The sequence below is a fragment of the Gouania willdenowi genome, chromosome 18, assembly GCF_900634775.1.
Source record: "Gouania willdenowi chromosome 18, fGouWil2.1, whole genome shotgun sequence".
Taxonomy (NCBI): domain Eukaryota; kingdom Metazoa; phylum Chordata; class Actinopteri; order Blenniiformes; family Gobiesocidae; genus Gouania; species Gouania willdenowi.
Genome location: NC_041061.1, coordinates 28302657 through 28374745, shown reverse-complemented (window position 1 = coordinate 28374745; position 72089 = coordinate 28302657). Strand labels below are relative to the sequence as shown.

General features: G+C 38.8%; 3 protein-coding genes, 1 long non-coding RNA gene and 1 pseudogene across 14 annotated transcripts; 1 reads left to right on the top strand and 4 right to left on the bottom strand.

The window, feature by feature from the left end:
* The first annotated feature begins 11235 nt into the window (after positions 1-11235).
* On the top strand, positions 11236-16944 carry LOC114480395 (uncharacterized). 5 transcript variants are annotated; one of them, XM_028474515.1, is made up of 3 exons: positions 11236-12638; positions 16487-16589; positions 16819-16944. In XM_028474515.1, exons 1-3 carry the CDS (start codon positions 11694-11696, stop codon positions 16833-16835), a joined length of 1065 nt encoding a protein of 354 aa, XP_028330316.1. In that variant the 5' UTR covers positions 11236-11693; the 3' UTR covers positions 16836-16944. The 5 variants fall into 5 exon arrangements, 4 of the variants coding, with proteins under 4 accessions (XP_028330316.1, XP_028330317.1, XP_028330315.1 ...); XM_028474516.1 differs by lacking the exon at positions 16487-16589; XM_028474514.1 differs by lacking the exon at positions 16819-16944 and having other exon boundaries at positions 16487-16799.
* A 2098-nt stretch (positions 16945-19042) lies between these two features.
* Positions 19043-22719, bottom strand: LOC114480414 (peptidyl-prolyl cis-trans isomerase FKBP8 pseudogene; annotated as a pseudogene).
* A 6874-nt stretch (positions 22720-29593) lies between these two features.
* On the bottom strand, positions 29594-32474 carry LOC114480190 (uncharacterized). Its single transcript, XM_028474085.1, has 2 exons — positions 31697-32474; positions 29594-29802 (listed from the first exon to the last, which is right to left on the bottom strand). The coding sequence occupies exons 1-2, from the start codon at positions 32217-32219 to the stop codon at positions 29594-29596; spliced, it is 732 nt and encodes a 243-aa protein (XP_028329886.1). The 5' UTR covers positions 32220-32474.
* A 1488-nt stretch (positions 32475-33962) lies between these two features.
* On the bottom strand, positions 33963-65201 carry LOC114480422 (uncharacterized). Of its 7 annotated transcripts, none has more exons than XR_003676095.1 (4): positions 65093-65201; positions 54694-54795; positions 34535-34728; positions 33963-34465 (listed from the first exon to the last, which is right to left on the bottom strand). It is a non-coding gene; the product is annotated as an uncharacterized LOC114480422 (long non-coding RNA). The 7 variants fall into 7 exon arrangements; XR_003676096.1 differs by having other exon boundaries at positions 34554-34728; XR_003676099.1 differs by lacking the exon at positions 34535-34728 and adding an exon at positions 51982-51986 and having other exon boundaries at positions 34077-34089.
* A 3025-nt stretch (positions 65202-68226) lies between these two features.
* On the bottom strand, positions 68227-71139 carry LOC114480189 (nuclear RNA export factor 1-like). Its single transcript, XM_028474084.1, has 6 exons — positions 71128-71139; positions 69665-69733; positions 68916-69007; positions 68693-68741; positions 68434-68609; positions 68227-68352 (listed from the first exon to the last, which is right to left on the bottom strand). Exons 1-6 carry the CDS (start codon positions 71137-71139, stop codon positions 68289-68291), a joined length of 462 nt encoding a protein of 153 aa, XP_028329885.1. The 3' UTR covers positions 68227-68288.
* Between the last annotated feature and the right edge of the window lie 950 nt (positions 71140-72089).

Here is a 72089-nt window from a genome sequence, read left to right as displayed (position 1 = left end):
TAAACAGTGAATGAAAGCTGCTTAAACTGTTTACTGTTATTAATAATTAAACTTCACTTCCCTTATTAAGAGATTTTATTAACTCACCTGTTCACTGGTGTTGTGGATTATCCTGCAGCTGCTCCCAGGGTTTTCTCCAGTGCTGTTGAGCGTAGGGGACCCTAATGTTGTAGTGATGGCGCCCCCTATGCTCCGTTTTCAGCAACGTAGGGAGATTTTCTGTTGTTTTTTAATTTTTTAATCAATACTATCGTAATAATTGTTGCACACTTGGACACAAAGGGACTTCCAGATGTTCACGAGTTTTTTAATCTGAATAATCCAGAAAGACATACATCAGCCTCACCATCTATTTAATACAGGCGATCTGGACAGATGCTCCAGTCTTTACCTGAGGACCCCTGCAGCCCTTTAGCTGCCCCTGATGCTGCCTGTGTGTATGTAATAACTGTCCATGTATATCTGGGTAAAATCTGAGTTTTACATTTATTTGGTGCTTCGCTGGTGTGTGTCTGAGTATGTTTGAGCCTTAAACAGTGTAGCTTCAACCAGGACGTAGCATGTAGCGACACATGAAGCTGTTTGTCATGTTTATAACTCACAAAGGATCATTCTACATGTACACGCACGAATCTGATAATCACAATTAATGCGTTAAAGTAACAGCCCTAGCGTAACACACACACAGTTTTTTGTGCACACACAATGTGTGTGAGCCTAATCTGAGCCCATACTCACCTGTCCAGGAGCCGTTGGATGCTGTCGGATACTACCACCTGGCTTTGGCTGCAGCCATGGATCTGATCAACAAGAGATCCCAGCTGTAGCTGTGAACATGTCTGGATACCATCTACCACAACTTTCTGCTGGATCCACAACTCTCCATCTTCTTTTACCAGAGAGCCAGAGGATTGGCTGCTGAGCTCAACGTCAGGAGCAGCAGCGCCCCCTAGAGCTCATCAACATCTGGACTGAGGAGACCCTGCACAAACCTGTACATCATCATCATCATCATGATGAAGACCAGGGGTGGAGCAGCCATTTATAAAGTTTATTAAATTAATTTACTAAAACCATGATTAAGCTGTTATTAAGTCACTGATTCTCAACATGTGGCTCTTTATGTCTTCATTTTAATTATTATTCCCCCAGAAAACCTTAAAAAGGGAAACTTTTTAAACCCTTTTTTTAATCTTTTTCTTTGGCTGTTTTACAACTTTCTTTGTCAAATTTTTGTCTATTTTCAAAAATATATTTTTTTAAGATTTTAGCTCCTTTTGCCAATTAATATCCCTTTTTGACAATTTTTGTTGATTTTTAAAAAAATTTTTTGCCACTTTTCTTCCAAATATGCTCATTTGGTCCAATAAATAACACTTGTTTCCTTTATTCCTGCATTTTGCCTCTTTTTGTTCCTCTTTTTTCCCTTTTTCTAAAAACATTGACCCTTTTTGCCAATAATCCCTTTTTCCTCATTTTTGTCCATTTTTTTAAGTTCTTTTTGACACTTTTATCTAAAATTTGTCGATTCTTTGACCATTTTTAATCGCTTTTCATTCAAATGAGCCACCTTTAGCCCAATGTTGTAACACGTGCTAACACACTCAAAACAACACTGGGTTACCAATGTAATTGTGATATCCATATCAAATAAAGGGAATCAATCAATAAATAACACTTGTTTCCTTTTTTCCTACATTCTTCCTCTTTCTGTTCCACATTTTTGCCCTTTTTCACTGTTGTTTGCCACTTTTTGCTCATTTAAGCTACTTTTAGCCATTTCATACCACCTGTTTCCTCTTTTTTACCACTCTTGACTGTTTTAGACCCATTTTAGTCACTTTTCACCCTTTTATTGCCATGTTTTTGCCACTTTTGGACCATTTTCTACCACTTGTTATTCATTTTTCATCACTTTACTCATCACTGTTAACTCTTTGTTTACCTTTGTCAAATGGCTGGCTGTGATTGGCTGATCACCATTCAATCAATCTAACTGGATCAATACATTATCAACAATCAATTCCTCTGTAAAAAGTGAGGGAGATGATTTTTAGTTTTAATTAAAGTGGATGATGTAAAAAAGACAATTATTCTGAAATGTGTCGGTTTCTGAACCATTTTATTGTTGATGTAACAAAGATCTTAGAACTCTCACATTAACAAATAAATGACTTTGATCACCGTGCTTTCCTTTTGTTGTCATATTGGAATAGTTTTTGTAACGTTACACAACAGATGGATTCACTCAGAAAACAATATACGGATATATATATATATATTTATATTATTTATACAGTATATATATATAATCTGCCGTGCTAAAAATATTGACCCCCCCAAAAGTATTAGTATTCATTACTAACACACAACTACAGAGATTACACCGAACTAGAATATTTCCTGAAGATAATGTGACGATGAAACACATGCTGAACTCTGCATGAAGGAATGATTTTTTAACAGAAATAAAACATTATTTTTTACAGAAATAAGTGAAATATATTTTAAAATGTTTGTTTAAACAGATTAAAATATATATTGTTCAGTTCATGTTTCATAGTTTTTTTTTACTTTATTAATATAGTTTAAGTGAAGGCACAACACGTTTTATTTAAAGAAAAAAAACTTTATTCACATTGTTCCATTATTAAAAGGTTTCAAACAGATTTAAATTAAACTTTAGCCTCGAGGTGTGGAAATATATTAAAATGTGAATGACTATTAATAATAATAATAATAATAATAATAATAATAATAATAATAATAATAATAATAATGGTAAAAAGTAAATATTTCAGGGTTTGAAAAAGTTAAAACCTAATTCAACATCTCTTCCTTTAAAAAAAAAAAAAAAAAAAAAAGGCACTTCCACTACGTTCTTAGCGTGCTAGCACCATAGCAACAGCATAAAGCATGATTAATGTTGCCAAAACAAACAAACTATGGATCCTATACATAAACTGAATAGATACTATATAAGTTAAGGATACATTTCTCACTAGAAACGTCATCAAAACAAAGCTAAAGCCACAATCTCTCTTAATATTGCTGTTTAGAAAGGGTTGACAGGTGGTCATGTGACCTGATGTGACGTGTAGGAACAAATTCAAATGTGAAGGAATATAAATAAAAATATTGATAATAATGAAAAAACAAAGCAAGAAAATAATTACAACATCCAATCGCCCTGTGCGTGGATATTTATCTGCTTTTGGTTTGACGTTTTTTGGCGTATATAAACCAGAATGTACCGGAAAAAATACAGATGGTTTAGATAAACCGAATGGATATTATGAAAGTCAAGGGTACATTTCTCACTAGAAATGTCATCAAAACTATTCTAAAGCCACAATATATCTTGAAATAAAGCAATTTGCCACTAAAAAATAGAGATTTCTGCTGTTGTTTTTGATGAGTCAGCAGTGACGTGACCTGACTTCAGCCCGTTGAATTTTGTGCAGTTAATGCACGACAATACATCGTGCTGTTATTGCATGAAGACAACACTTTATTAATGCTCTAATAGCATGAAATAATAGATATACTGTTGTGGTGCTAATGCATGAACATCTGTGGGACTGGGTTGATTTAAAGCTGCAGGTTGTTCTGGCTGCACCAGGACACCAGTCGGTCTGTCTCCACCTGTAGGTGGACTCGTCTCCATCAGAGATGAGTCCGATGATGGTCGTGTCGTCCACAAACTTCAGGAGTTTGACCACCTGGTGAGAGGAGGAGCAGATGTTGGTGAACAGGGAGAAGATCAGAGGAGAAAGACCACAGCCCTGAGGAGATCCAGTGCTGATGGTCCAGGAAGCAGAGATGGTTTTTCCCAGCTTCAAGTGCTGCTTCCTGTCAGACAGGAAGTCTGTGATCCACCTGCAGGTGGAGTAGTTATGATCATAAACAGACTATTTATTATTAATGTAGGTTTTGTTTCAGATTTATTTGAATAAAAATTATTTCCTCCATGTTGAGCTACTTTTTTCCTCCACCTGGTTTTACTGGATCCCAAGCTGATGATATTTGAACCAAAAACATCTGGACCAAACATGTAAATTTCAACTCACAGCATATGAAACGTAATCCTTGGTTACACATATTTAAATATACATTTCCATACAATACATCTGAACCAAATATTTCCAGTATCTGAATCAAAGGGAAAATCAGATCCTTGTGATCAGGTGCAAATGAGGAAAATCATCAAAGAAAGAAGGATATATTTTCTGTTGTTATGGTGACTGGCTTATTTCAGTTATATTTTATCAGAGAACAAAAGGTTTGAAATGTTTCCCTATCCTGACTCTCACAATGTGACGTCCAACTGCAGTGAAGGACCAGAGGAAAGTGGACATTGTGGGGACATGATAGCAGACATTACAGTCTGGACGACCTTCAGCGCTCTCTTCTCTGTGGTTGGATGTCCTGCTTGTGCTGCTGTTCTCTGGGAGTTGTTCAAAAGACACAAAAGAGGAAACTATGTCACCCCTAATGATGTCTTCATGCTCAACATCACCATCATGGACCTGCTCTTCTTGTTGTTCATCCCTCTTGGGTTGTTTAACTTCCTTTTCTGGCTTTTCCAGCCTGTCCAGATGTGGAGTGACTTTCTGTATGATTTAAACCTGACTGGACGACCTCTTCTCACGGCCTGCATGTGTTTTGACTCCTACCTGGCAGTGGTCCACCCAGTCTTTTATCACACCCACAGGAGTCCAACTGTTGGCATCCTCGTGGCTGCTGCATTGTGGGCCATCACTTTAGCTAAAGGAACCTGTTATGGCCATTTTTATATTCATCATCATATCATCAAATGTATGTTCATGTGTACAATTTGTCATGTTTTAATACATGATGACTCCATTACTCTTTACACTTTTGAACAGCTGAATCATGTTAGATTAAACAGTACAGATCGTATTGTACTCAGTGCAACACAGTCTCTGCTGAGGCCAAAACTCAAACTCACATGCAGATATACACGAACGCACATACTATCAAGGACAGATAAGAGTGGTGCCCAATCTTCCTCAAAATATACACGTCTTCATCATCCTCCAACATTTCCACTGTGGGAGCATCTGACTCCCTCCCTTTCTGTTCTTCAGGGTTGGGACCTTTTCTCATATCTGTATAAAAGCTTAAGCTGAAACTGTTAGACAGAGCGGCTCTGCCTTCGAACGTCCGGCCGGACGGTCACTAATTTTTGTTCCACTTTGTTTCATCTTTGTACTTTTTTACTTAGTTTTAGAATAAACTTTTTTTTTATAAAATCATCAATGCTCCGCCTGGACTCCATCACTCAACCAGAGCAATAAATCATGTCTCCAAATGAGGTCAACCGCAAATTCTGCCGTAACAAACCATTTCCACAGTCATAGATGAGCTGAGCCACAGTCCCTGGACCATTTTTATGTATGTCATAGCTCTCCCTGTCATCATCATCTGTAACTCCTCAGTACTGTGGACGCTGAGGAAGTCTCACAGTGGAAGGACGGGTCTCCACCCAATGAAGAAGAAAGCTCTGCAGATCATCACCAACAGCATGATAGTGACCGTCGTTGTTTACCTTCCTCCTGTGATGGTTTACATCTTTGGCAACATGAGAGGTTTCTGCTAAGGTAGGGGTTCTCATCTGGTCTCACCCTGGGACTCACATTTTACCATGGTCGTTCAATTGTGACCCAATTTTTTTTTTTTAGAATTCAACCACAAATTATTTTTTTCTCAATTAGCTGTTGAAAATAATCTTTTTTAAAACATAAATCTCTATATTTTCCTGTCTAAATTTCTTTCAAAATAAAAGACAAGTCCAACATGAGAAATATTAAGCATTAATTTATTTTTGACCAGCTGTCCATGACCCACCCAGCATAGGTCTGCGACACACTTTTGGGTCCCGACCCACCAGTTGAGAATCATTGTGCTAATGAATCTAACAGGAGATCAGACCTGTTCATAGAATATATGCTTTCTATTAGGGATGGGCCATATTATCAAATGTTATATTGGTTTTTCCACAGATATTGAAAAAATACTGTATGTGCTGTTGTTTAAGACAACATAATAAAAATTAAAATGAAAAATATATGAATGATGTTAATTTTTCAAAACATAAAATAAATAAATAAACAAACAATTGATTAATTAATAGAGAAAAATATTCAAAAACAAACATGACTTTTTCCATTACTGAAGAAATTGGAAATTTAGTGTTGGACAATATCGGATATCAGCAAAAAGCTAATATTGAACTTTCTATAGAGTAGCACATTTTATAATAAATACAATGTTATTTAACAGAACAATCCACTCCTGTCCTCATATGTGTCCTTTAGCCATAACATAACATTATTGTAAGAATGGCCTCATGGGTAGCCTTAAAAAGTAGTCCAAGGTTCCAAAAATGCAGTCAAGTGTATTTATTTACAGTGAAAAAAAGTGCATCAGTATTTCTGTTTTCACAACATTTCATATGAAAAGTGTGTGTTCACATTGTTATGTCTAAGGTGGGCCCATAATAGAAATATCAATCAATCAATCAATCAATCAATCAATCTTTATTTGTATAGCGCCAAATCATAACCAATGGTATCTCAAGACACTTTACAGTAGAGCAGTCTTAAGGACGGACTCTTCATTTTATGGATACACACATATGCATATATACGTATATACACATACATATGTATCCCACACCCAACATGAATTCATCATGGCGGCAAGGAAAACCTTCTGTTAAGCAGCAGGAACCTTGTGTGGATCCCATTCCTATGATGAACAGCCATCCACGTTATGCTGTGTTGGGTGTGTGCAGAGAAAAGGGTGGAGACAGAGCCGCTGAGTCTCTGTAACTCCACACTGAGGATCCCACGGACCTGCAAGACAAAAGCCAGAAGGAGTACAGGAGCAAACACACAAGGGAGTAAGCAGACATAGAGGGAGTGTTTGAAAGAGGAATGGGACCCTCTCCGGTCCCTCTCTAACCTAAATGACCTCTCTCTTAACGCCCTCTCCAACCTCTCTCCAACCGAGCATGCCAGACCCCCCCCCCCCGGCAGTCTATGCCTATTGCATCTTAATTATGAGCTATGAGCTGGTTCCTAACTAAAAGCTTTATCAAAGAGGAATGTTTTGAGCCTAACCTTAAAGGTAGAGAGGGTGTCTGCCCCCCGAACCGTGGTTGGTAGATGGTTCCAGAGAAGTGGGGCCTGATAACTGAAAGCTCTTCCTCCTATACTACTTTTAGAGATGAATGGAACAACGAGTAGTCCAGCATTTTGAGAGCGTAGTGTTCTGGGGGGATTGTATGGCACTACAAGCTCCTTGAGATAGACTGGTGCCTGTCCATTTAGGGCTTTATAAGTGAGAAGAAGAATCTTGAATTCTATTCTATATTTTATGGGAAGCCAATGCAGAGAGGCTAATACAGGAGTAATGTGATCTCTTCTCCTAGTTTTAGTCAGTACACGTGCTGCAGCATTTTGAACCAGCTGAAGTGTCTTAAGCGACTTGCTCGGGCAGCCTGCTAAAAGAGAATTACAATAATCCAGTCTAGAGGTAACAAAAGCATGGACTAGTTTTTCGGCGTCGCCCTGAGACAGGATAGATCTGATTTTAGCAATGTTACGGAGATGAAAGAAGGCAATTCTTGAAGTTTGTTTTATGTGAGAGTTGAAGGATAAGTCCTGATCAAATAGAACCCCAAGGTTTCTAACAGTTGTGCTTCGTGCCAGAGTAATGCCATCTAGGGCAGTTAGGCTAGCATAGGTTTCTCTAAGGTGTCGCGGGCCCAGTACAATGACCTCAGTCTTGTCTGAGTTGAGAAGAAGAAAATTTTGGTCCATCCAGGCCCTAATGTCCTTTAGACAGGCCTCAAGTTTAGATAGCTGATTTGTCTCACCTGACTTCATTGATACATACAGTTGGGTATCATCAGCATAGCAGTGGAAGTTAACAGAGTATTTTCTCATAACATTACCAAGGGGGATCATATAGATACAGAAGAGGATTGGACCTGGCACAGAGCCCTGAGGAACCCCGTAGCTTACTTTAGTGTACACAGAAGACTTATTATTCACGTGTACAAACTGGTACCTATCAGATAGGTAGGACTTAAACCAGTTTAGGGCAGTCCCTGTGATTCCAAGTAATTTCTCTAATCTCTCTAGTAGAATATAGTGATCTATAGTGTCAAAAGCTGCACTAAGATCTAATAAAACCAGCACTGAGAGTCGTCCTTCATCTGAAGCCCAGAGTAGATCATTAGTTACTTTAACTAAAGCAGTCTCTGTGCTGTGTTGAGCTCTAAAGCCTGACTGGAAGTCCTCGAACAGGCTGTTGTTTTGAAGAAATTCACAGAGCTGAGCTGCCACAACTTTCTCAAGAATCTTTGAAATAAAAGGAAGATTAGATATAGGCCTGTAGTTTGCTAAAGTGCTGGAATCAAGAGTAGGTTTTTTGAGAAGGGGTTTGATTACAGCTACTTTAAAGGACTGTGGCACGTAGCCTATTGATAGGGATATATTTATTGTCTCCAACAAAGATGGGCAGACTAGGGGAACAACTTCTTTAAACAGCTTAGTTGGGATCGGATCTGAAAGGCAGGTCGATGGTTTGGAGGATGAAATAATAGAGTTAAGTTCCTGAAGTCCTATATGTGTGAAACAGTTTAGGTTAGGCCTATTTACATTTAATGGTACAGCAGGCCCAGGTGAAGGCAGGGAGTGGCTAATTTTATCTCTAATCTTGTGAATTTTATCGTTAAAAAATGTCATAAAGTCCTCACAGCTGAGGGCTAGAGGAATCATGGGCTCAATAGAGCTCTGACTTTGTGTTAGCCTGGCTACAGTGCTGAAAAGGTACCTCGGATTATTTTTATTTTCTTCAATTAGTGAGGAGTAGTATGTAGATCGACGATGTCGTAAGGCTGTCATGTATTTACTATGGCTTTCTTGCCAGAGTATTCGTGACTCCTCTGTTTTATTGGAGCGCCACATTCTCTCTAATTTACGGGTTGTCTGTTTGAGTGTGTGAGTTTCAGAGCTAAACCACGGAGCTTTCCTCTGACGTTTAATAGTTTTTTCCCTCAATGGGGCAATTGAGTCCAAGGTGGATTTTAGTAGACTAGCAGAGCTATCGACAAGCAGATCCAGTTGAGAGGGGTTATAATTAATATCATAGTCATTTATTGGATGGTGCACTGAGTTTAAGGCAGCAGGAATGGCCTCTTTAAATTTAGCCACAGCACTGTTGGATAGATTTCTACTTGTAACTATTTTATTGCACAGTGCGAGATCCTCTAGGATAATGTTAAAAGATATTAAAAAGTGATCTGATAGCAGAGGATTTTCAGGGTAGACTTTTAGTTCATTAATATCAAGGCCATATGTTAGAACAAGATCAAGAGTATGATTTAAACGATGAGTAGCTTCATTAATAGTTTGAAAAAAGCCAACTGAGTCTATTAGGGACATAAAGGCTGAGCTCAGGCTATCACTATCTTTGTCCACATGGATATTAAAATCTCCTACTATCAGTATTTTATCAGAACTGAGGACTAAGTTTGATATAAACTCAGAGAATTCTGATAGAAATTCAGAATAAGGGCCTGGAGGACGGTAAATTATCGCAAATAAGACTGGCTGGCAGGTTTTTGATTCGATATGAGATAAATTTAGAACCAGGCTTTCAAAGGAAGTGTAACTGGCCTTTGGTTTAGGATAGATTAGGAGAGAGGAATGATAAATAGCTGCTACACCACCTCCACGGCCTATGTCTCGTGGCATATGAGTATTTAAATGACTGGGAGGAGTGGCTTCATTTAAACTAACATATTCATCTTGATACAGCCATATTCTGTCCCTCATATTTTGGCACATTTATGTATTTTTAGGTTCCTGAGTTCATTTATTTAAAATGTGTGGTTCTCTGTTTGTCCTTGAGAGGCCACTGTTTGGTTAATGGCTTTGCCTTTCCTGGTTTCTTCGTTGGTATTGTTTTTTGTTTGTGGTGCTGCCGCCTGTTGGCCACTACCTGTAAGCAGCAGGCTTATGACGCCATTTTAAGAGCAGCACTGGAGGACTTCACATGCAAAAACGCTCCTCTCTGTGAACTTTTCCTGAGTTATCCGTGGCAAGACATAATCTGTAAGTTATCAATGATGTGAAATGTTGTGCAGTAGTTTATTATTGGTTGTAAAAGTTTATTTATGTAATTTCTGCATAAATCGTTTTTTCCTGTGGAGTGAGTCTAAGCTAAGTGAACCCGTGCTATTTGTGTTATGTAATAGTACTAATGTATAATAAGTTATACACTCTTTTATTTGATATTTTTACACATATGCAAATAGTAATGTGTATTTTATCTGTTTTGCAGTTTTACAAAATAATTAAGAGATGGTCTACGGACATAAAGACACCCTGAGTCCTGTCGTTTCTGGGGCCATTTCTTTTATGTTAAGCTCGCTGTCTAAGCTGAGTTAAGAAACACTTAGCTGATGGCAGAAGAGTAAAAAGATTATCTACACGTCAAGATACTCTGCTTTTAAGATGTCACAATCGAGAGACTCCCCTCCCTCCTCCCAGCATGAAACCAGGTCGGAGTGCCGGTCACGCACTTCACGCAGTTCACACCGTTCAATCACCAGTCAAACTGCAGCAAAAGCACGAGCAGACGCAGAAGCTGCCCGCACCAGAGCTCAGTACGCCAAACGCCAAATAGACATGGAGGTCGAGAAGGCACGCATTGAGGCAACACTAAACGCTCTGAAGGTTGAGGGTGAGGCTGAAGCAGCGCTCGCAGCGGCTCAAGTCCTGGAGGCGGCAGCTGATGAGGCTGCACACAGTGCTGTAGACCTTGCAGATATTAGCATTCCTGTGAAGACACCTCCTTCCATGAGACGTGCACAAGACTTTGTTAACACTCATTTCAATGACGACCAGGGACTTCTAGAAGAAGAAGAAAAGAATGAAACCAGGCCAGTGTCTCATCAAAACGACACTCACAAGCGCTACATGGACACGGGGCAGCCAAGGTATCCAGAAAATCACACCAGAGCAGGTACTTCATCTCAACGCAGACCTTTACCTACCCCACAAACAGAACTATCAGAACTATCGGCCTATTTAGCACGCCGCGATTTGCTGACAGCGGGGATCACCGTTTTCGACAGCAGGCCAGAGTCTTACCTATCCTGGAAATCCATGTTTCACAACGCTACTCAAGGGCTCAACTTCAAAGCCAGTGAAGAGCTCGACCTACTCACCAAGTGGCTCGGCGGGGAGTCACTTCAACACGCTCTGAGGATCAGGGCGGTCCACGTGAATAACCCAGAGGCTGGACTTCAGCGCCTCTGGCAACGTCTAGATAAGAGTTACGGCTCCCCTGAGGTAATCGAAACATCACTGTTCCAACGTTTAGAGTTTTTTCCAAAAATATCCCATAAAGACATTCACTTATTGCAGCAGCTTGCAGATCTTTTGCTCGAGTTAGAGTATGCACAAAAAGAAAGTTATTTGCCAGGCCTTAGCTTTCTTGACACTCCAAGAGGGATAAATCCGATAGTTGAGAAGCTCCCATACAGTTTACAAGAGTCATGGGTAAAACAAGGGACAAAATACAAAAGAGACCACGGTGCATTCTATCCCCCATTCTCATACTTTGTACAGTTTGTGAATGACCATGCTGAAATGAAAACAGATCCCAGTTTCATGTTACACAGCTCTAACACAGTAGCTCCATACGTTGACAAAACTCTATTTAGACAAATCAGACGAACAAACAGAGTTCCTGTGGCAGTGAATAAAACAGAGATAGGTCAAGCGAGTAGCAACATTAAAACAACTACTCTCAACCCAGAGAAGCAATGTCCCATTCACCATAAGCCACACGCACTTGCCAGATGCAGAGGGTTTAGAATGAAAACATTAGATGAAAGAAAGAGTTTGCTTAAAGAACACTTTATATGTTATAAATGTGTTTCATCCACGAGTCACAGAGCTAAAGACTGTAAAGCTGTCATACAGTGCTCAGAGTGCAATAGTGACTCACATGTGTCTGCCATGCACGCGGGTCCACCGCCGTGGACTTTTAGAGACTCTGACCCTCCTCCACAGAGCCACGGCGGGGAGGCTGACCCTCAAAACCCTGTCACTACAGCCAGCTGCACAGAAATATGTGGTCCAGGCCTACAAGGTAAATCGTGCTCCAAGATATGCCTTGTCAATGTGTACCCTCGCACTTCCCCTGAAAAGAAAAGGAGAATGTACGTTATGTTAGATGATCAAAGCAATTCATCTCTAGCTCGATCAGCCTTCTTTGACATGTTTAATGTGCAAGGTGGTATTCTCCCATACACTATGAGAACATGTGCTGGAATATCGGACACAAGGGGGCGCAGAGCTAATGACTTTGTTATTGAGAACGTTAATGGAAAAGTATCCATGTTGCTGCCCACACTAATGGAATGTGATCAGATTCCAGATAACAGAAACGAGATACCCACTCCTGAGGCAGCAGCTGCTCATCCTCATCTTCACCAGATTGCATCGCAGATTCCTCCACTGGACCCAAAAGCAGACATTCTTCTCCTCCTCGGGAGAGATATCATTCAAGCCCATAAGGTCCGCAGTCAGGTAAACGGCCCCAACAATGCACCTTATGCCCAACACCTTGACCTGGGGTGGGTAGTCGTGGGAGATATTTGCTTATCAGGGGCTCATAGACCTAGTGTGAACTCATTCACGACCAATATTCTGAGCAATGGTCGTTCCAGCTTCTTCACTCCCTGTATGAGTACAATCCACATCAAAGAGAAATACGCAGAAACGTGTCCCATTCTTCATACACCCCAAAATGAACTAGGCGCACAGCTTTTCCAACAAACAACAGATGATGATAAAGTAGCACTTTCTGAGGAGGATGCTTTATTCTTGGACATTATGCAAAAAGAACTAATCAAAGATGAGGCAAATAATTGGGTAGCTCCTCTCCCATTTCGCTCCCCCAGGCAGCGTCTGCCCAACAACAGGGAACAAGCTTTCACTCGTTTAATGTCACTCCGCAAAACACTGAAAAGAAAACCTGAAATGAGAGAGCATTATGTTGACTTTATGGAGAAAATCTTTAACAAAGGCCATGCTGAACCAGCCCCTCCTCTCTCGCCTGACCAAGAATGCTGGTATCTCCCTAGTTTTGGTGTTTACCACCCCCAAAAGCCAGGCAAGATTAGGGTGGTCTTTGACTCAAGCGCACAATGTGATAATATCTCTCTCAATGATGTGCTGCTAAAAGGGCCAGATCTCAACAACAGTCTTGTGGGAGTTCTGCTACGCTTCCGGTCTGATCCATATGCAGTCATGGCAGATGTAGAGCAAATGTTTTACAACTTTTTGGTCAGGGAGGACCATCGCGACTATCTGCGCTTTCTGTGGTTCAAAAATCATGATCTGGATGGAGAAGTAATGGAGTTCAGGATGCGAGTACACGTTTTTGGAAACTGCCCATCCCCATCAATCGCTATCTATGGACTTAAGAAAACAGCCATGGAAGGGGAAGCTGAATTTGGCAGTAAAGCAAGGGAGTTCATTGAACGTCACTATTATGTTGACGATGGACTGAAATCGTTCCCTTCAGCAGATGAGGCAGTGGATGTACTTTGTAGAGCTCAGAAAATGCTAGCACAGTGTAACATATGCCTGCACAAAATCTCATCAAACTGTCCTGAAATCACCAGTGCCTTCCCAGCTGAGGACCTTGCAGCAGCCACACAGGGCCTTGAGCTTGGTCAGACATCCCCTCCCATGCAGCGCAGCCTAGGCTTGGGTTGGGACCTCGCCACAGACCTGTTCAAGTTTCAGGTAACAGTAAATGATAAACCATTCACCAAAAGGGGGGTACTTTCAGTCATTAATAGTGTGTACGACCCCCTCGGTTTTGCTGTCCCAGTCATTGTAGAAGGTCGAACCATACTAAGAGACATTTCCACTAACATTAACGAATGGGACACTGAACTGCCTAAAGACAAGTTAGAGCAGTGGCGGCAGTGGAAGGACTCTCTGAAACACCTACAACAGCTTGAAATTCCCAGAATGTACACCTCAATACCAATGTCTGCAGCTGAAAGAAAAGAGATCATTGTCTTCTGCGATGCCTCCATTAAAGCTGTGGGTGCCGTCGCCTATCTCAAACTCTCAAACACAGAAGGACACAGTGAAGTGGGCTTTCTTCTCGGCAAAGCACGACTCGCTCCTAAACCGGACATCACCATACCAAGGCTTGAACTCTGTGCAGCGGTGCTGGCTGTCGAGGTCGCAGAACTGGTTCTGGAGGAACTAGATATCATAGTTGATCAGGTGAGCTTTTTCACAGACTCAAAAGTAGTGCTTGGTTACATCTCAAACAAAAAGAGACGCTTTTACGTGTATGTCCACAATAGAGTAGAGCGCATCAGACGTTTCACCCAACCTCACCAGTGGAAATACGTGCCCACTCATCTAAATCCAGCTGATCACGCCACACGCGCACTACCCGCTGAGCAGCTCTTTAACTCCGCATGGCTCAGCGGACCTGCTTTCCTCATTGATTCAAAGCAGAGTCAAATAGAGGCACAGGCATTTGAACTTATACACCCAGAGACTGATAGTGAACTGCGTCCTGAGGTTACTACCTGTGCCACTATTCTGTCAAAAGGCAAGCTAGGTAGCGCAAGATTTGAAAGGTTTTCAAGTTGGAATGTGTTACTTGGAGCCATTGCTAAACTCAAACACACAGCCCAGTCATTCAAGAACAGTACTGAAAGCACATGTTACGGCTGGCACAAATGCAGTGAGCATTTAAGTGAAAACCAACTCAACCAAGCAAAAATCACAGTCATTTGCAGTGTCCAAAGAGAGCTTTACAGAGAAGAAATAAAACAAATAGAACAGGGAGCTCCTCTAAAAAACTCAAGCCCACTCAGCAAACTGAACCCATTCATTGACACTAATGGCATTCTGAGAGTCGGTGGGCGCCTAAAAAGAGCGCAGTTACTGTCAGATGAAACAAACCCCATTCTCATCCCGAGTAAACACCACCTGGCCCAGCTCATAATAAGACATTTTCATGAAAAGGTGCACCATCAAGGCAGGCATTTCACAGAAGGGGCTATCAGAGCTGGAGGTTTTTGGATTGTTGGAGGCAAAAGAACAATAAGCAGTGTAATATTCAAATGTGTCACATGCCGAAGACTCAGAGGCAAACAACAAGAGCAGATCATGGCTGACCTACCAGAGGACAGGTTGTCCACAGACCCTCCTTTCACTCATGTAGGCCTTGATGTATTTGGTCCGTGGCCCGTCTCAGTCAGAAAAACACGAGGAGGTCAAGCAGATGCAAAAAGGTGGGCCGTCATATTCACTTGTATGAGTACACGTGCCATACACATTGAAGTTATTGAATCAATGGACACATCATCATTCATAAATGCACTGCGTCGTTTTTTTGCTATCAGGGGTGCTGCTAAACTCCTCAGATCAGATTGTGGAACAAACTTTGTAAGCGCCTGCAAAGAACTACAGATTAACAAACAGGGCTGCCACGACAACAAAATCGACAACTTTCTCAAAGACACTGGCTGTAAGTGGCACTTTAATCCGCCGCATGCATCTCATATGGCAGGCTCTTGGGAACGAATGATAGGGGTCACACGCAAAATCCTGGATGCTATGCTCCTGAAAGACAAAAATGGAAAACTCACACATGAAACACTGGTGACGTTAATGGCTGAAGTGACTGCTATAGTAAATGCACGACCACTCACAACAGTTTCCACAGATCCGGAGAACCCAGCCATTCTTACCCCTGCAATGTTACTTACGCAGAAAGTCAGCACTCCACCAGTACCACCAGGTCAGTTTGAAAGCCGTGACTTGTTTAGGGCACAGTGGAGGCGTGTACAGCACCTAGCCAACACCTTCTGGAGCCGTTGGCAAAAGGAATACATCACAGGACTTCAGCACCGCCGCAAGTGGAAAGCAGTTACACCCAATTTACAAACAGGGGATGTAGTTCTGCTGAAGGAATCCCTCGAACACAGGAATAACTGGCCACTTGGACTGATATCGAAAACATTCCCCAGTGCTGATGGTCGTGTTCGAAAAGTAGAGGTTAAGATTTTCCGTAAGGGTGAACACAGATGTTATCTCCGACCCATAAGTGAGGTTGTTCTGTTGGTGCCTAAGGATAATGCTTAGAGTAAATAAGTATTTCATTGCCATTAGTTTATGGGTGACATCTAGATGTCAGACGGGGAGTATTCTGTCCCTCATATTTTGGCACATTTATGTATTTTTAGGTTCCTGAGTTCATTTATTTAAAATGTGTGGTTCTCTGTTTGTCCTTGAGAGGCCACTGTTTGGTTAATGGCTTTGCCTTTCCTGGTTTCTTCGTTGGTATTGTTTTTTGTTTGTGGTGCTGCCGCCTGTTGGCCACTACCTGTAAGCAGCAGGCTTATGACGCCATTTTAAGAGCAGCACTGGAGGACTTCACATGCAAAAACGCTCCTCTCTGTGAACTTTTCCTGAGTTATCCGTGGCAAGACATAATCTGTAAGTTATCAATGATGTGAAATGTTGTGCAGTAGTTTATTATTGGTTGTAAAAGTTTATTTATGTAATTTCTGCATAAATCGTTTTTTCCTGTGGAGTGAGTCTAAGCTAAGTGAACCCGTGCTATTTGTGTTATGTAATAGTACTAATGTATAATAAGTTATACACTCTTTTATTTGATATTTTTACACATATGCAAATAGTAATGTGTATTTTATCTGTTTTGCAGTTTTACAAAATAATTAAGAGATGGTCTACGGACATAAAGACACCCTGAGTCCTGTCGTTTCTGGGGCCATTTCTTTTATGTTAAGCTCGCTGTCTAAGCTGAGTTAAGAAACACTTAGCTGATGGCAGAAGAAGCCATGTTTCAGTTAAACAGAATAAATCAAAGTTATTTTCTGAGATAAGGTCATTTACTAGTAGAGATTTGGATCTCAGTGATCTAATATTTAATAGAGCACATCTAATGGTTTTATGTTTTGGTGTTTCTAGATTTGAGATTTTAATTTTTTTCAGATTTTTATAATTGATAGCTCTTTTATTTGATTTTATGTTAAAATCATTGTGAAATATGGGTCGGGGGACTGACACCGTCTCCATAAAATAATATTCATCACCATCACAACAGTTGTCATGGCGATGAACACAGCTATCCTGATAGCAATGGGAGGGAAACTGTCCTAAGGCAAGCGCAGAGGGGTGTGGAGGACTCCCCCTCTGTAACATGGTCTCATTCATGAGATGTCATAAATGTGCCATGTTTTCTGATAGTAGAGATGCTCCCTCCAAAGTAGGATGGATTCCATCTCTTCCTATCAGGTTCGGTTTTCCCCAGAAGGATCTCCAATTATCAATGAAGCCCACCTCGTTTTCTGGACACCACCTCGATAGCCAGCGGTTAAATGATGACATGCGGCTATACATGTCATCACTGGTCAGATTTGGTAAGGGACCAGAGAAAATTACGGAGTCCGACATTGTTTTAGCATAAGCACAAACTGATTCAATGTTCACTTTGGTTGCTTCCGACTGGCGACGTCGGGAGTCATTAGTGCCGACATGGAGGACTATCCTATCAAACTTACGATTACTCTTTGCCAGCAACTTTAGATTTGATTCTATGTCGCCCGCTCTGGCCCCTGGGATGCACCTCACAATGCCCGCTGACTTCGCTAGCTTCACGTTTCTCACTATGGAGTCGCCAATTATCAGAGTTTGTTCCCCGGTGAGTGTGTTGTCCTCACAGAGGGGGGAGAACCTGTTTGAGACGTGAACATGGTGGTGTCCCGAGCGGCTTTTTGACCTTCGACTATGCTTACCACGGACAGTAACCCACTCATTGCTGGCCGGGGGGGAGGCTAAGCTAGAGCTAGCACGGTCCGCACCGGCTAGGTCCTGCTTGCTAGCTTCGGTTTTGGTATCAGGGGTGCGGAACCGCTTCTCCAGATTGTTGATCCTCGCCTCCATATCTAACAGTACGCTACACTTTATGCAACTACCATTGTCCCTAAAGGAGGACGAGGAGTAACTAAACATCTGACACACCGGGCAGGAGAGCGGAGGGGAGGAGAGAGAAGCCATAGGTGCTAAATTTAAGCTAAGCTAAGCTAAGCTAAGGACAAAAGGAAGTTTAAAGGAGATTGTACTGCCTATAAGAGGCAAGATTGCTTTTTACTTAACCTTCGTACGTTTAACTGTACGGTAAAAAATTAAAACAAGTGTTTTCAAGGCTAAAATATCAATGACAACAAGTTTGATTAGAGTTAGCAGAACACAGTAGTAGAGCGCTGCAAACAGCGGTAGAGTGTAAACAGGAAATGATCGATACGTCACCACGTCAGCACGTCACCAGCGTCCACAACCCTGGAAAAATATAAGGTTTCATTAGCCAGGACAGAAATGAAGCTGTTAATAGGGGTTGGTCAGTGACAATTCATATAAGCAAATAGTACGGTATAGTGGCTTCTTTGATGGAAATATTTGTATTGATTGATTATTTATTTTTTCCTTCAAAAGTCAGTTTTAGTCAAGTTATTGACATTTTCTTAGAAGTATTAATTTTAGATCAAAGCGTCACAAATGGCATTACACAGTGAAGGATCTGATAAAAGCACTTTGGTGTTTGGTTTGCTCACAGGTTCCAGTCAGTTTTGATTTCTGGTTATTGTTCACTGGTATTAAATGTTGTAAGAATTGTGTTACAATAAATATCATTTTAGACAATGTTGATATTTTTGTTTTCTTTCGACATTAATGAACACATTTGGATAATGTTCTTAAACAACTGAATATTTTCATTTTTCTTTATTTTTGAATATTAATTCTCATTTGTTCCTCTACAAAATGCATCTTGTAACTGTAGAGGATGATGACATCATTTGTCACACATACATAGCAGAGAACAGAGAGTGACAGTGAGGAGGTCATAAACTGATAAATATATTCACCCTCATGGACCACATGGTCAGAATGCTCTGCCAGATGTGCTCCAGTGTTTAAGTCGTGTCGTTACTACAGTTCTTCAATCACTTTCTAGCATAGATGGCCACAGACAGAGCGATGCCACCAATGGCTACTGCAGTGGCACCAAGCAGCCACTTCCAGCTCAAACACCATGCTGACTTGGCCTGATGTTTGTGGGTGCTGGACGGTTTCTCCAACATCTTCTCATCCATGGCCTGATGTTTGTGGGTGCTGGACGGGTTCTCCAACATCTTCTCATCCATGGCCTGATGTTTGTGGGTGCTGGACGGGTTCTCCAACATCTTCTCATCCATGGCCTGATGTTTGTGGGTGCTGGACGGGTCCTCCAACATCTTCTCATCGTCCTCACTGTCCTTCTTCATCATCGTGGAGACCTCATCGCGGATCGTGTTGTTGCGTGGCTTCAGGTCTCTGTGCTGATCAAGAACATTGCCTTGCTCCTTCTTGCAGGTGGCCAGATCAATCTTCTCAGTGGGGGGCAGCAGCTTCAGGTCTGGAGCATCAGTAGCTTCCAGGAGTGTAATTATAAACTCAACCTTTGACCGAATCGTGAAGAGCGCCTTCTCTCTCATTTCCATGAATCGCACTGCTACATCCAGTTCCTGGATCGCTTCCCCGTTACCCACAGTGAACGACAACTCCGGGTCCTCGTTGACCAGCGTCCCATCGCTCAGACGTGATACTATATGAATCTTCACAATCTGTCCAGGTTGTGGCCTACTGTATCTTCCTCTTCCAGGCTGCAGCACCTTTTTCATTATCTCACCATTTCCAAGGATATCTAACCACCCATGAGTTTCTCTCCTCATGGACTGATCCATGACAATCTTATTCCCACTCTTCACGACTGGTGCACTGTCACTGCTTTGGTAAACAACCTGAAACACAAGAAAACATATTATAAGTAGATTACCATTATTCGCTGGCAGCTTCTGAGCAGGGTTGGAGTCAGTAATAATTGTAATCATGTAATTGATAATTAATTACAAAGATGGTGTAGTTATAATTGTAATTGTAATTTTAAAAATCTGTTGCTGTCGTAATCTCATTAAATTCTAGTTGAGTTTAGATAATTTACTTTGTAATTGTAATTGCCTTTAAAATTCTATAAAAAAGTCATTTATTTAATGCAAAACTGGTGAACATGTTCTACACATATGTAGTTAAAATATTATTAAAATGTTTATATCAAGCTTTCCCACATTTTACCATTTTAAAAGTGTATTTTACAGCTGACTTAAGACCCGTTATCATATGAGATGCTAACAGAAAGCTAGCACAAGAGAAAGGTTAACTTTTATTAGGTTATCTATTTCAGGCTCAGTATTTCTGAATAATTGTAAAGTAAATGATAATGTACTGTAATTGTAATTTGATTTCTGAGGCTAAAAAAATAATTGTGATTTAATTGTAATTGGAAAAAATGCTGGTCACTGTAATCATAATGTACTTGTTGTTAGATTGTCCTCTGTGCTAAAAGATGGTAGCACCATGAGATTTACCGTTTAAGAGTAGCTTAGTATTAGTGTCTCATCTGTGGGAAGGATGTTAATTCTGGGACGTATTAGTCTTTCTTTGAATCAGGGGCTGTTCCAGATGTTTCCTATTCTCTCCTATCTGCAGCTTTGGGCTTTTACACTATGTCTGTGTTTTTTCTCCTGAGGAAGTATCTGCTCTATGAGCTCTGGGTTTTTAGTTCTGCCTTTTGTTCTCTTTTTTTTGGTTCTACTTTTTGCTCTTTCTTTGATGTTCTCTGATGTGGAGTTCTTCCCCAGAATATCAACGGTTGTTCTAAACTCCTCAGTGGCCACAGTTACATGATGTTTTTTTAAATTCAGAATGAGTTATTCTGCATTAAATCATTCTGCTTCATGTTTACATGGTAATAGTAATTCCAGAACTGAGGTTTACATGGAAAAGTGGTTTATTTGGCTTTAGTTAATTCCACTTTAGGTCTGGGGGTTGGGAAGGCTGTGATTGGACAGGGGGCGAACATGACGTAGAAACACAACCAACATTTTATTGTCGGCTGTAACCAGTGTTGTGCTAGTTACTGAAAAAAAAGTAACTAGTTACCGTTACTAGTTACTTCATTCACAAAGTAACTCAGTTACTATTTTGATCACTTACACCAAAAAGTAATGCTTTACTAGAAAAAGTAACCTTTGAGTTACTTAGAATTAAAGAATATCTCATTTATTTTGAGTCATTTATGTCCGTACAGCTTCATATTAGTGCGTCCCACCTTTTTTAAATGATGACGGGCAGGCAGATGACTCTACCCACACACCTCCTGTACCAACCAGGACAAGCTAACATTGCTACCACCTACACCACTCACCAATATATGATCGATCCTGAGAACCACCTCCAAGCTACGTTCACGTTTGCTCTAAAACACCTCAAAGAGAGCACTAAGGGCCATAAAGCCTACTACGACCAAAAAGCCTCACAGGAGGAACTACAGGTTGGAGACAGAGTCTAATATTACAGTTTTGCTCAAAAACGATCATCATGCAACCAAACTAGTGAAGAAATTTCTTCTGAAATGGACCGGACCCCCAAATAAAGGTTCCCAGCACAAAGACCAAACAAAAGCTCAAGTGGGTCCACCAAAACCAAATTAAGCTATACAGAACAACAAAACTAACAGACTAGCCGTCAATCGCGAGCTGAATAAACCCTACGAGCCGAGATATGGCATTCCTAATTAGCCAACTAGTCAACGCATTCAATAACATCTACCACCTCAAGGACATCGTAAACTAGAAACTAGGACTGGAATCTACTACAAAAGCTCTATCCAACCTCTAATATACATGTGGTTTACACCAGACATGACCCTAGTCAATGTAATTATTCTCTGTCACATATATCTACCTTCTGCACTGCCGCTTTATGCCTTAGGCACACCAGGAAAGTACAAGACCAAATCAATCGATCGCATATTCAAACGCAACCGACCCAGATCCGAGGGTGTACTTTGCTATAATAGGGGAAACCCCAATTACATCACAGAGAAAACAACAATATATATTGAATATTGCCATTCTGGTTTTATACATCTAAGTAACATCTCAAGGCAAGGGCAAAATATTGAGATGTATATTGTGTATCATAATATAGCTTGAAAATATTCAGACATTTAAAAAAGGCCATATTGCCCCGCCCATTTGACGCAAAAAATATGTCGACGTAAATGTTTTGTATTGATGCGTCGTCCCAAACATATATGTTGTCCCACACCAGTCCAGAATTGATATAATGCATCAGAAATCTAGACCCTAATCAGCCAAATGCTTAGAACGAAGAAGATCTTATAACCAATAATGGAGTTTGCACCAGCAGTGGGAGGAGCTTGAGTCGTTCCAAAGATCTTTACAATATCAGCTCATTTACACAAGATTATGACTTAATATGTAAACACATTTAGATTAAAACAAGCAGTATTTACTCACTGGATTGTGGAAAATCACTAAATTAGTCATTAAAGTTGACATTATTATTAGAAACTCACCTTGGTCTCAAACGTTGCTCACTGATGACAACCTTTGGTCAACGTTAATCTATATTATTAAAGCTACTTTAGTCGTTTCTGACGGTGCAGGAGATTCTGTTGAATGATGTAGATTCTGCAGCTTTTATCTTAGCCTGAGTTGCCATGACAACCTGTCAACATTGAGCTTCCATTTTAGCCTGAGTTGCCATGACAACCTGTCAACATTGAGCTTCCATTTAAGCCTGAGTTGCCATGACAACCTGTCAATATTGATCTGTTCGAAGCTGCCTTTTGTGATTAAATGTATGTCATATTATCATAGGAAGATCAAATATATTAAATTAAATAATGTAAACACATTTTACTCCTCATAGTGGATATACTGTATGTATAGACTGTTACATCAGGCATAATTACTACCAATGAGAGAGCGTCTTATACAACAATAGAAAACTAATGAACATTTTACTCACCAGGGGGCGCTGTTGGCCAAAAACTTACATATAAGTCGCTTCATTGTATAAGTCACAGAGGTGTAAAAAGTACTGATATATCCTCAAGTAGAAGTACAAGTAAATCATACATAAAATACTCAAGTACAAGTAAAAAGTAGCTCAATTAAATAGTATTCAAAGTCAAAGTTACTAGTTACTTTCACCCCCACAGTTATTGTTGGTTCTCTTACATACAGTAAACATATCATGTAGAAACAAAAAAAAGGAAAAAATGAAATCTTCCACAATTGGAATCTAATTTATTTTCCACAAAGGATCTGTATTAAATAAAAGGTTTGTCAAAATGTAAATTTAAAAAAAAATAATAATAACAAATTAATTCAATTCACAATAAAAAAATAAAAAAAAATGTATCAGGCTCCAAGTATAGATACATTTAAAAACTCTAAAACTGAGAAAATAACTGGCATTCAATGCTGTTTTGGTGCTAATATGATTAGTTGGCTATGATCTAATCCATTACGTTTAATCTGATTAGTTGGCTATGATCTAATGCAATACATTTAATCTGATTAGTGGGCTATGATCTAATGCATTACTTTTAATCTGATTGGTGGGCGATGATCTAATGCATTACATTTAATCTGATTAGTGGGCTATGATCTAATGCATTACTTTTAATCTGATTGGTGGGCTATGATCTAATGCATTACGTTTAATCTGATTGGTGGGCTATGATCTAATGCATTACGTTTAATCTGATTGGTGGGCTATGATCTAATGCATTACGTTTAATCTGATTGGTGGGCTATGATCTAATGCATTACATTTAATCTGATTGGTCGGCTATGATCTAATGCATTACGTTTAATCTGATTGGTGGGCTATGATCTAATGCATTGCATTTAATCTGATTGGTGGGCTATGATGTGATGCATTACGTTTAATCTGATTGGTTGGCTATGATCTAATGCATTACGTTTAATCTGATTGGTGGGCTATGATCTAATGCATTACGTTTAATCTGATTGGTCGGCTATGATGTGATGCATTACGTTTAATCTGATTGGTGGGCTATGATCTAATGCATGACATTTAATCTGATTGGTGGGCTATGATCTAATGCATTACGTTTAATCTGATTGGTGAGCTATGATCTAATGCATTACGTTTAATCTGATTGGTGGGCTATGATCTAATGCATTACATTTAATCTGATTGGTGGGCTATGATCTAATGCATTACGTTTAATCTGATTGGTGGGCTATGATCTAATGCATTACGTTTAATCTGATTGGTCGGCTATGATCTAATGCATTACGTTTAATCTGATTGGTCGGCTATGATCTAATGCATTACATTTAATCTGATTGGTGGGCTATGATCTAATGCATTACGTTTAATCTGATTGGTGGGCTATGATCTAATGCATTACGTTTAATCTGATTGGTGGACTATGATGTGATGCATTTGTTGTTGTCTGGTCATTTCATTTTTTGTAGTTTCACAATGTCTGTTGATCATTTTAAAACAGAAAATAATTCACTCAGTAGCAGTTGGTGTAGAAATGTTTTAAAAAGTACTTGTAAAAATAAAATTAGTGATTTATAAATATACTAAAGTACGAGTACCCATCAAAGCAACTCAATTACAGTAATGTGAGTACTTCTAATCCATTACTTTCAGCTCTGATAAGTCACATACCAATAATTTTAAATGAAAAAGGTGTGACATATGACAGAATTTACGGTAGTTCAGTCAAACAAATATTCATTGCTCATAAAGCTTCACTAGCTCTGAGTCTATGATAAATATCTATAAAACTTTTCCTCTTTGTTACAAAAACACCCTAGAGTGGATTAGACAGTTTGTGATGCACTTTTTTACGTTTACATGTGTGCATTAAAGCATGTTAGTGGATTATCCCCCGCTAAACTACTAGATTAAGGCATCATTAGCAGATAATAGATGAAGATATGCTAACGTTACTGGATAAACATAGCAACACAGCGTTAATAACAAGGTTCAGTTTTAATAATGCCATTATTATACAATTATAGAATTTACTTTTAAACGTGATTTATTTTGCTGTAGTAAATTAAATGAATGAATTAGATATAATTTTAGGACATAAAGGTCCTATGCTATGAATCTAGATAATTGTATCCTGGATTAATCTCCATTAACGGGCGTCAACTAACCAAACATTCCCTGTCAGAGAGAAGCTGTCCTACGAAGGTCGATAACAACACGCTAATTAAAGCCAAGTGTTTTCAGCCTGGGTACATGCGTGTTCACATGAAAGGGGTGGAGCTAGTCTGACCAATCACTACAATGGAGAAAACTGGCAGAGTGAGTTTCTTCACAAAGGTGATGACACATGATGATAAAAAAAACGTGTGTTGTTGTAATGAAGGGAAACTGATCACTGTCCGTTATCAAAGCAGGCTGACTTGATAAGTGATAAAACCATTCATGTTGTGGGTTAAAACTACTAATAAATGGTTAATAATATGATGAACTGTATTAACACATCTATAGTAACAGGTTATGTACCACAGACCTTTAAAACCACTGTAATCAAACCTCTCCATAAAAATGACTTGTCCAATTATAGACCAATATCTAATCTGCCTTTAGTTTCCAAAATGTTTGAAAAAGTCATCACAGGTCAACTATGTGATCACCTACTTAGGAACAATTTATACAGAGCTTTCAGTCTGGCTTTAGAGCCAATCACAGCACAGAGACTGTCTTAGTAAAAGGAACCAATGATCTTCTCTTAACCTCAGACAGAAGGTTGATCTCAGTTCTGGTTCTCTTAGATCATATCTGTCAAGTTTTGGATTTGAAAATAAGTGAAATTTTCTGGCGCCCACTACGATCCGTCCCACCCTCCCAACTAAGCTCCAGTATTCCTTATATTTTAATATAGATGTACAATAAATCTAAAATACCCACTTGTCAACTACTTACTAAATACAATGATGTGATTAGAATCTGGTAGGTCGACTTTTATTAACATTTAAATGTTTTGAACATTCCTACTAGGGCTGGTGATATGGACCAACACTCATATCTCAATATATTTTATCTAAATGATGATTTATGATATAAATCTAGATAATTTTATCAAATAAAGTCTGATCAGAAAGAAAATTCTGGGTTAAATTTGCTGATGGAAAATGTTACACAGGCTCATTTATTAACAAACACCTGATCAATATGTGACACTTATTAATCATCTAACTGAGCTTTACATGTTGTTCTGAGAAGTAAAAGCAGCGACTCTTAAAACTAGTATTTTGATACATAATAAGCTATAATATATACATATATATATATATATTGATATATGAAATATTATAGTTTTCTATGTCACCAAAATAGAAAACTTGATACATCTTGAATCTCAATTTATCGCCCAGCCCTAATTCCTAAATTATAAAACAGCCAAAATAAAAACATAAATGTGTATATGAAGCACATGTGTTTATTTAATATACTTACAGTTTATATACAAGTCAGCACGTTGCATATTTATTATTAATGTCACGTTGCTTGTCTTTAAGTCAGACATTAACATTTTCTTTTTATTAGATATTTTCTTATAATTTCTCATACTCACTCATGTGGTTCTCACTAATGACTTATTATAGACATTTATTACAGACTTTACATTCTTTAACACTTTTTTAAAGCAGTGTATATTTGTGGAGCTTGTGATTGGCTGATTTTTCATGGTGACTTACGTGGTTCCTTCCGCTGTGGTAGATGCTAAAAGTTACTAGTCTAACAGAACGTGTAACTGTGTCCCATCCTGCTGTTCTTTAGGAAGTTAAACTCTGTCACATTTTACAACGTATTTACACCAGTTTTTAGGGTTTTTTCACTGGAACGTCTTCATTCATTCGTCTCTGTTCTGAGTTGTTTCTGGGTTTGTTGCTGCTGTCGGCACTAATCTGACGAGAGCTGCCGCCCAGGCTAATTCAGGTGGCAGTTCTCGTGGCATCTTTTAATTTTTATTACATTAAAATACGGGATATTTACGGAAAAATAATAATACGTGAAGATGGCTGGAAAGAGGGGTAAAATACGAGAGTTTCCAGGCCAAAACGGGATACTTGACAGGTATGTCTTAGATCTCAGTGCAGCCTTCGATACAGTGGATCATCATCTACTGCTGCAGAGACTGGAAAGTGTTTTTGGGATTAAAGAAACAGCGCTGGGTTGGTTTGTGTGTGTGTGTATCTGCATTTTGTCATTTTCAATTTGAGTTTTTTAATAACTTTTCAACTTTTTAATTAATTTTAATGAAAATGTAACGTTCCACTGGTCAGCAGTTCTTAAACCCATTTCAACTTTTAAAATGTTCAGCTTTTTTGTTCATTTTTAGTGAATACCTTCAACTTTTCTGTATCTTTAACCGTTTTTGACTCACAGCCCTTCAATGAGTTCCATTTTTAGCTTTGACCAACTTCTAGAGTAGAGGGACAGCTTTACCTTCAACTCTTTGTCAACACATTGTCATAACTTGTAAAATATTCAACCTACAGTCCTAATGTTTTTAAAAGTAGTACTTCTATCTGTCTAGCTGCTCACAATAGCACATTTGAATTTATTATTGTTATAAGTTCTATCACTGCCAATGACATAACCATAATTGTTGCTTCTCATTTCAAGTTTTTCATTCCTGTATATCCAGAAACACACAATGCAAGGAGCATTTATAAAAGGATCTATTACTGTATTACCATGCTACCATTTAAACTGTCTCTGACAGGTCTTCATTTATTTATTTATTTATTTTACCTTGTCTGCACATGTTGTCAAAAGTCAACACTACAAGAAGTACTGTTATGTTTGTCACTTACATAACCTTGTAAAATAATAGATGAAAACTCCGGTAACGTTTTAAACATCTTTTACTCCACAGGTGCCTTATCACAACTCACACATTAGTGCGCTGACACTTTATACATAACATATGCGCCTGTACACATGCGCAACATAAAGTAGTGCCTCTTACACAGTACTAACCATAGCTGCTTATGTCAATACATAACAATTCCTCCCTTCCAGCTTTTATGCACTTATGAAATTCAAATAAAAATACCAAGTAGGAGTTATGGCAAATAACTTCAAAAAAAGAACTTACCTTTATAACAAATGCACAAGTATACAGTAGCATGTATTAACAATTCAATAAAACTTTTTTTTTTTTTTTTTTTTTTTCTTAACAGTTACAACACTTGTTTATTTTTCTTTTTACAAATCAAGTCTCTCAGGTGGTTTACGGTTCCTTCCGGGGTATCTACGTCCCGGAGGGTCAGGCAGGTTTGTGATTGGTCTGGGACTGTTCACAGTCTCTGGTGTGGAGTTTATTTCCACTTCAGTCAAGTCGGGTGTTGAGATACTGTCTTCTTTATTTGCAGTACCAGTTGGTGTCACAGATCGGTTAGTGACATTTCCATGTGAGGCATCCAAAAGCTGATCGACATGTCTGCGCCAGACGACATCAGGTTGTAGGCCCACAGTATAAGAGAGTGGACCTGATTGTGACAGAATCTCAGCTTGCTGCCACTTGTCACTTTGGTTGCGATAGTCTCGAGCCAGAACTTTTTGTCCAATATCGAATGATCTTAGTTTCCTTTGTTGTTGAGTGGGAGAACATTGTTTGTTAGTGACATGTTGACGGATGTCAGGTTTCAGAAGATCCAAACGACACCTTAAGTTTCTTCCCATGCACAACATTGCCGGTGATTGTCCTGTCGTTGAGTGTGGTGTGTTTCGGTATGCTAGTAGAAAGTTAGTTATCTTCTGTTGCAGAGGCACTCCTTCCTTCCTACTTGCTTTCATGGACTGTTTAAAAGTCTGCACGAAACGTTCAGCCAGCCCATTGGTAGCCGGATGATGAGGAGCAGAGGTGACGTGTTTTATTCCATTGCTTTTCAGGAAAACCTGAAATTCCTCACTGGTGAACTGCGTTCCGTTGTCGTTGACAAGCTGAAGCGGATATCCAGTGCGAGCAAAAAGCATCTGGAGTTGAGTCACCGTCTGCGCCGTAGTTGCTTTATTCACTGTGAAAACCTCAGGCCATTTCGAGTGTGCATCGACCACAATAAGGAACATGTGGTCCATAAAAGGTCCAGCATAGTCCACATGTATGCGTTGCCATGGAATCGTCGGCCATTCCCAAGTGTGGACAGGAGCAAGCTGGGGTTGGCGCTGGGTTTGTTGACAACCTGTGCATGTTTTGACAAGAGCTTCTATGTGGTTATCAAGGCCAGGCCACCACACATAACTTCTCGCAAGGCTTTTCATTTTCACAACCCCCATGTGTCCATCATGCAGTGCGTTAAGCACTTTAGCACGTAGTTTGGGTGGTACAATAACACGCGAACCCCACATGACACAACCGTGGCACACAGTAAGTTGATCCTTCCTTGTGAAATAGTCCGATAGTTCAGTTTCTCTCTGGGAAGGCCAACCGGTCATAGTTAAGTCATACACCTTAGATAGAAGAGGGTCATTTCTCGTTTCTTTGCTTATTTGTGCACTTGTCACAGGGAGAGGTTCCATTTGAAGCATGTGCAGGGGTAAAGCGGGGTCAGAGCCTTTACCTGTGCATGTCTGAGGAAGGCGAGACAGTCCATCCGCATTTCCATGTTGCTTTGTCCCCCTGTATTCAATGGTGTACGTGTGTGCTCCCAGGAACAGAGCCCAACGTTGTAGACGAGCTGCTGCCATCGCTGGAACACCTTTCTGTGGACTGAAGATGGAGATTAATGGCTGGTGATCTGTAATGAGAGTGAAATGCTTGCCATACAGATATTGGTTAAACTTTTTCACTCCCCACACTAAGCTTAAAGCCTCTCTGTCTATTTGTGCATAGTTACGCTCTGCAGGTGCCAAAGAGCGTGATGCAAAAGCAATGGGGCGTTCTGAGCCATCTGTCATTTTGTGTGACAAAACAGCACCAATGCCATATGGTGAAGCGTCACAAGCGAGTCGCAGGGGCAACTTCGGGTCAAAGTGTGTCAAAACTTTTTCCGACACAATGAGTCTCTTTGCCTTTTTAAAGGCTTGTTCACAGTCATCAGTCCAGCTCCATTTTGTGTTTTGATGAAGAAGACCATTGAGTGGGTGCAACAAAGATGACAGATTTGGCAAAAACTTGTGATAGTAATTAATGAGGCCAAGAAATGAGCGTAATTGACTTACGTTTTCAGGTTGAGGAGAATTCACTATGGCCTCGATTTTATCTTGCGTTTTGTGTAGTCCATTTTTGTCTATCTTGTGCCCACAGTACTCAATGCATTCCTTGAAAAACTCACATTTCTTTTTGTTAGCTTTCAGTCCATAGTCCTCCAGTTTTGTGAGAACTGCATCCAAGTTTGCTAAGTGTGAGTCTTTGTCTGATCCAGTAACAATGATGTCATCCAAATAACATTGTGTACTTGGGATCCCTTGGAGCACCTGGTCCATTGCGCGTTGCCAGATTGCCGGGGCACTTGTGATGCCAAACACAAGTCTGTTGTATTGGTACAGTCCTTTGTGAGTGTTTATGGTGAGATACTTGCGTGAATTTTCATCCATCTCCATTTGTAGATAGGCCTGAGCAAGGTCTATTTTTGTAAAGTGCTCACCATTTGCCAAAGATGCAAAAATGTCATCAATGCGAGGAAGTGGATACTGGACTGCGTGCAGTACAGGGTTAACTGTTCCTTTGAAGTCACCACAAATACGCACTCGTTCTGAAGACTTCTTAGCCACTGGTACGATTGGCGTTGCCCATTCAGACCAATCCACTTTGGACAAGATCCCTTGATCCATTAGTTGTTGTAGCTCAGCTTCAACCTTTGGGCGTAGAGCATACGGTACCGGGCGTGCTTTGTGAAACTTTGGCTTTGCATCATTTTGAAGCTCTAGACACGCTTTAATGTTTTTCATGGTTCCTATGCCCTCGCTGAACACTGCTGCATGTTTCTCTATTATTTCTGACAGCCTTTGGCCTGTGAGCTGTTTAGAAGCAATGTTCATAGTCTTTATTTGTTGCCAGTTTAGTTTGATTTGTCTTAGCCATTGCCGTCCAAACAGCGGCGCACCTCCTTCTTTGAGAACAAACAGTTCCAGATTACATGTTTGATTTTTATATTTCACCTTTACTTTCAACTTTCCCAGAGGAGCTACTCTTTGACCTGTATATGTTTTCAGTTTCACACTTGTGCGAGACAACTTCATGTCTGGAAAGTTTTTCATGTAATCTTTGTTGGATATAAGTGACAGTGCAGATCCTGTGTCCAGTTCCATCTTTAATGGCACTCTATTGACTTTTGGTGTCACCCATATTACATCACTATCATCCTCATCAGTTGCATATAGTCCAACACAAGACAGTTCCTCCTCACTTGAGCTGTCGAACTCCGTTTCTGTGACTTTATGCAGCTTTTTCCCCCATTTTGCATTTGATTTCTCTTTATTGTATTTAGCTTTACACATCTTCTGTATGTGCCCCCTTTTTCTGCATTGCCTACAATCCTTATCTTTAAACCAACAGTCAGCTGGGTCATGTGATTGTTTACCGCATCTGAAACACGGCTTCGATTTGAAACTACGTTGCTTGGTTTGTAATTCATACACAGCGCATGCAGCGGCCTGTTTACCTTGAAGTTCAGTGGCGTCTCTCGCTGCTGTTTCCACCGACACAGCGACATCCACCGCACGTTGCAAGGTGAGCCTATCCTCCGTTAAAAGGCGTTTTTGAGTGCTCTCATTGTGTAGACCACAGACGAACCGGTCTCTCAGTGCGTCAGATAGTCCCACTCCAAACTGGCAATGCTCCGCCAGCCTCCTCAGTTCAGCTATGTACTCCGACACAGTCTCAGTCTTTGCTTGGTTTCTCCTATGGAATCTGAAGCGCTCCGCGATCACCAACGGGGCTGGATTCAGGTGATTTTTGAGAGTTTCCGTAATCTCACCGATTGTTTTGTCTGCCGGTTTATCCGGTGCAGTGAGGCTGCGGAGGAGATTATAGGTTTTTGCACCCATGAGGCTCAAAAGAACAGCCACTTTTCTCTCATCCCTGATGTCATTAGCTAAGCAATACTGTTCAAATCTTTCCACATAGATTGTCCAGTCCTCCACTCTACTGTCAAAAGTGTCCATATGACCCACAAACGCCGACATTATGCCTCTTTATCGCGTCCAATCACGTTCTTTAGTCTCGTGTTATAATCGTCCCCAGCTCCGGCAATCCTATTTCCGGGTCGAGCAAACGAAAAACAGCTCACAAAACCAAGTCCGTTTGTACCTTTTACTTGTCCTCGAGCATCCGCAGAAATTGCCCGGGTTCATGTGAATCCTCGTCGCCAGTTTTGTTATGTTTGTCACTTACATAACCTTGTAAAATAATAGATGAAAACTCCGGTAACGTTTTAAACATCTTTTACTCCACAGGTGCCTTATCACAACTCACACATTAGTGCGCTGACACTTTATACATAACGTATGCGCCTGTACACATGCGCAACATAAAGTAGTGCCTCTTACACAGTACTAACCATAGCTGCTTATGTCAATACATAACAAGTACAATCTTTTTAAGACAGCAATGCATGGTTTGTTATTACAACTATATAAATGTTTTTATTTCATTGACAGGTCTTCAGGCCCTGAAGTTGTCCTTATAGCTCTAAACACTGAGGACTACCAGGGCCCAGGAACCTGTCTGCAAAGGAAATCTTTATTAACAGCATTTCAAAGAAAATATTGAAATATTTCATTGATGTATCACTTCTACATTTATTTCCATTGGGTCAATTATATACTTGGTAAATTTTAAATTGCATCTTTGATCAGGAAAAATCCAGCATCAATACTCACTTTGCAATTGTACACCCTGTGATTTAAGAAGACCATGGATCATCCTAATCCCTGCTCTGGGACACACTGTGTGTCTGAGCTCTAATCTGTCCGTTTGTGTGAGCTGAACACAGGTCTGCCCATAGCAGGGGCTAACTTTGGCTGTGGCTGCTAATTAGGGCTGAATGCCTAATATGTGAATCAGAGTCATGATGTAGCTTTTGTCCCTCTTAAAACTTGTGTACAAAGCTGACCGACAACATGACGGCATCGTATTTTACACTTACCTCCTCAGGATTGCACCACACAGCTTCGTCCATGTCTGCATTTGTCAGCGCAGATATTTCTCCAAGACTTTCCATGACATCTTCCACCAACCTTAAAATATAGTCCGTTGGAGAATTTTCCTCCACATACCGAGATATTGCAAATAACTGTCGTTGAACGCCTCTTCTCACTTCATCCACGTCTCCCATTTTTAACTTTCCCTCCAAGAGAAGAGGAATCATGTGATCAGGTATCGACTAGTCAGCCTGGGCAGAATGACCATTTGAATTGACCTTTGCTTTTACCGACAGCTTGAGTCATGAAGTAAAAGCAATGTCAAAACACAAACGGAAAAGACAAAGACAAACCAGAAAAAGCACAAAATGGAAAACAAATAAACTATTTTTGTATATTTTTCATTATATTTCCACATTTTTATTATTGATTGTTTTTATATTTCCAAATTTGTAATATTGGTTCTCTTTATATTTCCGGGCCGATCCACAAACGTACTTTGCTCAATCCACAATCACAGTTGAGGATTTACACATGATAATTCATGATAAATACACACATAAATGAGAAAACACGTGTGTAAATTGTTGATGTATTTGTGGATCTGAAAAACATGTGAAAATCTGAAAAACATGTGAAAATCTGAAAAACGTGAAAATCTGAAAGAAGTACATGTCAAAATTGTAAATATATTTGTGGATTTGAAAAACACATGTAAAAATTGTGAATCTATTTGTGAAAGTTTTTGAGACAAATGTCTCCCCATAGTCATCAGTCTGACTGGATGGTCTCAGAAGCCTTTTGGTGAGGTTTTCAGCAGAGCTTTCCCCCCTGGTGTGACAGACCTCTCTGAATATGGTGGGGGTAATGCAGCACCTCCTTAGTTGGTGCCACTCAGCACTGGAACTCTGCTCTACTGTGATGTTCTCAGTTTGGTGTGATGTCACCAAAGATGTTTCAAGAGACGCCATATGATGGTGTTGATGTTCAGAGCAGATGAATGCACAGGTAGAGGGTCCCAGCCTATAATCAGAGAGTGGCAGCTGTGGGGGAGGAGGGGCTACTGTATGTGGGCGGGGCCTGGGGACTGTCCTTGTTGGCAGCTGGTATGACAGCACACTAACCTCTTACACCTGACCAAACATGGATTATACCAGAAGAACATCACTGGAGACGTCCATCATAGTGATCATGGAGCTTCATCAGCAGTGAGTCCATCATACACGTCCTGAACTTTCAGAGTAGAGATGTCTGGTAGAGTGTAGTTGATGCCTTTATATAAGTTACTTCTGTGAAAAACAACACACAAACAAGTCATGTCATAAATAAGAAAGACGTGTGATTAAAAGGTTGGTTACCATGGTAACTGCTTTGTACCACTTCTGTTCAGTCTCTGTACAGCTGAACACTGGGAGAACAGATGTAATCCTCAGCTGGGAGTAGTGGGCCGTCTGGTACGGTAGAGCTGCCACGTGGCTGCACAAGGCTGTACCTGCCACACAGGTGTACTGGTATCTCTGAATCTTCACTGGTTTGAATCCCTGAGCACAATCTGTGAACAATAGCACATGTTAGTTAGAGAACAACATGTATTGGCTGTAAGTGTAATAATAGAAAGACAACATTAAATTAGTGACATTATGTTAGTGAACTTCTAAACTGTACAAAGTGAAACAGGAAAAAGTCTTATAAAAACTATTTATTTATAGTTAACCATGTAAAATATATATGTGTAATCTCACTTTACTTATTTCATAGAAAATTACAAAATAAATGTTTAATTGAAATTATAAGAACCAGAACATAATCTAGTTTCTGTGAGAACCATTAATTTTACATTATTTCTAAATATAAAACCTCTGTACCTTAGGACAGTGGTTCACTAACTATATGTACCCATGGTACACCAAAGGACAAGTAAAAATATTAAGTTACATCTATTGTATAACACGTGTTATCACTCATATCATGTACAATATTTGTAAATGTCCATTATTAATTATTAATGTCAAATAAAATGTGAAAAAGTCAACTAAGAGGCTAAGCTATTTAGCAGAGACTAAGTTAGTTAGGATAGGCTAAGCTAGTTAGCAGAAATAAAGCTAGTTAGCAGAGGCTAAGCTAGTTAGCAGAGACTAAGCTAGTTAGCAGAGGCTAAGCTAGTTAGCAGAGGCTAAGCTATTTAGCAAAAGCTAAGCTAGTTAGCAGAGGCTAAGTTAGTTAGCAGAGACTAAGCTAGTTAGCAGAGGCTAAGCTATTTAGCACAGACTAAGCTAGTTATCAGAGGCTAAGCTAGTTAGCAGAGACTACGCTAGTTAGCAGAGGCTAAGCTAGTTTGCAGAGACTAAGCTATTTAGCAGAGGTTAAGCTAGTTAGCAGAGACAAAGCTAGTTAGCAGAGGCTAAGCTATTAAGCAGAGAGTAAGCTAGTTAGCAGAGGCTAAGCTATTTAGCAGAGACTACGCTAGTTAGCAGAAGCTAAGCTATTTAGCAAAGACTAAGCTAGTTAGCAGAGGCTAAGCTAGTTAGCAGAGACTAAGCTAGTTAGCAGAGGCTAAGCTATTTAGCACAGACTAAGCTAGTTATCAGAGGCTAAGCTAGTTAGCAGAGACTAAGCTAGTTAGCAGAGGCTAAGCTATTTAGCAGAGACTAAGCTAGTTAGTAGAGGCTAAGCTAGTTAGCAGAGACTAAGCTAGTTAGCAGATACTAAGCTAGTTAGAAGAGGCTAAGCTATTTAGCAGAGACTATGCTAGTTAGCAGAGGCTAAGCTATTTAACAGAGACTACGCTAGTTAGCAGAAGCTAAGCTAGTTAGCAGTGACTAAGCTAATTAGCAGAGACAAAGCTAGTTAGCAGAGTCTAAGCTATTAAGCAGCAACTAAGATAATTAGCAGAAATAAAGCTAGTTAGCAGAGGCTAAGCTAGTTAGCAGAGACTAAGCTAGTTAGCAGAGGCTAAGCTAGTTAGCAGAGACTAAGCTAGTTAGCAGAGGCTAAGCTATTTAGCACAGACTAAGCTAGTTATCAGAGGCTAAGCTAGTTAGCAGAGACTACGCTAGTTAGCAGAGGCTAAGCTAGTTTGCAGAGACTAAGCTATTTAGCAGAGGTTAAGCTAGTTAGCAGAGACAAAGCTAGTTAGCAGAGGCTAAGCTATTAAGCAGAGAGTAAGCTAGTTAGCAGAGGCTAAGCTATTTAGCAGAGACTACGCTAGTTAGCAGAAGCTAAGCTATTTAGCAAAGACTAAGCTAGTTAGCAGAGGCTAAGCTAGTTAGCAGAGGCTAAGCTAGTTAGCAGAGACTAAGCTAGTTAGCAGAGGCTAAGCTATTTAGCACACACTAAGCTAGTTATCAGAGGCTAAGCTAGTTAGCAGAGACTAAGCTAGTTAGCAGAGGCTAAGCTATTTAGCAGAGACTAAGCTAGTTAGTACAGGCTAAGCTAGTTAGCAGAGACTAAGCTAGTTAGCAGATACTAAGCTAGTTAGAAGAGGCTAAGCTATTTAGCAGAGACTATGCTAGTTAGCAGAGGCTAAGCTATTTAACAGAGACTACGCTAGTTAGCAGAAGCTAAGCTAGTTAGCAGTGACTAAGCTAATTAGCAGAGACAAAGCTAGTTAGCAGAGTCTACGCTATTAAGCAGCGACTAAGCTAATTAGCAGAGGCTAAGCTAGTTAGCAGTGACTAAGCTAATTAGCAGAGATAAAGCTAGTTAGCAGAGGCTAAGCTATTAAGCAAAGACTAAGCTAGTTACCAGAGGCTAAGCTAGTTTGCAGAGACTAAGCTAGTTACCAGAGGCTAAGCTATTAATCAGAGACTAAGCTAGTTATCAGAGGATAAGCTATTCAGCACAGACTAAGCTAGTTATCAGAGGCTAAGCTAGTTAGCAGAGACTACGCTAGTTAGCAGAGGCTAAGCTAGTTTGCAGAGACTAAGCTATTTAGCAGAGGTTAAGCTAGTTAGCAGAGACAAAGCTAGTTAGCAGAGGCTAAGCTATTAAGCAGAGAGTAAGCTATTTAGCAAAGACTAAGCTAGTTAGCAGAGGCTAAGATAGTTAGCAGAGACTAAGCTAGTTAGCAGATGCTAAGCTATTTAGCACAGACTAAGCTAGTTATCAGAGGCTAAGCTAGTTAGCAGAGACTAAGCTAGTTAGCAGAGGCTAAACTATTTAGCAGAGACTAAGCTAGTTAGTAGAGGCTAAGCTAGTTAGCAGAGACTAAGCTAGTTAGCAGATACGAAGCTAGTTAGAAGAGGCTAAGCTATTTAGCAGAGACTATGCTAGTTAGCAGAGGCTAAGCTATTTAACAGAGACTACGCTAGTTAGCAGAAGCTAAGCTAGTTAGCAGTGACTAAGCTAATTAGCAGAGACAAAGCTAGTTAGCAGAGTCTAAGCTATTAAGCAGAGACTAAGCTAGTTAGCAGAGACTAAGCTAGTTAGCAGTGACTAAGCTAATTAGCAGAGATAAAGCTAGTTAGCAGAGGCTAAGCTATTAAGCAAAGACTAAGCTAGTTACCAGAGGCTAAGCTAGTTTGCAGAGACTAAGCTAGTTAGCAGAGGTTAATCTAGTTAGCAGAGACTAAGCTAGTTAGCAGAGGCTAAGCTATTAAGCAGAGACTAAGCTAGTTATCAGAGGCTAAGCTATTTAGCAGAGACTAAGCTAGTTAGCAGAGGCTAAGCGAGTTAGCAGAGACTAAGCTAGTTAGCAGAGGCTAATGATATCAATATTAAGATGAATAAATAAATGTGTTTATCACAGATTCATAGAACAATAAACCATCATTTTACTGACTTTATGGATGAACCCCAAAAATCTCTCCTTTATTCCCCCTCATAGATGGTCCTGTCTCCACATGACTGTTCTTCAATGTTCATGTGTTCAACCACCTTCAGCTACAGTGGGGGTCCCCGCTCTATGGAACCTTTATTTTGGGGGTGGTGGGCTGAAAAGGTTGAGAACCACTGGTCTACAGGACTCCACATCCCACAAATCTGTTCTGACAATGTCAATAAGAGAGTCTTTACAGTGGACATCAAAACAAACTTTCCTTTGACAAATTCAACCTTTTCTATCTTTTTTCTGGTAAATGATCTTCAGTGATTTATTGATCTATGAGACCAACTCCTTATCTGATAAAGGATGATCGTCTACAGCAGCTTTAATCAATAAAGCTGATACATATTGGGCTGAAATGACTCTACAGTAGCAGGTTCCATTGTGGTTCTTTGCTTCCTTCAGTCTTCACAGTGAGCTGCTCCATTGGCATGTGACCCTGAACAATTGTGACCATGTTCCAACATTCAGAGCTGTTTAGGGACGTCAGTCCACAGTTCCTCTTTATCACCAACTGTCCAGATATCCACTACATTCTGTGCAATGTGCTTTAATGTGTGTGCAAGCATTTACAAACATACTGTAAGTCCCCTCATAATGATCCTATAGTAATCTGATTACCTACAGGCAAATATCCAATACTTACGTAACCTTAACACATGCACACACACACACACACACACACACACACACACACACACACACACACACACACACACACACACACACACACACACACGTTTAGCAGTAATGAAATGTTTATTGATGGATGATAGACAGAATGCTGGATCACTACCTACTGCTGTTTTCAGGAGGTCTTGGTAGCTTTTCTTCTCCTGCAGCTCAGCTTGTGATGTCCATGCTGAACTAGCAACAAGTTCAGGCTGCTGCCACGCAGCAAACTCATTCTGATCACTTTTAATAAGAGGGCTGTTCCTCTGATACCACACATTTACAGCTTTTTAATCACATACTATGATACATTCTGAAGCCAAACTGGTGATAGCTCAACAACTTGTGTTTTTAATCAACTTATCAAGTCTCCCCGTGACCCTGAAAAAGGAAGAAGTGGGTCAGAAAATGGATGGATTATCAAGTCTATGAACAAAGCCTTTTTCTCTAATGTTTGAAAGCTGATGAAGCAATGATACTGGTCTGTAGTTAGAGCTGCTTATATTAACACTCTAATACATGGAACACTTTCACTGTTTGTTATCTATTACAAATAAACCACTTTGGAATGATTTATTGAAGACACACGACTTATTTTACTATATATTCTATATTATCTTGAATTAATAAAAAGTTAAAATCAAAACAATAAGTTGACATTTCATGATGTATTTTTTTACAATGTGAACTATTTAATTTTAATCTACAGAATGAAAAAACAATGAAAATAAAGTTTTATTGACTCGACTTTTTTGGAATTCATCTGTGTTTCTTGGCTCAACAATCTCCTTAGTGAGGTCGTATCCAACATTCACCAAATACCTGTTAAATTTAGGATTAATATCTGTTATTCTTTCACTACATCATTACTCTTTATTAAATTATTTGCATAATCTGTTGTTCTTTTTGATGATTACATCAGTCCATGTTTTTTAATGTTACTCTTATTCTGTTTTAAGTTTTCAGGTTAATATATAGAAAGTGTGTATTCGTACGGTTGCCGTACGGACAAATCCAGGTGCTACTGGAACATTTACCGAAGTACTTAGGGTTAGGTTATAACTCTATATCACAACAATTCTTAGGGTTAGGTTTAGTCTTAGTCACGTGACCTAAACTAGCCAATTAGGGGCGCTGCGTACAGATAAAATCTCGGTATATTGATACGTCAACCGTACGGAGAGCCACTGCCTAATACATATCATATTATTTTAAAGTTGTCATAATGTTTACTCTTTGGTTTTTATATTATGTATGCTTATCTTCTGCTTCTTTAGGTTTATAAAGCTTTTATTCAGGACATTTATCTTAGTGCATACAGTCTCTAAGGCCTCAGTAATCCAAGGCTTGTTCTAAAGCTTCTGCTTCCTGCTCTTTGTTTAAAGGACAGTTTTTCTCATGTAGCATCACTAATGTGGACATAAAGACATCATAGACATTGTTTGGATGATCACATTGATAGATCTAAGCCCAGCTCTGGTTTCTAACTGGAAGCTGTTCACTGATATCACTTCTAAATAATCCTCCATCTACTTTCCAATCAGCTGAATGTGTCCAAATGTTAATGATGGATGTGTCAGTGTCTAATGTGACTCTGCTTGGCTTTACAATGACTAAGAACAGGCCACAGCTGTACATTGGATGTATAACATCACAAGTCTTTATGTGTCTGTTTGGATTCATAATATTAATAATGAAGTCACTCCAAACACTTTGTATTTTATTGAATCATCAGAGTTATGAAACATGTCAGCTAATGTGTTCTTCAGTGTGTCAATGCACCACCCTGGTGTTCTATATATACAACTTTATATTATATTCATTTACACACTTAGACATGTGATTAACCTGGACACACATCCACTCTGAGTCCACATACAGGGAGACTCCGCCCCCTTTTAATCAGTGCTGTTCATTGGGAATAATTCATATCCTTCTGGAACCAAAACATGAACTCTTTCACTGTCTCAGATGTTGATACAACACTAAATTTAAATAAAAAGCCTTATTAATGTAGAAACAATCTCAAACTAAAGAATTCCGCACTTGTTTGACTCATTTTATCAGAATTTGTAAGAAAGACATCATGACTGGATGTGAAAGCAGCGGTTACTCTAAAAGTCTATTTTTAAACTCCTTCAGCTTCACTAAACACTCAGTTTCCAGAGGAACCTTCACTTCCTGTTCTTAGATCCATCCAGTGGATGTTCTTCTCATGGGAACCATGTGTGTTTGATGGAGGATTATGTGCTATCCAATGAAAAGCTCTCCCTCTCTCTGACATGTTTCTCTGTTCAAAGAAATCCAGCACAGACAATAACACGTCTTTATTTAAAGGAACAAAGCTTCACTGGACATTTGATATCATTACATTTACATTGATTCAAACTTTATGTCAGAAGGAAGATTTAAGAAGAACTTTAGGATTTATCATGGTTACATAGAACATTGTAAGTTCTAAAGAAAGGCTGGACAGGCTAAAGAACAGATTAAAGAACATTTCAGAGTTAGAATAAATCTATGAGCTGTAATCACAGAGTTGATAGAAATGTAAATATGGTGATAAAATGGGAGTGTTTGGACACTTTGGGCTCCCCTTCCCCTGATATTCATTCAGCACACTGCATGATCCATTCACAGGCTTTAGGCAGGGTTTCCCTGTCAGGAACCATTTCATCACATTCACTTCAACTGTAGAAAAACATACTTTATATAAAACACATCACATCTAAAATCAAGAAAATACTATTATGTGATGTATTAGATACTCATTTAAAACTCATTACAAATATGAATCCTTTATAAACACAGAGAAAAGAAACAGATTCAAAGGTACATGATGAAGATGGTCTGTATTAACACAGCCTGTATATTCATCTACAAGTTAGGATCTGATTATTACATCTATTGGAATGTTAGTCACATTCTCTACATTCTATAAAAACTACTAATGATTATTATGTACATTATACAAACACATGATGAACATCATAGACTGTCTTTATATAGAATGTGTGTTAAACTGAAGGGCCGGGGGCCAAATCCAGCCCTTTAGAGCATCTATTTCAGCCTGTAGGAGAAAATAACTGACAGTTAATAATTTCTACAATTATTCATGTTTTCTTTAATTCAGTTGTAGATATCTCAGCCTCTCTAAAAACAAATAATGTTAAGGAAACTCCACAATATTAGCAGAGCTCACAGGTTTCCCATGCTGACATCACATGATGGGAGTTACTTTTAAACTTCAATTGTTGCAGGAACTCAAAATTTTCCGAATTCATTCCACAACATTTGAGAAAATTAAAACAAATTCATTTATAAACTAGGGCTGGTAAAATCTGCAGCCCTTTGGACCCCACACTGGTCCGTATTTGAACCCTCAACTAAAATGAGTTTAACAGACCTGATATAGAATCTGTCATTAGTGTATAATAATAATAATAATGTGAATCATTCTTCATATACATCATGTATGAATACAGAAGCTATAGAATGTATATCCTGTATAGAAAGTGAACAAAGGGAAGCTTCTTCCTGCTTCCTTTCCAACTGATCATTGTATTGATCTTTTCTTTCAGACCACACCTTCAAAAATCAACAACTTCCTGAACTGTTGGTGTCCGTTTTCCAGCTGACAGCAGGTTTATGTTGGAATCCTGTGCAGCCTGATCTCTGGGTTCTTCAGTCCAACACTGGAACCAGAAGGTGTCGTCACCATCCGTGTGTCGCTGGGATCTGAAGATGATTCCTGCTCCATGTCTCCATCCACACAGAGATGTGAGTGGAGAACAGATGAAGTGCTGAAGGTCTTCCCACACTCATCACATCTGAAAACATTCTTCTCATGAACTCGTTGGTGGAGATTAAGTTGAGATTTGTACTTGTAATATTTTCCACGTGTCACATTTATGAGGTCTTTCTGATGAGTGGCTGCTTTGGTGATATTTTAACTTTTGATATGTTGTAAAAACTTTGTCACACTGGTCACAGGGACACACTTCATGTCCAGTGTGAGATCTCAGGTGTTCAGTGAGGGTTTGTTTGTGTTTATATATTTTCCCACAGTGGTCACAGCGATACAACTCTGTTCTGGAGTGAGTCTGCATGTGCCTCGTTAAATTTGATCTTTGTGTAAAAGTCTTTCCACACTGTTCACATCTGTGAGCTTTGATTCCACGATGAATGAGGACATGTCGACTGAGGTTTACAGATTGACTAAAAGTCTTTCCACATTCATCACATTCAAACTTTTTAACTCCAGTATGAACGACTTTGTGACTTATTAAGGTAGAACTATGGGTAAAAGCTTTTCCACACTGGTCACAGTTAAATGGCTTTTCTCCAGAATGGATTCTTTGATGTTTAGTGAGGTATGATTTCTTGGTAAAAGCCTTCCCACACTGGTCACATGTATGTTTAGCTTTAACTCCAGCTTGGCTCTGCTGTTGAACTCTTTGCTCTGAAGTTTTTCTCTTAGATTTGTTTCTTTGTTGTGGCTGAGCTTCATCGTCCTGAAAGCATTGAGGTGTCACTTTGTTCTGGCTTCCGGAGTCCTGTAGAACAGTTAGAGATTAAACACAGAGAAGGAACCAAACACACATTTATGAATCAGTTATTAAACCTCCAGCCCTAAACCAGCTCAATGTGGAAAAATGGACATTGGCGCGTTAGCACCCCCTACAGAGTGAAGAGAATTTAATATGAGATAAATGTCCTATTTTAACACACTTTTCCAAGGGCGTTTCACCAACAAGGCTCAAAGTCGCTGCAGATCATCTAGAGAAGGGGGACATCAAAAGTGATCCATGGATTTTTGTTAACTTTTATAGTGTTTAAAGGGCGGAGCCGTGAATCTTGGCCTAATTGTTTTTTTTGAATACACATAATGACTCCAAAAAACATACATTACAGAAAAATACACCAAACAAAATAAAATATAGAAATTTGTAAAAAAAAGAAGAAAAAAAAAACAACAACAAACAACATTTATCGTGCACACGTCCCATAGAATAAACCAGGGAAATCACACACACTTTTTATTAAATGATCTTTTTATGAATGTCTTAAGTGAGAAACTTCCTTTACTTCTTTTATCAATTAATTAATCTAAATCTAATTTTAAATCATATTTAATTTTCAGAATACCATACGAGATACTTGTTAAGCTTATTTTCTACAATGCTTGTCCAGATTGAAAGAACATGGATGGAACACAAGTAAGACGTGAGGTCACCTCAGCTTTTAAAAGTTTATTCAGTTTTGTTGTAGGTTTTGTAGCAGGTTGAAAACCTTAAAGAAAAGGATGAAATAACTCCGCCACTAACACATATAAGTAATCTATCATTCAAGAATGGTGTTTTCCCAGAAAAAATGAAAATTGCAAAAATCAGACCGATTTACAAGGGTGGAGAAAAATGCAGTTTCACTAATTATCGACCTATATCAATATAACCACAATTATCAAAAATTCTGGAAAAACTGTTTATGAACAGACTTGATAAATTTATAGAAGACAACAATTTATTTTTTTTATTTATTCAGTTTATTTCCGACATGGTTACATTCACTTTTTTTTTTTTTTTTTTTTTTTTTTCTTTTTTTTGTACATGCCGAAAAAGGAGACGAGAGAAGCAGTTTGCTTATCCGGGTCCCGTCCCCTGTTTTACCATCGCAAATTTACATGGGTTTACATGTCTCTCTGGTCAAACATTCTTGATTTCTTCTGAACGTCCATCTGTAGTCAGTGTTGTCCTCTCTATCTTTGTTTGTGTTGACCTTGTTCCCTGCCAGACGTTGTTAGCATTCCTCCAGTTCAAGAATAGTTCCTCTTTCGAAGGTGTTTGGAAGGTTTTTCCCTTTTCATCCACAATGTCACCTTGTTTTGTCTCTACATCAAGGGTAATCCAGCTGTTGTTAGTTCCATTGGCAGTGTTGTATCCTCCACTGTCTGATGATGGGATCAGATCCAACTTGTATAAACACATCACCACATCCAGTTCACAAGCAAAGTAGTATTTTAATGTAATATATCTTAGTTCATAAGCGTGTTTCTAACTGCTGTTATTAGTTTTATTGGCAGTGTTGTATTTTCCACTGTTAGATTTAACTTGTATAAACACATTATTATATCCCAGCTCATAAGCAAGGCAGCAATTTCATTGTATAAAAAAAAAACGTGTTTCTAACTGCATATGACAATAAACACTTTGAATTTAAATTTAATGTAATCCTTAATCACCCCACCACCTAGTAATTGAAATGAATAAATGACAGACCTTTTTTACTCTTGGTTTCACATTTAAATCGGTCTCCGTAAAATAATCACAGTCTGAGTTTTGTTTCCAGTGTTTATATAGATCTGGGTCCATATCCATGATTACCATCAGTAGTGTTGTTGTTTAGGTGGATCCTTCGTATTTTCCCAAGTTGTCCATCGTTTTGATAAGAACTGGTTTTCCGTCCTCTTCTTCCAGGATGTAAATCCTGCAGTTTTTTGACCAAGTCTTGACAATCTTTCCTTCTTTTTTTATTTGACGTGCCTTCCATGCAATGCTTGCATTTTGTTTCGTCAGGTTTTCATTGATGTACACCTTCGTTCCCTTGAGTTTATTTCTTTGCTTGAGTATTTCTCCTTTGAATTTTATATTCGTGAAGGTTATTTTTACAGCTCTGGTATCATTTCTCTTTGGCAGGAGATGGCAGGAGTTGATGTTGTCAGGGTTCAGGACAATGTCCTTCGACTTCAGGAAGTCAATGACCTGTTGTTCAATCGATTTTGTTTCTTCGTCACTCCTGGGTTTTATCTTTAGGCCTGTGATGATTACATCTTTCTCTCTTTCCTTTTGTTCCAGCTGTTCAACCCTCGCGTTCAACAATTTTATCTCTTCAGCATTTCTTTCATTCTTTTCTTTCAGTACCTTTGTTTCGCTTTGTAGTCTTTCCAGTGAGTTTTCCAGCGTCTTTTCCAACGACTTTATCTCGGCAGATAGGTTTTGTAGACCCTCGCGTATCATCTCCTTGACCTCTTCCAAACCCGAATTGGGTTCTGAAGGGCCTCCCTGCGGTTTTTTCACCATTTTCCTTCAGTCTTGGGCCCAGTTTTTCAGGCTGTTCAGGCTGTTCAGCTGTAGCCAGCTGTAGCCAAGGTCGTGTTATCGGAGCAAACGAAAACACGTCTGCTGTCTCCAAAGACCAGAGAATATAATACATGAAGGACAATATGGATTTAGAAAAGGACGTTCAACAGCAATGGCTATAATTGACATCACGGAGAATATAAGAGAAGCATTAGAAAAAAAAACTATTTGTATTCGGAATTTTTCTGGACCTAAAAAAAGCCTTTGACACAATTAATCATGATATTCTAGAAGAAAAACTTCAAAATTACGAAATAAAGTACAACGCCTTAAAATGGATTAAAAGCTATATGACAAATAGGAAACAATATGTTGACTTTGAAGAACACACATCAAAATGCCAAACCATACAATGTGGTGTGCCACAGGGTTCAATTTTAGGGCCAAAACCTGTTCATTTTATACATAAACGACATTTTCAAAGTCAAATTGCCTGCAGATGACAACCATTCTATGCTCAGGTAAAGACATTAAAACTCTAATAGAGTCAACAAATGAAGAACTATCAAAAATTCAAACATGGTTAGATGTAAATAAACTAGCCCTAAACGTCAGTAAAACAAAATTCATCAAATTCGGAAAGAGAAAAATAACAGGAGATATAAGACTGAAACTAAACATGGAAATAATAGAACAAGTAAAAGAATATAGGGTACTAGGAGTTTGGATGGACGAGAAGCTGACCTGGAAAAAACATATACAAATAGTTAAAAACAAAGTTGCCAAAAGCAGTTACATTCCTTGGAAGCTTCAACAAATCCTACTGTACATACCAAATCATTTAAAACAATCTATTCTTCACTCATAGCATCGCACTTAAATTACTGCTCCGAAATATGGGGTAATAACTACAAAATGTATCTTGAACCACTATTTAAACAACAAAAAAAAGCTATAAGAATTTTACATAAAGCACCACACAACGCACACACAAATGAATTATTTGAGAAGTCAAAATACCTAAAACTGCAAGAAATAATACACTACAACACACAAATACACGCATTTAGGGCTTCATCAAAAATACTACCACATCAGATACAAAAACGTTTCACATACAATCAAAATTCCTACGACTTCAGACATAATAATGTGTTCAGACCAGACAGGGTCAAATCGAATGTTGGCAAACATAGTACTGTGCATAGAGCCATGAACCTCTGGAATAGCCCTGACGCAGAGACACAACAATCCGTAAATCTGAAAGGATTTAAGGAGAAAACACGGAGAAGATTTCTACACGCATACAGATCTCAAGTCAACTCTTCATCGAACTCTACAGCGACGACATGGAACTCATCAACTGGTCATTGAGCGCCATTGACAAAATCTTCACGACGAGGCAATTACTACAGCACAAACCAGCGTGTCCAAAGGACACATACCCAAGTGGATATGTCATGGATGCACGAGGGAGAAGCCAGATGCTCCGTCTCTCCCAGCTGACAGTGGAAGATGTGGAGGACATCTATCTGCTAGAAGTCATGATCTTTGGCCTGCTAATGATGGGGGTATGTGTATGTGCATGTGCCTTTCTGATGGATCGTAAGCTGAGGCGACTCTCAGAGGATATGAAGGTACTCCGAAAGAAGAAGAACTTTACGTTTGGAGAGTTGGAGGAACGTAAACAACGACTGGAAAAGAAAGCTCGAGGAGATACGGAAAAAAAGGACAGTGAGGAGGAGTAACAACAGGAACAATGACTGTAGATGAGAACGCATCACATAAAAAAGGACAAAAAAAAAAAAAAAACGTTAATGATGAAATTATGAAGAAGATGAGAATGTTTGACAAGACAAGGGAAGAAACGAGGTTTGATGTAAAATTATCTGTGTTCAAATCAGGGGACGGATCTGGATAAGCATAATGCTTTTTTTCGTCGCCCTTTCCGGCATGCAAAAGGACAAAAAAAAAAAAAAACAAAAAAAAAAAAAAAAAACAATGATGTGATTTTGCTCTGAGTGTCAAAACGAATTTCTGTGATTGCAACCATGTCGGAAATGAACTGAATAAATAAATAAAATAAATGAAAAAGAGAGAAAGGAAGAATGAGTTCTAATCAAATGTTTTTAAAAGAATGAACCACCTGAGCTTTTCCTATTTTAAATACTTTATTTATTAAATTAATTAATTTTCTGCTATTTAATGTTTTTAAATCAACTATTTCTATTTGTAAAATTAAATCATGTGCTTTGGTGTACACATTTTTACCATTTTAATTAAAGTTTAACTTTTTAACAATGTATTTTACCCATAAACTTATTTATTAATTTTAGTATTTATGTAAACTTATTTATCTGAAACTCTTAACCAATATTTATTATTCTTAACATATCTGTGATTTTATTCTTCATTGTTTTAACCTAAATTACACTATGAAATCACTATATATATATTATATCAATTGGATTAAATAGTATCTTAATGTATTTTGACTAAGATGTCACTAAACAAACAAACTGGTAAAGCCAAACACTTTGGCTGTAGAGTTAACTTACATTTGGGTCAAAATACATATAAACATGGAATCAGCCTGTGTACTTTAACATGACCTATATTCTAACTTAAATACGTGCTTTTAGGAGCTTAAAATAAACCATAATAATTCAATAAATCTGAAGACACTCACAAACAACATCTCTGAGCTCCTCCACTACATTATCTGAGAGTCCAAACACACAGGTGTGATAGATTTTCAGTCAAAGTAGTGGAAGGAGGAGCTTAGACCTAATACTTATGTTGGGGCTCTATCTAGTGTCTAATTGTAGAACTACACCTACACCTGACCTCAGGTGGAGTGGACAGAACAGGTGAGAAGTGAGAGAAGGTTGAGAGTGTTGGGAGAGGTGTTTTCTTCTGGAGTCTTGGAGCGTTTGGAGCACCTTTGTTCTTTTCTTCATTTCTGGCAAACCAATACTGGGTTCAAAACATCAACACGATAATTTTTAAATGAAAAAAAGATATATTTTTAGTTGATTAATTATTATTATTATTATATTTAAGTGTTTTTTCTAAATATGTTTGGTGTAGTAGAGGTGTGTGTAGATGTGACCGAATAAAGAGTTATTTTCATGCTATGAGAGTAATTTTTTTAAAAAAAAGAAGTCCTTGCTGATTAATGACAGTATTTAAGGTTATTTAATGAATAAAAAACATCAAAAAATCAGAGTGTTTTTTATTAATATTAATATATTTTACAAAATAAAGACTGTCAGTTGTTTTCAGGCTATTGCAGTAACTGTTAAAGAAGTCTTTGATTAATTATTCTACTTTTTATGATTTACAAATAAAAATTATTTAAAAACCATTTAACAATATTAATATGAGCAAAATGATGACAGACTTCTTCGATACATTAGAGGCGTCTCTTGCATCCACCCAAGCATCTTTGGGCCTCACCGCTCTGGAACAAACGTGCACAAGGGTGCACGCAGAAAATGGTGCGCTCCGTCTGAAGCTGATCGATCTTGAGGCTCGCTCTAGGCAGCAGAATATCAAGATTGTGGGTCTCCCTGAAAAGATTGAGAATGGGCGCCCAACTGAGTTTGTGACGGAGTTTATTACGGGAGTCCTCGGTGCTGGCAATTTTCCAAAGCCCGTGGATGTGGATCGAGCACACTGCATTGGAAGGCAACCCTCTGCCAATGACGCGCGGCTGCGCATAATGATTGCCCGGATTCATCATTTCCAGACGAGGGAGAGCATACTGCAGCTGGCCCGTCAACAGTTTCCCCTGAGTCACAACGGCAAGCCGATGCACATATTTCCGGATTATCCAGCAGAGGTGATGAAGGAGCGGCAGGCTTTTCATGGCGCTCGTAAAAAGCTCCGGGATGCCGGTGAGCGGACTGGCTTCATTTATCCAGCATGGCTGCGAGTTACCCATGGTAACACTGAAAAGGTGTTTTCCTCACCACGGGAGGCGGAGGACTTTGCAGGAAGTTTACATTGACCAGATATGGATCGGCACATATCATGGTATGCGACTTTAATTGTGCAATTATTCCGACGAGGACGTTTTTATGACCGTTTTTCTCTTTTGCATTGCTGGAATGAGAGCCACAAGAACTTAGTGTTAGAGCCGACCTGTAGCTCAAGACTTCATATGGTCCGGCAACCCCTGTATGATTATTTACGGTTAGGTTTGGTTTTATGTTTTGTTTTTATTATTAGTGTTTGTTTTTCTAGAGGTGCATGTTTACCTACTTTAATTATAAATGCATCCTAGTTCACCTCCTCTAGGTGGCGGTATCACCTTTACCAGTTGGAATGTTAGGGGAATGGGTCATGTACTCAAACGTGCCAAGGTCTTCTCCCATTTAAAGCCACTGTCTGCTGATATTATTTTTCTACAGGAAACACATATAAGACCTGCCAAAGAAAAATGACTACGGTGTTCCTGGGTTAACCAAATATTCCAGTCCACCTTTTCCAGTCAGGCCCGGGGAGTTGCCATTTTGATTCGTAAAACTATTCCATTTAGACATATTTCTACTATCAGTGACCCAAACGGTAGATATATTTTGGTAAGAGGCTATATTTACTCATTTCACGTTATGCTTTTGAATGTTTACGCTCCAAATTTTGATGATCCAGCCTTTTTCATTAAGATATTTAATAAGCTGCCTAACTCCCCTGACACACACATTATTATTGGTGGAGACTTCAATTGTGTGCTAGATAATTTTTTGGACATTTCAGCCAATACAACCCAATTATCTGCATCCTCCACACTGTTAAATAATTTAATGTCTTCTATGAATCTGGTAGATATTTGGAGACTGCAGTATCCCACAAAAAGAGATTATTCTTTTTTTTCATCAAGACACAAATCATATTCTGGGATAAATTATTTTATATTGGACTCTCGTTTGATTTCTAATGTGATCTCTTCAACTTATAATATTTTAATCTCTGATCATTCTCCAACATCCATGGTCCTTGACCTTAACCATAAGAGACAATATTATAACTGGCGATTTCATCCCTCACTCCTTCTAAGTTTATGTCTGCAAAAATCTCTGAGTTTCTGGAAACTAATGACAATTCTGAGGTTAATGACTCCACCCTATGGGAAACTTTTAAGGTAGTCAGCAGAGGTCATATTATCTCTAGACCTCTATGAGGAGGGAGGAGAAGAAGCATCTTTCAGAGATAGAAAATGTACTTCTGCAGTTGTAAACTGCTTATCGATCCTCCCCCAGTCCCCCTACTCTACAAAATATTCTGAAATTGAAATATGAATATAATACTATATTGTCTGATCAGGTGCGGGACCAGCTGCTTAAATTAAGGCAAAAACATTTTGAGCTCGTGGACAAGCCCCATAAACTTCTATCTAGGCAGTTAAGAGGCTTACAGGCCAGCAGAACTATTCATAAAATCAGGTCAAAAACAGGAGAAGTAGTTGTTGACCCAAAAGGCATTAATGATCGTTTTAAAGAGTATCACGAGCAACTCTATATGTCAAAAGCAATTGGGAATCTTTCTGACTGGTTTGGCGATCTAGCTCTTCCTAAGTTAAGTAAGATTGCACAAGATGCCTTAAATATAAATATCTCAACTCAGGAAATTTTGGATGCCATAAAATCTTTTCCTAATGGTAAGACTGTAGGACCGGTCGGCTTCAGCATTGAACTATATAAAAAGTACTCTGAAAAGTTGGCTCCCCTCCTTTTGAGAATGTTTACACACTCATTTGAAACTTGTAAATGTCCTCGCACTTTGTATGAGGCCAATATTTCACTGATACCGAAGGAGGGCAGGGATGAGACTGAGCATAAACATGAGAGAGGCAGTAAAATGGCCGCCCTTTGCTTAGATGCGGAAAAGGTATTTGACCAATTGGAGTGGCGATACATGTTGAGAGCTTTGGAGGAGTTTGGGTTTGGCAATCGGTTTATCTCTTGGATTCAATTGTTATACACCCAGCCCTCTTCTTCCATTTTAACTAATCAAGAAACGTCAGCCCCCTTTCTGTCACACCGTGGTACACGGCAGGGCTGTCCACTCAGCCCCTTGTTGTTTGCAATTGAACCTCTTGCCATCAGTATTAGACACCACACTCTTCTTAGACCCATTCACCTGGGGAATATAGACCATCGCCTTTCTTTATACGCGGACAACGTTGTAATTTTCCTCTCACAGCCTGAACAGTCCATTCCTGTTCTACTTGACCTCATAAAATCTTTTGGCAAGGTCTCAGGATACACGATTAATTGGCAAAAGTCTAAATTCATGGCCATTGGTGCAGAACTTGACCCTGAGTTTTTACATAATCTTCCATTTAAAGTTATGGATAAATTAAAGTATCTTGAAGTACTCCTTCCAAGAGATCCTACATTATTTTTAAATACAATTTTCTTGAAGCGGTAAAGAAATTAAAAATCAATGTCAAAAAATGGCGTAGCCTTCCTCTTTCTATGGTGGGCCGCATAAACACTATCAAAATGGTCTCTCTTCCGAGGTTTTTATATCGTTTTCAAAATCTCCCAATTTTTTTGACAAAATCATTTTTCAAATCTTTAGATTCAATAAGTATGCCTTTTATTTGGAACAACAAAGCACATAGAATTTCCAAAATTCATGTACAGAAGTCAAGAGTGAGAGGTGGGTTAGGACTACCATGTTTCCTCCACTATTACTGGGCCACCAATCTCAGGGCCCTTGCTTACTGGCAGGAAGGTTATAAAAAAGAAGTCTCAGCAGATACTTCTGCATGAGTCGCCATTGAAAACTGTTTAGTGTTGAAAACAGTTCTCTTCTAGCTCTTATTTTCTCATCACCTGGCCCTCCTGCAATATTGAAAGTGAATAATCGTATAGTCCTGAATTGCCTGAAAATATGGGAGCAAATAAGGAAGAGCAACAAACTGCCAAACACCTCTGTACATGCCCCGGTGTCTCGTAACCATGTATTTCTTCAGTCCCTGTCGGATATTACATTTGAGACTTGGAGACTAAAGGGTTTAGTCAATGTGAAGGATTTGTATATTGGTGAACAATTTGCCTCATTTACTCAGCTACGGGACAAATTCTCTCTTCCCTCTTCTCACTTTTTCCGGTATTTACAAATAAGAAACTACATCCACCAATCTATGCCTAAATTTCAGACTGTTCCTGAGGAAAATAAGATTTACAGTCTTCTGCTGCGCCCGCCTCAAAAAAATGTTTTTCAGGCTTTGTAAAAGTGTTCTCTAAACAAGTGAATTTTACCACTTTCCATTTGAGGGGGGGCTGGGAGGAGGATCCTGGGATAATTATTACAGATGACATTTGGGAGGAAAACCTTAGCAGACCCTGATCATGCTCAGTTAATACCAGGCATCAGTTAATTTATTTTAAAGTACTACATAGACTTCATTATTCTAAATATAAACTTCATAAGATTTTTCCTTCGACTTCTCCTTTATGTGATCGTTGTAAGTCTGCTGAGGGCTCCTTGGCAAACCTTTTTTGGGCGTGTCCATGGCTATATCATTTTTGGTGTGAGATATTCAACTGGTTTTCTGAAGTGTATGATTGTGTTTTCAAACATGACCCAGAGATAGCATTGTTTGGGTATTCCTCATCTCTAGAAAATCACAGTCTCTCTGTACAGTGTACAATAATGTATGGGATGATCACTGCCAAGAAAGCAATATTGAACCTTTGGAAATTGGACACTGTGCCTCAGTTTAAAACCTGGCTTGTCGACCTCACCAATGTACTGCACATGGAGAGGATCCGATATGGCATGATGGGCTGTCTTGATAAATTTTACAACATCTGGCAACCTTTCTTGGACTATCTTGCAAGAGCTGATAACATTTCTGGACAGTGAGACATGAATGCCGCTTAACTTTTTTCTTTTAAATGCTTGTTAGGACATAAAGTACTAGTGATGCAGAGTTTTGTCATCTTGACTGTTAGCCCTAGTGTTTTTTTTTTGTTTTATTGGCCTCTTGTCTGTACTATGTACTAAAACATTTGGAAAAATTCAATAAAGATACTGTATGAAAAAAAAAGAGAAGGAACCAAACAAACATTTGTTTCTAAATGTGTTCCTAGAAAGAACAGTGGCTGTTAAAGATGGATCAGACATAGCATTAGGCTTCAGTAGGAGATCAACTTCAATAGAACATCCACATGGACGTCAGGAACCAAAGTTTACCAGCAGAACATTGACCAAAGCATCACTGCCTCCACAGCTCAGTGGCAGGATGGACATTAGCACTTGTCTCTGATCAAATGAAGGGATTTGAAGATTATTTACATCTTATTAAATAATGAGAAAATATGATGAGAAGCTCAGATTGGTTTGTTGAAAAGGAGCAAACAGACAAGTTGTGCTTTAAATGGTAACCTGTCTAACTGATGACCTCCTTCTGATTGTGTTGCTAGTTGCTGCTTGTAACTGTAGCTGTTCCTTTGATGTCTAAATAAACTCTGCACTATGAGCTCAGAAATAAGTCTTTTCACAATAAGAGTCAGACTGGTGTTCTGTATGAGATAAGCTCAGTTAAAGGCAGTAACAGAGGCTAACGCTGCTAAAAAGTCAGATCAGTGATGTCACACACAGTGAGAACAAGTTAATCTGAACTGGTTCTAGAGCCACAAATGGAAACAATAAAGTCTAACAACAACATGAGATTCTTGGAGGATCTTCTTATTCACACACTGCATTATTAAAGAATATGTGTAAAAGATGACATTTCTTATCAGGGCTCATCATGTTATGGCTGATCTGTTGTTGTACTTCCTGTCTGTGTCATTGAGCAGTTGGAGGTCACATGTTCCAACAGAAGTCCAGCTGATGTTCAGCTTTAAAGGTGTCCTTCACTGGTTCCACATTCACTGGTTTTGTTCCACGTTTGCTGAAACACTTTAATCCACTCATTTCTCACCTTTTCTGAGGAGTCCATGTTTGCTGTCACAGCTGAGTGATTCCACAATCCTCCTTCAGACACCTCCATTCACCTGTAACATCAGCATGGAATCAGCTCCACCTGAAGGATGGAAGAGACAGAATGAACGTGAAGGATCTAGAAATATACATTCATCCTTTGCAGTGTCATCACTGATTAAAAGGATCAGTTTGTTCAGAGATCACATGATGTGGAGGAAAATATTTAGATTTTGTGGCTGAGGAATTTAAATTCCCATGGATTTGCAAAAGGAAATGTTTCAGGGGACCGTTCATTTGGTGCACCCCAGCACCCCTCCTGGTCCTGAGCTAAACAACATGTTGAAGCGTCCACCTGAAACACGTCTAAACTACCAAAATACTGAGCAGACCAGTTCCCACGTAACGTTTATGTGTCTGTTGTTATGGCCATTTTTATATTCATCATCATATCGTCAAATGTATGTTCATGTGTACAATTTGTCATGTTTTAATACATGACGACTCCATTACTCTTTACACCTTTGAACAGCTGAATCATGATTAAACAGTACAGATCGTATTGTACTCAGTGCAGCACAGAGTCTCTGCCAAGGCCAGAGTCTCTGCTCACATGCAGATACACACGAACGCACACACTATCAAGGACAGATAAGTGGCGTCCGATCTTCCTCATAATTATACACGTCTTCATCATCCTCCAAAATTTCCACTGTGGGAGCATCTGACTCCCTCCCTTTCTGTCTCTCAGGGTTGGGACCTTTTCTTATCTGTATAAAACCTTGAGCTGAAACTGTTAGAGGGAGCGGCTCTGCCTTCGAACCTCCGGCAGAACGGTCACTAATTTTTGTTCCACTTTGTTCCATCGTGTACTTTTTTCTACTTAGTTTTAGAATAAACTTTTTTATAAAATCATCAATGCTTCGCCTGGACTCCATCACTCAACCAGAGCAATAAATCATGTCTCCAAATGAGGTCAACCGCAAATTCTGCCGTAACACTGTGAAGCTACGGCCATTTCTGGTGAAGAGCTGCAGTTGTTCTGTTGTTGTGGACGAGACCAACGATGACAGGGATTGTAGAGTCTGAAACATCATAGGTTCATGATAACTTGATAGCTTCTAATACTGTACAATATTCTGCCCTCTAGTGGTGAAATAACTGATGCATTTGTTTTTGTTTAATCATTATAGTCTGGAATGATGTCATCAGGATGATTTAAATTAGTTTAAATATAATGAAGTTGATCAAAACTTAACTAATAAACCTGCTCAGATTCAGTAAACCATCGATACCTGAGGGGAAATATGGTGATATTAATGACATATTTAATTAAAAAGAAACAGTTTTTGTTTAAATATATTTGTAATATATTTATAAATAAACAAAATTTAAAAAAAAAACGTGAAAAACACAAAATTTTGAAAAAAAAAAAAAGATTGTACAGTAGCTAATGACTTTAGTTCCTCTTCAGTTTCAAATAGAAATGGTTCATCATTCAGTTATTAATCAGTTTATAGCATGTCCCATTTATTAGTGTTTTTATGACAATTTGGATAAAAATAAAGAATAATTGAGTGATCAAAAATGTAAAAAAGCAAGACAAAATTACTGGATTATGTATTTATCATGAGAATGCAAAATAAATACATGATACACATCGTATCGTGAACCCAGTATCGTGAATCAAATCGTATCGGAAGTTGAGTGAATCGTCACATCCCTAGTTGATGTCAACATCAGATCAGTGCACGGGGAAACCAGCACGTCAAGCATAGGTGTGCAGTGTGCTCTGCTGCGCCAGAGACAGCAGTGGATCTATTTACACAATCCATGTATCAAATATAAGGATAATCCATGTTCTTGTGCAGAAAAACGACTGAATTAACAGTGGATGCTTGTGTCTGTTCCCTCTCTACTCTGATCTGCTCTGAGGACAGCACACTGCGCTGACAGCTGAAGTGCAACACTTTTTCTTTTTTTTGCAACGCAGCACTTACTCACACACAGCTGTTGCTGGACATAAATACATTGTACTGATATTTAATCCTTATCACCTATATAACTGCATTGCAATTTATTATTTTATTTTTTTACGCTATTGAAACTGATACCGTTGCTGGTCGACCAATGAAAATATTGGTCGACCATGACTGCATTGACCAATTAGTCGACTAAACAAGCAAAGTTGGCTGCCCTACCTATAACTGACTGAGCTGCTGAAAGAGTCACATTAAATCTGTTCTCTCATTGATAAACAAAGTGCATTGAAGATCTTGATGAAATCAGCTTCTCTGCTTTATTTATTATACAAGCATGTTCAAGATGCACAGTGAACACGCTCTGTGTAAAAGAGGTTCGGGGCCTCTACAGGGTGCGCGGAATAGAGCCGGCGACTAGGGATGTAACGATTCACTCAACTCCCGATACGATTCGATTCACGATACTGGGTTCACGATACGATTTTTTCACGATTTATTTTACAAAATGGGAATGTTGACAAATGACTGAAAAATATTCTTTTATTTTTTGGGGGGAAAATACTGTACTATTTTCCTTTTATTTTTCATTGTCAAAAGAATCCCTTGATAAACTATTCAAAATGATGCAATTTAACTAAAAATAAATCTTGAATGAAATAAATAAAGGAATAATACAAATGAAGAAGCCTATTAATTTAAATTCTGGTTCTATAATAAACAATTCAAAAGTGCATAATAGTTCTTTTTCTTTTTAAAAGTGCAACTGAAAATGTATTTTGTGCCTTAACAATTAGACTTTAAAAAAAAAAAACAGTCATTTTACTGTATTTACGTCAGATATTTGTTTAGACCAGCAGAGGGCGCTGGTAACCCAGTGGTCGGTTTTTCATTACTTACATTTCTCATGTACACACATCTTCCATGGAACAGGAGAGAAGCAGAGAAAGAGGGAAAGAACACAACACGTGGACCCACGGAACAACAGTTAAAAGATGCTTTGAAAGTTTAAAACTTGCCGTTGGGATTGAATAACTTGTGTTGAAAAATATGAAAAAACAATTGTCATAAAATACAATAAAAGCTCAAATGTTATATAAAATATACCTGCACATTTTTTTTCAGTCTATCTCCATTTATTAGAAGTGATTTCGCATTATATTAACGATTTAAACTTTTTTTTTTAACCCACGCTTTTCACAGAGACAGTATTTCATTGACGGTCCCTAAATTCTAACAACATGTAGGGCTCTATGAAATCAGTTTTATTTTTTTCCAAATTCCGTTTTTTTCACTTTCATTTTTTAAATTCCGTTTTTTAGAATTATTTATCATTTTTAAAGGAAAATATTAGTTTTTAACTCATGTGAGGAAACAAAATAAATAATAATAAATAAAAAAAACTCATAATTAAACAAAAATGTAAGTCAAAAATAAAGTACATACAATTAAAAGGTAGATATAAGTTGTAGTGTCAGTGTCAGTTCTGATCAACTTAGTTTAAATTAACCTAATTTAAATGATCCTATCTTCTGTGTAATGTGGAATTTGATGTTGACAAGATGTTGCACTTTGTTACTTTTGTCCCTCATAGTCAGGACTAAGTAACACCATGCAATACACTGAAGTTAGAAAAACTAAAGAAAACAAAACATCTTTTTTAGGAAAACAACAATGTTCTGGCTAATAAGCCATGCACTCTCTAAATAGAAAAAAAACATTACATTTAATATATATATATATATAAATTAAGTATGAAATTTGTTTTCATTAGTTCATTTTTTATTAATTTATTATTTCAACATGAATTTTACTGTAGCTCTGATGAGATTATGTTAGAATGTAACATTCTAATTATGTTGCTCCAATGGACTTTTATTTTGTAACCTGGAAGTTCCCACTGAAACAGGTGTACTTGAGGTAGCTACAGTAGCTGACTGTGAATGTGTAACTACGAGACACGGACAAAAAGCTGGAATAAAATAACTAAATTACAGTACAGACTGAGTTATTCTTAGTTAACCAGACATAACAGTTCGAACACTGAGCAGGTGAAGATGATTAAAGCTGATCATGTTTTCACGGAGCGCCGCTGCACTACACGAAGCACGTGCAGAGCTTCACAGGCACAGCAAAGTTAAACGAGCACTAGAGGTTCTGTAATTAGTAGTCAGTGTTGATTTACGTTGTTTTAGAGGTTGTTTGTGGTGGTTTAAGATGAGTTTAATGCAGCCAGTAGGGATGTAACGATTAATCGTAAGGCAGTTAAAAATCGATTCATAGGTATCACGGTTGATATCGATTTTCTGACAATTGAATTGCAGTACTTTATTTAACCAGCAGAGGGCGCTATCCGGAAGAGTTGGCGGCGGGCGGAGTCTGCTAATACTTTCTTTAAAGCTGCCTTCTACTCTTAAATATGTTAATAAATGATTCATTACCCCTTTAGCACCGAAAGAATATCTGTAATATTACTTGAATATCTGCAAAAGTCACGTTTTTCTATTAGCTCTGTCTGCTAGCATAACTTCTCTTCTTCACTGCTAGAATATCTGCATGCCAACCGACCACTGTGTTACCAGCGCCCTCTGCTGGTCCAAACAAATATGACGTAAATCAGTGCAATGACGTTTTTTTTTTTTAAAGTCCAATTGTTAACACTAGCATGCCCAAGGTTTTCTTACTCCTGTTGCCCTGCCCAGAGGCCGCCAAATGACACTCATTTGCAACTCAGTGGGCCACCTCTCTTATGTAAATACAGCCTTTCGATCGGAATGTGCAGCTGGGCAGTGACAAACTTTGGGGGTTGGTGTAAATGATGGCCAGTGTTGAGAAACCAGTTTCTCCCAGGTAGATGTTTGTTAATCCAAATAACATTATATGGAATTATTGGATAAGAATGGCCAAATTAATATGAGCCATGTGTGTTGTGATCAATTGATAAACCACAATAAATAAAATTAGAAAAAGAAAAACAGTAATAAAGCAACCAAGCTCCTGTTTCCTACTCCTGTATTTTCACTATTTACCTTTATTGTTTTTGTGCTTATAAATCAAATGTATTGTTGCTATTTATGGTAAAGCAAGATTTCCGAGTGTGAAAAGGACTGTTTGAGTTTTCACTTTAAAAAGGTAAATTCACGAGGTCCACCATTCACTAACCAGGTCCATGAATTATTTTATTAAGCTATTAATTTACAAATTTGAAGAAAGTGCACAAGATGCACAAATAATCAATGCTTCAACAGGGAAAAACAAAAACCCAGGCAGGCACATCACCATAGATGAGCAACTTTTTCCAACTAAGACTCGCTGCTGTTTCTTGCAATACATTGCAACGAAGCCGGACAAGTTTGGTATCAAGTTCTGTGTGGCATGTGACCTTAAATCCAAGTATGTGTGCAAAATCATCCCATATCTTGGCAAAGACCCCAGTCGTCCACCTGGGGAGAGATTGTCTGAAAATGTGGTGATGAAGCTTATGGAACCGTTTATGGACAAAGGAAGAACTGTTACAACCGACAATTTTTTCACTTCATTGTCACTAGCACGTCGACTGCACAGCCGGAAGACCACCCTCCCTGGCACAGTCAATAAGATTCGCCGGGAGCTTCCAGATTCAGCTAAAAAGAATTTGGCCCGTGAGGAATTCAGCACACAAGTGTTTTCAACCTCTGGTGCCACACTGACTGTTTATGTGCCCAAACTGCCTCCTCAGTAGCGTGCACAGCGTGGTGGAGACTGAGGCTACTCGGAAAAAAAAGCCGAACACAGTCACCGACTACAACAGCATGAAATGTGGTGTGGACGTCATGGACCAGATGGTTCGAAAGTACACTGTGCGTTCAGGAACACGGCGTTGGCCAGTCGCTGTGTTTTACAACATGATTGACATTGCAGCGCTGAACGCACATGTGCTTTATCAGGCATGCACTGGGGTCAAGGGGAGAAGGGTGGACTTCTTGCTGGAGCTTGCAAATGAGCTTGCCCAGTCTCATATGGCAGCCAAGGAGGTGAATGAGCAAAACCTTCAGCAACAACCACCCACACCTGATGTGGGGAAAAGGGCATTGTGCCAGGTGAAGTGTTGCTGCAGGAAAAACCGTGCCACCAAGCGTTGTATGTATTGTGACAAGTTTGCACGTGGCAAATGCATAAAGGAGGTGTGGCAGTGCCAGAATTGTTCACAAAATCTCTATTAAATAAATTTCACCAAGAATGCAAACAAACTGTTGCCGTCTCACTATTACTACTTACTACTTTCTGTTGCAAAAGTTGAAATATAAGTTGCAACCTCTATGTAGCTGCTGTATGGGAAACACAAAGGAGATTACAAAAGGTCTTTGTGTCCTGGAACCTACCTAGCCACCCCCCCACCCTAGTTGAGGGGGGAGTAGTGGCCTCAGTAACATAACAATGGTCACAAGCTGAGTTGTTCACACCCGCCATCTGACACCAGCTTGGACTTTAAAGGTATAGGTGTCAAATGACACCACTCTGGTCATGCTAGTGTTAAGGCACAAAATACATTTCAGTTGCACTTTTAAAAGAAAAACTATTGTGCAGTTTTGCATTGTTTATTATAGAACCAGAATTTAAATTAATAGGCTTCATTTTCATTTGTATTATTCCTTTATTTATTTCATTCAAGATTTATTTTTAGTTAAATTGCATTGTTTTGAATAGTTTATCAAGGAATTCTTTTGACAATGAAAAATAAAAGGAAAATAATAAAGTATTTTCTAATTTTTCCCCAAAAATTTGTCGACAGTCCCATTTTGTAAATGAAAAAATCGTGAGAGAATCGTATTGTGAACCCAGTATCGTGAATCGAATCGTATCGGGAGTTGAGTGAATCGTTACATCCCTAGCAGCCAGGACAGGTGGAGAGAGGGTGGTGCACCTAAGTTCATAGCAGAGCCTTCAGCATGTTCCTCACTGAACCATGACAGAGTGGGCGGGACGCATTTAAGTGAAGCTACCGCTGGTATGGAGAGTGGATAGTGCCACTGCTAACCTACCACAGGAGACTGTCGTGTTAAATCAACGTCTGAATTGGATGACGTTACTACGCTGTCGCCATGGCTGACGTGTTTGTAAGGAACCTATTTACACTAAGTTAGGAAGTGTTTTATTTATTTATCGTTTTGTCGTGTGTTGTCATGTTTTTATTTACATTTCCATTTAGTGATGAGCCTTAGGATTTATTATTTTTTAATGAAAAGATGTACATTGGTTAAAAAGATATAAAAACAGTGGAGCTACGCTGTGTAAAAACAATAATAATCCTGATATAAAATGTCTCACTGGTACAGACTAAGTCTGCAACTAACCACTATTTCAATAGTTGACTAATCATTGATTATTGAAACGATTAATCGACTAATCAGATGACAAATCATACATTTATTTGTTCTATAACGCCACAATCTTTTAAATTTAGCTTGGGATAAATTACGACAAATAAAAACAATAAATAAAACAATTCCCAACTTAGTGTAAACAGGTTCCTCACAAACACACACCAAAAAAATTGAATATGTCATATGCTTCAGTAATAACATTTACACATTAAAAAGTTTGTGCATATGATTCATTCCATTAATTTTATTGTATATTATTTTTTTGTTATTAATAATGACATTATTTTCTAAAAAATACATAAAAAGCACATGAAAAGCAAAAATAACTACATTAGTGTTTTTACTGTTTAATATAAACCACTGCTGCTGAATCTAGTTTAGTTTATATCTAATGAATTACATAAAGTTATGGTTGATAATTATTTCTGATTACTATTAATAAACCAGATCAAGCTGATGATTTAATCATTCAGGATATTTAGGTTTAATAATCACGGGACGAGAACAGACTGAACAAGCTGGTGAGGAGGGCCAGCTCCGTCCTGGGCTGCCCCCTGGACTCTGTGGAGGAGGTGAGGGACAGGAGGGTATTAGCCAAGCTCACCTCCATCATGGACAACACCTCCCACCCACTGCACGGGACTGTGGAGGAGCTGAGCAACTCTTTCAGTAGCAGACTGAGACACCCTCAGTGCAAGAAGGATCGCTACCACAAGGCCTTCATCTCCACTGCTGTTACACTGTACAACAAGACCCTAAAGTAACATGTGCAATAATAACCCCCCTTTGCAAAACTACGTGCAATAATCTCTATATCAGCGTCACTTTATTCCCTGTAGCAGCGTCATTTCCTGACAACCTGCACTAGAACTGTAAACTTTTATTTAATTTGTATTTATTCTTAGAACTCCATCCCCTTAAGATTTTTGCTTTTACTTAATGTACATAAGATACCTCTTTTTACTATTTAACTGTCTGCACATTTCTTGTCTATTCTGCACACCCTGAGTGATCTTTCTGAATGCCAAATGTAACAAGTGAATTTCTCCATTGTGAGATCAATAAATGATTATCTTATCTTATTTCTTATCTTAATAGTTACATTACTGTCTAATAGGACCTGCTTTATCTGTGAACACCTGAAATATAATTAAACATATTACGTTTCAAAAGCTGGCAACGACGTAGTAACGTCATCCAGTTCAGACGTTGATTTCACACAACAGACTCCTGCGGTAGGTTAGCAGTGGCACTATTCACTCACCATAGGTTAGGGTTAGCAGTGGCACTATCCACTCACCATAGGTTAGGGTTAGCAGTGGCACTATTCACTCACCATAGGTTAGGGTTAGCAGTGGCACTATCCACTCACCGTAGGTTAGGGTTAGCAGTGGCACTATTCACTCACCATAGGTTAGGGTTAGCAGTGGCACTATTCACTCACCATAGGTTAGGGTTAGCAGTGGCACTATTCACTCACCATAGGTTAGGGTTAGCAGTGGCACTATCCACTCACCGTAGGTTAGGGTTAGCAGTGGCACTATCCACTCACCGTAGGTTAGGGTTAGCAGTGGCACTATCCACTCACCGTAGGTTAGGGTTAGCAGTGGCACTATCCACTCACCGTAGGTTAGGGTTAGCAGTGGCACTATCCACTCACCGTAGGTTAGGGTTAGCAGTGGCACTATCCACTCACCACAGGTTAGGATTAGCAGTGGCACTATCCACTCACCATAGGTTAGGGTTAGCAGTGGCACTATCCACTCACCGTAGGTTAGGATTAGCAGTGGCACTATCCACTCACCGTAGGTTAGGGTCAGCAGTGGCACTATCCACTCACCGTAGGTTAGGGTTAGCAGTGGCACTATCCACTCACCGTAGGTTAGGGTTAGCAGTGGCACTATCCACTCACCGTAGGTTAGGGGTAGCAGTGGCACTATCCACTCACCACAGGTTAGGGTTAGCAGTGGCACTATCCACTCACCATAGGTTAGGGTTAGCAGTGGCACTATCCACTCACCACAGGTTAGGATTAGCAGTGGCACTATCCACTCACCATAGGTTAGGGTTAGCAGTGGCACTATCCACTCACCATAGGTTAGGATTAGCAGTGGCACTATTCACTCACCATAGGTTAGGGTCAGCAGTGGCACTATTCACTCACCATAGGTTAGGGTCAGCAGTGGTACTATCCACTCACCATAGGTTAGGGTCAGCAGTGGCACTATTCACTCACCATAGGTTAGGGCCAGCAGTGGCACTATTCACTCACCATAGGTTAGGGTCAGCAGTGGCACTATTCACTCACCATAGGTTAGGATTAGCAGTGGCACTATCCACTCACCATAGGTTAGGGTTAGCAGTGGCACAATCCACTCACCATAGGTTAGGGTTAGCAGTGGCACAATCCACTCACCATAGGTTAGGGTTAGCAGTGGCACTATCCACACACCATAGGTTAGGGTTAGCAGTGGCACTATCCACTCACCATACCGCTCGATGTTGGTGTTGGGAGGAGAATAGCCAACGTGAAACCAACTTCATCGCGGTGGACACAGTTATAAGGACTGATTGGAATTTATCTCATCAATATCTCACCATCTAAAGAAGACACAAGCACAATCTCCACCTCTCTGTAAACTACACAGCTGGTTTTATCATTAGAGTCTATCAAACCACGCTAACGGAATTCAGTCACCAGTTAAACACAGTCACCACTCAACCTATAAAACCCGCTAGCTAGCGAGCTAAAGGCTAAGCACGTAGCCTCACTGTTTCTAACCCATATTTAACAGTGAATAATAAGATGATCTGCTCCAGCTGCGTATGATAAACTACAGGAACTTTAGCAATGACTGTATCTTCATCATCACTAAGTCTATAAACAATAACATGATGAACACAGACAGGATGCTAACGTTAGCATCCTGTCTGTGTTCATGAAACCTCCACATTATCCTAAATGCGCTTTAAAACCATCAGAGGCTTTCAGTAAAACCATTAAAATAGTGTTTTTACTCTAAAACCATCAGTTAAACCATTAAAGTAGTGTTTTTACCTTCAGTCCTGAGGGAAGGTGAACTTTAATCAGCTTCGGTGCTCAAGAAGTGATGACTCCGTGTTCACAGATAGCAAAAGATGGAGGAGGAAACACGATCGGTTCAACGCATGCGCGGAAACTACGTCACTTCCTACACTTGTAAAAAAACAAAAAAAACAACTCATAATAATCTGCCGTGATATTTTAAATGGAAACGACCGTAAGACATTTAAAAAATATTGTTATAATATATGTAAATGTTTAACTGTTTTGCGGTGTGTTTAATTGTTAATTGCAAAAAAACTTAAAAAACCCTGATTTAGACGTTCACACTCGTAACATGCTTGTCAAGATGGATTCATCCATATACCAGCAGCAAATAACACGTTAATAAAATACTTATAGATACTAAAATAATATGATTATACTAATAAAAATAATAATAATAATAATAATATATTTATATGAGTTATTTATATTTTGTTTAAAAATTTAACACACTCCTTCAACTGGCAATGTTTGTTATTTCAATGATCAGATTTATTATTAATTTTTTTTAAAGGAACAACACACATTCATAAACATTTCAGTAATAATGTGATCGATAATTAATTACAAATATGGTGCAATTATAATGGTAATTTAAAAAATCTGTTGCTGTTGTAATTCTAATCAAATTGTAATTGGGTTCAGATAATTGACATTGTAATTGTAATTGGCATGAAAATTCTATAAAAATTGTCAATTACAATTGAATGCAAAACTGGGGAACCATGTTATAGTTCTATGTACAGTTCTACACATCTGTAATAAACAATTTTTAAAATATATTTTATATCACAAAAACTGATGGTCACTGTAATCGTAAATGAATTGTGATTGAAAACGTAATTGTAACTGAAAAATGAAATTGACCCCGACCCTGGATCAGAGGTTCTCAACTGGTCTCACCCTGGGACCCACATATTACCACAGTCATTAAATCGTGACACACTTTTTTTTTTTAGAATTCAACCAAACAAATTTAGTTTTTCAAAAATAGCTGCTGAAAACACACATATATAATTTTTAAAAAAATATATAAATATGTATTATGTACAACATACATTTCACAGAATGCCTGTCAAAAAATGTTTCTTTCAAATTAAGAGACAAGTCCAAATGAGAGATATTAGGAATTTATTCATTTATGATTAGCTGTCTGCGACCCAACAAGTTCAGGTTCAAGACCTACTTTGAGCTCCGACCCACCAGTTGAGAATAGCGGACGTAGATTACCCAGTGTTTACCAGTTATATAAATAAAGAGATTTTTCAAGCCTTTTTCTTTATCTACAAACCTTTTCAAAATAAAATAGTACCATGCTGACTTTGTGATAAATAGTAAATAACACTGTTTAAATAAATCCAGTGATGTTTGGTTGAACCTGAGGAATTATTTACATTTTATTTTTTATTGACAGATATTTTAACTTATTTTGAAAAACAACAGGTGTTGCCGCTGGGTGGCGCTGCTTTATATAATTGGGTTGGACGGACACGCCTCCGTTTCTTCTTCTCCACTTTTCTCCAAGTTTGGAGCAAACATTCCATCCCACAGGTGGTCGTGATGACGTAGACAGCCTTCATCATCATCATCATCATCATCATCATCACTGTCCGTCTCACTCAGCTTCACTTCCCTCCATAATATTTCTTCTTCTTCTAGTTTAACGGTAGTCATCATCCAGCTCTGTCCGTCCTCCATTTCACTGCTTTGTTCCTGACTCTAGCTGGTTGCCAGATACAAACGACGATTCCCCACATGAAATATGTTAAATATCCACAGAAATGCCCCAAAAACCATCCGTTCATCATCCAAATAAAACATAAATATCACCTTTAACCAACGTTAAACTGTTTGATCACTAAGTTAGTTATTTTATAATCTCACAATCAGCGGGAAAAAACTCAACCTGGCAACCACTCAACTTTTGCGCTGACGTCACAACCAACTTTTTTATAAACTTTATGACAAACCAGTCAGAATAAATGTGATTATTGGTGATTTAAGAGTGAATAACGTAGTTACAGCCTGAAGGATTTGGTCTGTGGATGATTTAATGGATTTTAGAGGAAATTTGTTGAGTATAAATTAATTTCTGATTAAATTATGATGGTTTGTTCTCAGAAACAATAGAAAAAGATTTAATGAGCAATGAAAGTAAAGTCACTGTAGATCACATTAAATCTACAGTTGCTTTTACTTTATTTGATTTTAGTTCAACCTGCCCCAGGAGCTGCTGATCATGTTCTACACCTCCATCATTCAATCTGTTCTGTGCACCTCCATCACTGTCTGGTTTGGATCTTCAACCAAACTAGACAGACACAGACTACAAAGGATAGTCAGGACTGCAGAAAAGATCATTGGTGTCGATCTGCCCTCCATCCAAGACTTATACCTGTCCAGGGTCAGGAAACGGGCAGGTAGCATCACTGCAGACCCCTCTCACCCTGCACACAATCTGTTTAAACTCCTCCCCTCTGGCAGACGCTACAGATCACTGTACGCCAAAACTACCCGCCATAAAAACAGTTTCTTCCCCCAGGCTGTCACTCTGATCAACACTAAACAGTCAAAGAGTGTCAGTCCTGTTTCTGTGAAAAAACCCTGGAACCAAACATAACAACCCTGGATCAATCTGACACTGAGAATGTTCATGTACATACCTTTAATTTAAATGTTCTCCTGCACTACTTATCAATGCTCTACTGCACTATTTTCCTTTTATTATTATTATATTTTATTATTATCTTTCTTTTTCTATTATTTTCCTTCTTTTTATCTTATTTTTTTTAATTTTTTTTTTTTTGTATTTATTTATTTTTTTATACTATTATTATTATTATTATTATTATTATTATTATTATCATCTTGTTATTTGCACATTCTAGTCTAACTACTGTTTATATTTATACTTATGTTTATACTTATTATCATCTTTTCTAGTTGATTGTTTATTATTGAATGTTTTCACTATTGGAGAGAGCACAGTTGACCGAGTCAAATTCCTCGTGTGTACAACATACACTTGGCGAATAAAGATGATTCTGATTCTGATTCTGAAAAAAAGTGTTTATTAAAAAAGAGAAATAAATTATTTAAGCAGACCATAATGTTTTTCTTCTTCCTTTGAAAATAAATTATATTTTAAAAGTTATTAACTCTGATTTTAGTGAAAATATTTGGAAAACAGTTTTGCTTTGTTCAAGTCCCACTTGTTGTCCTGCAGACACCTGCAACACACAGACAGTGTTTACCAGTGAGCTGTGACATTCATCCTAGTCTGGTAGACGTCATTAGGAGAGGACACCTACTTCAGGGACCATTCCAGGTTCATGTCTGACTTCAGGGAGAAGGTGCTGAGCATCTCCTGCTGTGGGGCAGTGAGGGTGGGCACTGGGCTGGAGGAAGGGGGCGGGGCACAAAAGCTCTGCTGATCTGCTCCGTTGTAGCCATTCTGATGAAGAGCTGGTCGTTGATGATGCACAAACTGTTCAAGTATGAACGAGGACCACAGGGTTCAACGGTTAGAGACTTTCTATGGTGTTAATATTACAGTAATATAGGTCACACCAAGGCTGTGTCCCTATAGTCCCTCCTATCTCCTTTCCTATCCACTGTCCTTTAACACCTGGAAGTGTTTAAGTGGTGGCCATGATAAAAGAGCGTTTTCTGAGGAAAGGAGGCGTGGCCGTAGGATTATTACATCAGCTAGTGGAAGTATGTCTGATCATCAAAACAAACGTGATCACCTTTTCCTAACTCCTCTCCTAACACCTTTCCTTAACTCCATGACGTGTAGGCGTTTACGTCCACGGTGAAAGAGATGATGTCATGCTGGGTTTTTGGCAGCTCGTTGAGGAGCGTCACCACATTCAGTCGTGTGTGCTTCAGCAGATGGAAACGCATCACTAGGGCAGGTGAAAACAAGACAAACATCAGGTGGGCTCCATCATTACTAGGGTTGGGTATCGGTTACTACTCGCTACTTTTTCAACGCTTCTGGTGCAAAATCATTACTTTAAACTAACTTCAAAATCTCAAAATAACCTTTTATTTCCAGAGTCAAATTTAACACATTTAACTCAAAATAACAAACAAATAAACTATTATTAGATAAACTTCACATCAGCGTTTCCCACACATTCATTTATTTGTGGCGGATAGTGTCACACACCTTCTTTCAGTGCATGTGCTACGGTTAGAAATGAGGTCATTGATCAATGATCTGAGCAGCAACAACGTCATTTGTATCAAGTAATGTGTGGCACCGACATCTTTGTTCTTATTGGACCCGGTTACTAGCGTTTCCATAGAAACTGGTCCCATTGTCGTTCCAGGTTTCGGCACCAAACCCTAATCATTACATCAGAGCCAAAGCAGCTTCTCTGTGTGATCACATGGTCAACATTTAGCAGGAGAAATGAGACGTTCATTACAGAAAAGAAAAGGCTTGAATCTAAAAATATAGTGGCTTCTATATTCTTGTACTTTGACAAGTGACGTTTTGAACACAACAGACAATTCAGCATCACACTGACTAACCTTACAAGGTGGGAGAGTGGTGGGTGTGTCCACATCAAAGCCAATAGGTGGGGGGAGGTCATTTCCATCCTGATGAGGGACAATACACAGTTTAGTACAAGTTGGAAAACATCAGTTCATCTGGTGAATATCTGGTGTTATTTGAAACATAACATTCTCCTTAAAAACCACTGGAACAAAACACAAACTAAACTCAAGGTACCAGAACAAATCTAATCTGTGACCTCTGAACTAATCTGGTTGGTCCATGTGGATAAAAACAAAGTAAATGAACCAGTCAATAGATATATAGTGACTGGTACATCGTACTCAGGTCCAAAGCTGTAGAACTCATTACCACAGAACTTAAAACCATATCTGAGTTTAAAATGTTCACTTCTAGAGTTTAGTCTGAAAACAAACCAAAGTAAATAACACTGAGTCTGTGTGAATGTACGTGTGATGGTGTGTGTATGTGTGTGATTGAAAAAGTTTTATACAAATGTTGTATTAATGTGTAAAAAGGCCCAACCAGGGACATGAGCTGTGAATTAGCATTAGCTAGAAGCTCTTTATGCGTCACATCAGCTGTAAACCTTTATTGTAACAATGTTGATTACATCGTCCCTAAAAATAAAGAAGTAAATATTTGGGGGAATAAAACTACTTAATTATTTGATGATTTTACATCTTGTAAACAACTACAATAAACTGTACTTATAGCTGCTAGATGTGATCTTTTTTTCTTTATTTTTTTAATCAGATAAAGACATACTGTAGACCTCAGATTAATATACTCTAAATGTAAAAGGTTGAAATTGTTGCTTTAAAGTTAATTTCATTCATATCAGGATTTCTGAGTGGCTCGACTCAACAAACTTTCAAGCTGCAATTTCAACTTTTGTTATTATTTTGCCATGCAATTGATGTTTGAGTTATAGATCTATGGAGGCCTACACCATGTCTTTGATCTGATAGATAATTATTGTTCACAGCAGCTTTAACACAACTGATAATTGACTAAAAGCCTTTAAACACTAAGGTCCTCTAGTATCAACACTATGGTGGTAGAAATGAAGAGTGAGTGACCATAAACTGCTGATGAATGAATGAGTGAGTAGACCTACCAACTTCAGAAGCTGAGGAACCTTCTGGCACACAGCACTGGTATGTAAACTAAATAGAAAAGCAGAAGAATTAGTGTGAGAATTCAAAGTTGACACAATAAGCTCATCACTGTAAAACTCAGTAAGACCTGCTGCTCCACTAACACATTCATTTTGTTCACTGCAACACTACGCTGTGCTGTGTAGAACAGCTGGGAGATCACATCTGCATTTAGAAACATCTGTTTCAATATGACCAGCACCAGGAAGAATTTCAGCTTCCTTATTGTTGAGTATACGCTAACATACATGTCTGACCATGTCCCACGTTCACCTGAACGCCCACCCTGGAGTGTACTTACCAGCAGGTAAACTCACCCTCTGCCCCATTTTGGTGATACACACAGATTAGACGTGGCAAAGCAACACATACACAAACACGGTCGACCAGTTTGAGCTGAAAACTGCCAAACAAATGGTTTTTTTCTAAAGAGAGAAGTGCTACGCTGCTGGGAGAGAGGTGGTTACCACCAGTCTGGTCTTAACTCATCCCACTCTGGTCAATATGCAGGACAACCAACGAGTCACCATCACTCAAGAACAAAACAGAGTCTGGGTGGAAACAATATCAAGTACATTTTACAGACACATTGTTAAAAAAAAAACAAAGCTGGTCAGGATGTGTTGAAGGAGTGAGTCTGATTATCAGCAGAGAAACCTGAAGACACAGTGAAACCAGAAGGACAGGAGGTGTCTCCATGTGCTAAACCCAGCAGTCCCACCACACATCCCAGTTACTGTTTCTGTTCAATGAAGGGCTCAACCATTCATTGCATTTGTGATATTATCACAATATCATAAAACAAGATTTTCTAATCGCAAAGGCAGCATTTTTTTTCTTGTCCTGTTAAGTTCAGAGTGTTTAAGAAGTACAGTCCACATGTTTTAATGAAACGTGAAATTAATTAGATATGTTGAAGAGGTAAAGCCACAGATTTGTTTGCTTTATTGTTGTAATCTGTGCTTTAAAATGTATATTTAATATCTATTTAAAGTATAAATGAATCTGAAATTGTTTATTATGAAACAGACTGATTTATTGCTTGTGTTCATTGAAAAATACATGACAAGAGGCCCTTGAAAAAATAATCACATATTAAATCACAATATTGAGGAAAAAAAAATTGCAATTAGATGATTTTCCAAAATTGTTCAGCCCTAGTTCAAAGCCACGGTAACTAGGTCAATACATTTTTTAAAATAAAATATTTTTTGAAGTAATGATCTTTTCATAAACGAGATTAATGGTAGATTAATGAGAGTCTCCCTTGGACTGAGCT

Bases quoted from the DNA above. Each gene is read 5' to 3' on its own strand.
- LOC114480395 (XM_028474514.1), top strand. From the start codon at position 11,694: ATGAAAACAGATCCCAGTTTCATGTTACACAGCTCTAACACAGTAGCT. The intron at 12,639-16,486 runs GTAAACGGCCCC...ACCTGTAAGCAG, and splicing joins CCCATAAGGTCCGCAGTCAG to CAGGCTTATGACGCCATTTT.
- LOC114480190 (XM_028474085.1), bottom strand. From the start codon at position 32,219: ATGTCGGCGTTTGTGGGTCATATGGACACTTTTGACAGTAGAGTGGAG. The intron at 29,803-31,696 runs GTAAACAGGCCG...CTCCATCTTCAG, and splicing joins AGACGCCACTGAACTTCAAG to TCCACAGAAAGGTGTTCCAG.
- LOC114480189 (XM_028474084.1), bottom strand. The intron at 69,008-69,664 runs GTTAGTCAGTGT...CATCTGCTGAAG, and splicing joins CCACTCTCCCACCTTGTAAG to CACACACGACTGAATGTGGT. The intron at 68,353-68,433 runs GTAGGTGTCCTC...TGTGTGTTGCAG, and splicing joins AACCTGGAATGGTCCCTGAA to GTGTCTGCAGGACAACAAGT.